This window comes from Manihot esculenta, chromosome 3 (assembly GCF_001659605.2).
Source record: "Manihot esculenta cultivar AM560-2 chromosome 3, M.esculenta_v8, whole genome shotgun sequence".
NCBI classification, from domain to species: domain Eukaryota; kingdom Viridiplantae; phylum Streptophyta; class Magnoliopsida; order Malpighiales; family Euphorbiaceae; genus Manihot; species Manihot esculenta.
In genome coordinates, this window is record NC_035163.2 from 21,956,054 (window position 1) to 22,028,142 (window position 72,089).

At 36.6% G+C, this 72,089-nt stretch overlaps 4 protein-coding genes and 3 long non-coding RNA genes across 7 annotated transcripts; 2 read left to right on the top strand and 5 right to left on the bottom strand.

Annotated features, from left to right (window-relative positions):
* Positions 1-4,012: 4,012 nt before the first annotated feature.
* Positions 4,013-9,510, bottom strand: LOC110616689 (receptor-like protein 33). The gene is given in 2 exon segments (XM_043954822.1): positions 4,013-7,032; positions 9,012-9,510. Coding segments are annotated over 2 exon segments (3,231 nt in total). The 5' UTR covers positions 9,329-9,510; the 3' UTR covers positions 4,013-4,118.
* A 3,352-nt stretch (positions 9,511-12,862) lies between these two features.
* Positions 12,863-16,492, top strand: LOC110616688 (receptor-like protein 6). The gene has a single exon (XM_021759147.2). The coding sequence runs from the start codon at positions 13,171-13,173 to the stop codon at positions 16,222-16,224; it is 3,054 nt and encodes a 1,017-aa protein (XP_021614839.2). The 5' UTR covers positions 12,863-13,170; the 3' UTR covers positions 16,225-16,492.
* A 6,439-nt stretch (positions 16,493-22,931) lies between these two features.
* On the bottom strand, positions 22,932-23,571 carry LOC110616694. The gene is made up of 2 exons (XR_002488244.2): positions 23,292-23,571; positions 22,932-23,183 (listed from the first exon to the last, which is right to left on the bottom strand). It is a non-coding gene; the product is annotated as an uncharacterized LOC110616694 (long non-coding RNA).
* Positions 23,572-29,258: 5,687 nt separating this feature from the next.
* Positions 29,259-29,846, bottom strand: LOC110616693. The gene is made up of 2 exons (XR_002488243.2): positions 29,696-29,846; positions 29,259-29,551 (listed from the first exon to the last, which is right to left on the bottom strand). It is a non-coding gene; the product is annotated as an uncharacterized LOC110616693 (long non-coding RNA).
* A 4,450-nt stretch (positions 29,847-34,296) lies between these two features.
* On the bottom strand, positions 34,297-35,161 carry LOC110616695. Its single transcript, XR_002488245.2, has 2 exons — positions 34,918-35,161; positions 34,297-34,756 (listed from the first exon to the last, which is right to left on the bottom strand). It is a non-coding gene; the product is annotated as an uncharacterized LOC110616695 (long non-coding RNA).
* Positions 35,162-41,878: 6,717 nt separating this feature from the next.
* On the bottom strand, positions 41,879-42,433 carry LOC122723297 (cell surface glycoprotein 1-like). The gene has a single exon (XM_043955085.1). It carries the CDS (start codon positions 42,431-42,433, stop codon positions 41,879-41,881), a length of 555 nt encoding a protein of 184 aa, XP_043811020.1.
* Positions 42,434-55,648: 13,215 nt separating this feature from the next.
* Positions 55,649-57,013, top strand: LOC110611569. The gene is made up of 2 exons (XM_021751957.1): positions 55,649-56,807; positions 56,910-57,013. Exons 1-2 carry the CDS (start codon positions 55,649-55,651, stop codon positions 57,011-57,013), a joined length of 1,263 nt encoding a protein of 420 aa, XP_021607649.1.
* The last annotated feature ends 15,076 nt before the right edge of the window (positions 57,014-72,089 follow it).

Below are 72,089 nucleotides of genomic sequence, written 5' to 3' on the forward strand. Positions count from 1 at the left end.
CCTTTACCGCCTCAGCATTTATTACATGAGTGGTGAGGGGGTAAATTCCTAGGCTTTATTTGTAACTGCGTGGTTCCATGTGAGACCAAGTTGCCTCTCTTTCTGGTTATGAGCTCGGGCATTTGGTCCCTCTTTGAAGTGACCCTTTGCCAGTAGGTGCGGTCTGGGCTGTATGCTCCACTGGGATGGGGAGTTCGGCTTTTTTTTTTTTTAATCCGAGCTGTGGGTTGGGTCTCTTGCTTTTGTCATGAGTCCGTCCATTTAGCGGACTAAGGAGCTCGGATTTTTGTTTTTTGCTTAGAATTTTGTGCTATTTGTGCGATGGGCTCAAGAGTTTGGAATTTCGTCTTCCTCATTGTGAAGTCAATATTTAATTTCTTGCTTTCTTGACGAGCCTTATACGGGCTGTGTTTTAGGGATCCTGGTCATTTTTGCTCCAGGAGATCTGACGAGATCCTGGCCGTTTTTGCTCTAGGAGATCTGACGAGATCCTGGCCATTTTTGCTCCAGGAGATCTGAAGGGATCCTGGTCGTTTTTGCTCCAGGAGATCTCTTTGTCTCAAGGAGGTCTTCTACCTCCAGGAGGTCTCTTTGTCTCAAGGAGGTCTTCTAGCATCTGTTCTTTTCTTTTCCTGAGAGAGTTAATACTCACAATAATAGAGTTAATCATTGCATTTATAAGATGGTGTTATTTCATGTTTTCATAGTACAAGAATTTCTTTTCACAAATATTCTAAGGAAAATACCTCTTTAGCTTGTTCAACCTTTTGTTCCTCCAATGACCATGTTGATGGTTCCACTGGACTGATCATTCACCGGCCTTGCTCCCACTCTTCTGAGTGTCTGCCCTGTTGGATTCGGCTGAAGCCTTTGTTCTTCCGGTTTCTTTATAAAGTTCTTGAGGTGTCCCTTCTTTATCAGCCTCTCGATCTCAGCAATCAACTGGAAACAGTTATTGGTGTCATGGCCATGCGCGCGATGGTATTGACAATATTTATCAGGATCTCACTGGTTTGCTTCCGTTTTCATCGGCCTGGGCCATTGGAGGAACTCCTTATCTTTTAGAGGCATTGAGAGGGGTCGGTTTCTCTGGGACCCACGGAGGGAGTGACCTCTGCTCTGAGACCCGAGGAGGGAGAGGTCTTTGGTCCCTTCGATCCCAGGGTTGTCTGTAAGGCTCAGGCCTCTTGCCATGCTTTTTCTCGTGCCTCTCCGGCCCCCCTTCCTCCGGTGCTTTCCCCTTATCTGCTGCTCCCCTGGCGAACCTGCTTGTCACCAAGGCGTCATCCTACCTTATGTATTTTTCAGCCAGCTTCATCAGCTCGGCCAGTGAGGTCGGAGGCTTCCTGCTTAATGAGCCAAAGAACTGGGCCGAGGTCGTCCCCTTCTGCATGGCTTCTACAGCCCTTCCTTCGTCGAGCTCAGAAATTTGCAGGGCTTCCGTATTGAAACGAGCGACGTACTCCCTGAGCGATTCATCTCTCCTCTGCCTGACCGTTTCCAGGTAACTCGTCTTCCTATCTGCGGGCACCCCGGCGATAAACCGGCTGATGAAGCGAGTGGCCAAATCTCCAAAGCTGCTAATACTTTCGGCCTCAAGGTTGTTGAACCACGCCCGTGCCGGCCCCAAGAGCGTCGTAGGGAATACCTTGCACATTAAGGCATCTGATAAAGTCTGCAACTCCATGAATGTCTTGTAGTTCAAGACGTGCTCCCGGAGGTTCCCAGCTCCGTCGTACACGGCCATGGGCGGCATCATAAACTTCTTGGGAACGGTCTCCTGTTGCACCCACTTCGAGAAGGGAGAAGAGGTGGGCAAGAGAGTTTGGTTCTGATCCTTCGTTCCCAGCTCAGCCAAGAGCTGCTCTCTCATCTTTTGCAGTTTTTGGTCTACGCTCTCCTCCCCTTGTCTGGGTTTCTTCTCCTGGCGGCACTCCTCCTCCCATGTCTCGCTCCTCATCCTTCCAGTTGTTCCTGCGGAATAACTATTGACTTCATCATTCTCGATCATCTCTCTCACTCTCCTTCCGTGAACCCTGGCCTCCGGTTCTTCCCCTTCCCCAGCTCTTCTCTCCCTTTCTCCAGTTTCGCGGCTAACTGTTTGGGGATGGTTGAGGGTAGGTTGAGGTTCATTGGTCTGGGGCTCTTCTACCACTGGCAATACGTTTGTTGGGGTGCTAAGGCCCCGTTGCTGCATTATCTGCCCCAGCCAGTGGGCAGTACTTTGTAGTTGGAGGGCCATGGTTTGAAGGTCCTGGTTGGACAAGGTAGCGGCGAAAGCATTCCCTGCCAGGCTTGGCGAGGGGTTGAAAGGGAATGGTGTTTGGTTGTTTGGCGTTGTAGGACTAGAAAAGGAGAACTGCTGCCCCTCTTGGGCAGAGCTCAGGTCATTTGGGGTGACGTTGTTTTCGTTGTGGTTAGCCATTGTGGATCTCAGTGGGTATTGTAAGAGTGGAACTCCGGCGATGAAAAGATCTCCTTCGTCCCCACAGATGGCGCCAATTGATGATATGAGATCTAGAAAATAGAGTTTTACAAGGATTCTGTAAAACTAAAAAAACTTAGACCTAGATGAAAGTATTTCTCCTTTTATATGTTTCCTTTTGTCTGCCAGTGACGTGCAACAGAATGTGTGTCATTGCGCCACCTGTCCCTGTTATTTTGATATGGACGTACGAGGAAATCAGATCGCTGCCCCATGCGTAACGGTCCCTGATTCTCCCGGACTCGCGTACGGGTGGTCGTAAGTGAAGGATGGGTAGGTTTTCTTCCTGATTCTGGACTGGACCGAATGATATGATATGGGCCGAACTCGGAGAGGATTTTATTCATCGGGCCCAAAGGGCTAGGCCGGCTTGATTGAGGAGATTAATGGGAGTCCGACCTTCAGGCTGAGTGGGTCGGACTTGATGCATGTGATGAGGCTTGAAGGCCCCTAAAAGAGGAGCTGGTGTCGTGGGCCTGGCCCCAGACCGGAGTGGAGAAATCTAACGGTCATCAACTATATTATTTATTTATTAATTAAAAAAAATCATATTATTTATATTTTTTTTAAATCAGATAAAAATAGAAGTCAGTTTACTTAAAAAAATGAGTAGGTAAAATTAAAGTTAGATAAAGATAATACATCCTAATTTTGAAAGGTACCATTATATTTAACGATTAAATTAAATAAGATTAAATTGGGGTTAAATAATTTTTATAGGTATAATATGTAATTTTTATAATTTAATTTAATCAATATTATAATTCTTTTATCTAAATTTATATGTCTTCTATTGGAATTTAGATAAAACGTAGCTAAAGGCTTGCTAAATATAAAATATCAAAATTTTGATTCTTCTATAAATATAAGTGAAATATAAAAATAATTAGGAAAAAAAAATCCTTGGGGAAGTTTTGAATTTTTTTTTATATTTTAAATTCAATGGTTTAATTATTTTTATCATGAGTCCCATTTGTTTTTATTCATCAAAATTATGATTTAAAGAAAGAAAATTAGACTTGTTTACACTAAAAAGTTAGTGAAACTCAAATTATATGAATTAAATAATATACTTTTTAAAATTACAGAATTACTGAATAATTAGATTTAATTGAAAATTTAATCCGTCTTTATGTATAAATTATTTACTCTGTTTTATAATTTTTATTAATTTTTTTATTTTAAAATTATTATTTATTTTTTTATATTATAATAACATATATGATTCTATTTAATTTTATTTTGTTTCTAAAATAATACATTATTATTATTTTTAAATAAATATTCAAAATATTTTTTAATATTTAATAAAATTTAATGCTTTTAGAAGGAATATAATTAAAAAGTTAATTAAAAAAATATATTTTTTAATATATAAAAAATAAAATGAACAAATATATATATATATATATATATATATATATATATATATATATATATATATATATATATATATATATAATCACTTTCAGGCTGTTAGAAATTCCTATTAATTATTTTAATTGTATTTAAAAAAAAAAGAAAATATAAAAAATGCAAGAAAATATATATATTTGAAAACAGTTCTACAGGAGGAGCCAAACCCATACACTAGCAAAATTATTCCATCACAGAGGCAACCAACTACCTGCAATTAATGATTTCTTCTTCCTCTGCGTCTTTGATTTCGTCTTCTCAAATTCTTGTATTCTATTCCATCAATCAGCCTCAAAAGCCACTGTGGTTTCCTTGTTGCAAAAACAATGTATCCCATTGACAAACCAAACACCACCCCACATCCATACCCCATCAATGCAATTTTCCAATCAAACCACTCTGTAGAATCTTGTTCTTCATCAGGTCTTTGTGAAGGAAATTGGGGTGGCTGATCACCACTGTTGCATTTCTGTGGTAATGGAAATCCACACAATCCCAAGTTTCCAACGTAGGAATCGTTTGCAAATGTATTAAACTGGTTGCCTTTTGGGATGGGTCCGTTGAGCTGGTTATATGAAACATTAAACACAACAAGAAATGTCAGCACAGCAAGTTGCTGAGGAATTTCCCCAACGAGCCTGTTAGAGGAGAGGTCTAATGATTCAACTTCTGTCAAATTTCCAAATGCAGATGGAATATAACCAGTTAGATCATTGTGAGAAAAGTTGAGCACCACAAGGGATTTTAACATGCCAACCTCTTGCAGAATTTCTCCTTGAAATCGATTGCTTGAAAAATCAATAGTTGTGAAAATGGTAAGGATTTTCTTCAGTTCAATCTCTAATCCTTTCATTGTCAAATCAACAACCAAAGAATCTTGAATGTAATAGTAACTCTCTCCCACATATTTTGCTTCAGCTTTATCCACATTCATTAAAGATTTCAGATTTTGCAGGTAACTTGTTGGTAAGCGTCCGGTGAACCCATTATGGGAGAGATCAAGAATTTGTAGCTTAGGGAAAGGAAAATTATTCTTGGGGTGCCCTATGGTTCCATGGAAGCTATTAGATCTTAAGATGAGAATACGTAACTCTTGAAGAGATTCTAACCAGTGAGGGAAGGTGTCATTTATTTTGTTGTTCCCTACATCTAGGACTTCCAACTCTCTGCAATTGACTAGAGATTATGGTAAAGGATCTTTGAATTGGTTACCATTGAGGTTAAGGTATTTTAATCTATTGTCCTTGGCGAAGTTTCTTGGGATGCTACCATGAAAGTTGTTATTGCGTAGATCCAAAACCAAGAGATATTGGCTAGAGTTTCCTAGACATTTTGGGATCACTCCACCCAAGCTATTATCAGACATATCAAGAAATGACAGTGAACTGAGATTGCAGAACAGGGAAGGAATCTCACCGCTCAACTTGTTGTTTGAAACGGTTAAAACCTCAATGGAAGGTGGTGGTGTTGGAAATGGTCCTTGGAGCAAATTGAAACGTAAGTTGAGGGTGCGAATATTATTCCATGGATGATGCTCTACATTTGTGAGGAAATTGTGAGAAAGATCAAGAAAAAGCAAACTTTGCCATACTTCAGAGTCTTGTTTGGAAATTTTTCCAGAAATTCTGTTGTTTGAAAGATCTAAAGTTTGTAAATTCTCAAGTGTTCTTAGAAAACTTGGGAATTCACGCAAGTCACATGACGAAAGATTCATGTCCATGAGGTTGGGCAAGGTAAAGTTGGAAATGCCACTACTCGTAAACGACAGTTTGCTATTCTGAGAAAGATCAAGTTCTCTAAGATTCTCAAGCTTTTGAAACATGTCCCAATCTACAGTGCCACTCAAATTGTTGGATGAAAAATCAAGCTTGGTAAGATTTCGAAGTTGAAAAACCGAACTCGGAATTGGTCCATGTATCTCATTATTCTGCAGCATAACATACAGCAGTGAATTGGGCTGTTGAAATTGTTCAAAGGGACCAGTGAGTTTGTTGTTGCTGATGTCTAAATCCAATAAAGATGGAAGAGTAAAAAACCAGGAGGGTATTTTGCCACTGAGCTTGTTATTAGACATGTGAAGAACATACAGATCTGTAAGGCCAGAGCCTCTATCAGGAACGGTACCAAAAAATTGATTAAATGAAAGGTCCAAAGTTTGAAGTTTTTTCAGGTTAAATATTGAAAATGGCAAAGGCCCGCCGATGCTATTCATGTCAAGTTTTACATCAGATAACATGCTGAGGTTGCCAAGTGAGAAGGGCAAGTGACCACTGAAATTGTTGGACATAAGGTACAGAGAAGTTAACTTGTTGAGCTTGCCAAATGACAATGGCAACTGACCACTGAAATGATTGAATCCAAGATCTGAAAACTCTAAACTACTAAGATTACCAAAACTACCTGGAAGCTCACCTGCAAGATTGTTAAAACCTAAATCTAAGAATCTGAGATGCTGAAGGTTGCCAATTGAGGCTGGAATTGAACCAAAGAGATTGTTGTATGAGAGATCTAAGTACTCTAAGAACTTAAAATTGCCTAGGGAATCAGGTAATTCTCCTGAGAAACTGACAAGCTTGAGATTAATATACCTTAGTGGATGGGTGGAGTTGGAGTTTGGGAACTTACCTGTGACTTGATTATTTGCTGATAAATCAAGCATCATAAGGGATGGAAAGCTGGAAAAATCATCAGGCAATTGAACTTGCAAGAAACAGTTGCGAAGTCGAAGAGATGTCAAGGAAGAAGAAAGGTTCAACATGGAGTTAGGGGCAACTTCAGACATATTCACTCCTGTTAAATCTAAAACTCTCAATTTTGTTAGGTTGGAAAGCTTTTCAAAACTGTCAAATTGGAGTACATTTCTAGAGAGATCAAGGGAAACCAAATTGGAAAGACGACAGATATCATGGGGAATCAGGCCAGAAAATTCAGATTGAGAGAGATTAAGATGTGTCAATTTCTTAAACAAGCCAAACTCTGATGGGATTGGAGAGTCATAGAAATTGTTGTTAGCAAGGTTGAGCTTCTGAAGGTGAGAAAGGAAGAAAAGGGTACTGTTGGAAGGGAAGGCACCATAAAGCTGACTGCAACTAAGGTCGACAGAAATCACATGGCCTGTCAAGCCATCGCAGTATTAGTGAAACTACGTGACTACAGTTCCGATATTCTCTGCATTATAATCTGTATTATAATCTTGTAAATCTTTTTGGTTATTTTCTGTTATAGCTATTTTTTAGGTTTTAGAAATATTATATAAAGCAATGTAATCTCTGTATTACAAATCATTAAATACAATTCATCTAAGCCTCAAATACTTTTCTTCTTCTATTTCTCTTGGTTTTTACATGGTATCAGAGCCATGGCCAATACACCTTCCTCAACTCCTTCTATTCCATCATTACCTACCTCTCTCGTATCTACTACAAATCATTCCTTTTCAGTTAAATTAACCCCCAAGAATTATTTAGCTTGGAAGACACAATTTCGCCCAATTCTAAACTATCAAAATCTTGAAGGAATCATTGATGGTACTGTGCCTGAACCACCATCTGAAACGCCTTCTGCTGCTGATCCTTCAATTATGGAACCCAATCCAGACTATGCTATCTGGTTTCGCAAAGACCAAATGTTACTATCTTGGATTTTTGCGTCGCTTACGGAAGAAATTTTCCCGTATGTGATTGGTCTTAAATCTTCTCAAGAGGTTTGGAAAGCATTAGAACAATCCTTTGGTGCTTTATCTCAAAATCGACAACTGCAATTACATATTGAACTTCAATCTCTCAAGAAAGATGATTTAACTGTCTCTCAATTTCTCAACAAAGCCAAAGCCTTAGCTGATGAGCTTTCTGCTGCCGGGAAACCTCTCTCTCCTGCAGAATTTAATGCTATCATTTATCGCAACATTGGAGCTGATTACCATTCCATTATTACATCATTAAATATCAGACCAGAACCTGTCTCTTTTTATGAATTACATGGTCAGTTGGTTGCACATGAAGTTCTTCTTCAAAGCCTCTCACATTCGCAAGCAAATATGGTTGTTCGAAACTCATCTGCTTCTTCTTTTTCTAATACATCTGATGCAACAAATAGGACTCGTAATAATGGTGGCAATCGTACTAATCAATCTGGAGGTAATAGGCCGAGGGGACCTTGCCAAATCTGTAATGGCAGAAACCATACTGCCAATGTTTGTCGTATGCCACATGTTATCGACAAGTAATCGGTACTTTACAGTATATGACTCTGACGAGACCTGATATAGCCTTCTCCGTCAATAAATTGGCTCAATTCATGCACTCTCCCACAATCTTACATTGGCAGGCTGTTAAGCGATTGCTTCGATACTTGCGGGGAACCAGTACATATGGGTTATTTATCACACCCAGTGCTGATTTTCAACTTCATTGTTTTTCGGATAGTGACTGGGGAGGTTGTCCGGATGATCGCCGTTCTACTGGTGGCTATTTGATTTATTTTGGCAGAAATTTAGTTTCTTGGTCCTCTAAAAAGCAACCAACTGTTGCCCGATCGTCAACTGAAAGTGAATATAAAGCTTTAGCTAATGCTGCAGCTGAGGCTTTATGGCTACGTTCTCTCCTCTGTGAAATTGGTTATAGCCATAAGTTGTCAATCTCGTTATGGTGTGATAATATTGGGGCAGTCTACTTGTCCTCTAATCCTGTTCTTCATTCCCGAACGAAACATGTGGCCCTTGACTATCATTTTGTTAGAGAACAAGTTCAAAATGGAACAATTGCTATTCGTTTTATAAGCTCTGCTGATCAGATAGCAGATATTCTTACAAAGCCATTGGCAAAGGGACCATTTCTTTTTCTTCGTGACAAGCTTCGGCTTCGAACTTCTACACCATCAGCTTGAGGGAGGGTATTAGTGAAACTACGTGACTACAGTTCCGATATTCTCTGCATTATAATCTGTATTATAATCTTGTAAATCTTTTTGGTTATTTTCTGTTATAGCTATTTTTTAGGTTTTAGAAATATTATATAAAGCAATGTAATCTCTGTATTACAAATCATTAAATACAATTCATCTAAGCCTCAAATACTTTTCTTCTTCTATTTCTCTTGGTTTTTACACGCAGGTGATACCATTCCATGAACAGCAATTTGTAGCATTGTTCCAGGAATTTGTCTTAGCGTAAGCAGCCCCATAACAACTCGGGGAAGAAAGTAGAGAACTTTCAACGGATAAAGAGTTCTTGAACTGGAGCAATGCAAAACTCTCTTCTGTTGGGCAGCCTTTTGCTAATTTTGGAGCAGAAGAAGGTGAAGATGATGAACTACCAACTGGGAAATGCAAGAAAGGCAAGAAGAGGCAAAGGACCAATTGGTACCACAAGATCATAACTTTCATCATCTTTCTTGGATACACGGTATAGAGAAGAGAGGTTTGAAGCATATGAGATAAATTCAAGATTCAAATTTGTCTCCTTCAAACATGATACTTAATAAGAGTAGACAGCAAATCTGTAAAATACACGGCAAATCTTCAACGACCAAAGACTTTGGCGGTTCATGTCATTAAGGAATCCGCGTACCAGTGATGTTTTCGAGCTCCGTATTCGGAAGGGTACATATAGATGAATTACGGGCTTTTTGCAAAATTAGGGTCGGAACTATTTTTATTTCCGAATTTGGGATTGAAAAAATTTTATTTGCGATTTTGGGGTTTGACTGCGACGTGGCAGCCGAAAGGACGCTTGGCGCCTCTTTGACAGGCGCCAGACCCTGGCGCCACTTTAAATGGCGCCAGGCTCTTTTTTCTTTTTTTTTTAAATGTTTGGCGCCACTTAAAGTGGCGCCAGACAATTATTTTTTTTAAATTATTTTTATTATTATTTTTAATTATTAATATATTATAATAAAAATATTTATATTATATTAATTTTTTTATTTATATTATATTTTTATAATAATAAATATTTTTTATAATTTTAATATATTAATATTTAAAAAATTTTATTATTAATATTTAAATAAAAAATTACTGAAATTATATTTCAGGATTATAAAATTGATATTATGTTGCGATGAGATATATAAAAATAATTCAATCATATCGTATAAAGTGATAAATTTTTTTATTATTTTAATATATTAATACATTAATTCTGTAATTAAATAGTACAAATATTTTGTATACGATTAATGTTATTTTATAACTTTATAAAATACTAAGCGTAGTTATAAATAATTATTGTAGTTATAAATAATTATTATATTATCTTACTATTAGATATTATACGAGAATTGAGTTATTTATAATTTATTAAAAAAATAATTAATTAATCTAATCTAAAGTAAATTAATTAAATTTATTATATTTGATAAATTATAAACAATCAGGTGATCGCATGCAATATTTAAATAGCCTATAATAATATTCTATAATTCTAAATAGCAGTTATAATTTTTATAATTTTAAATATTAATATTTATTTATTTATTTTTATAATTATAAACAATAATGTAATTTAAATAATTAATAAAAAATAATAATTAAATATTATATACGATCACTTGATTATTTATAATTTATTAAATAAAATAATATAATAATTTTAAATATTTTATACGAATTATTTATAATTTATTAAAAATAAAAAATAACTAAATTAAGTAATTAATTCAATAAAGCTATTTTATACAGATTTAATAGCAGTATAATATTATAATTCTAAATATTTTTATAATATTATTACATATTGAAAATATTTTTGTAAAATATAATAATTATTTATAATTAATCTTAGTATTTTGTAAAATTATGAAATAACATTACACGTATATAAAAATATTGATACTATTTAATTACAGAATTACTGTATTAATATATTAAAATAATAAAAAAATTTATCCATCTAATCGCAATATAATATCAATTTTATAATTCTAAAATATAATTTCAGTAATTTTTTATTTAAATATTAATAATAAAATTTTTTAAATATTAATATATTAAAATTATAAAAAATATTTATTATTATAAAAATATAATATAAATAAAAAAATAATATAATATAAATATTTTATTATAATATATTAATAATTAAAAATAATAATAATAACAATTAAAAAAAAACAATTGTCTGCCGCCACTTTAAGTGGCGCCAGACATTTAAAAAAAAAAAAAAGAGCCTGGTGCCTGTCAAAGAGGCGCCAGGCGTCCTTTTCGGCTGCCACGTGGCAGTCAAACCCCAAAATCGCAAATAAAATTTTCTCAACCCCAAATTCGGAAATAAAAATAGCCCCGACCCTAATTTTGCAAAAAGCCCCGATGAATTACTAGGTAATTTCTCTAATTATGCAAATTTTATTAAATTATAAATATAAAATTATGTTTATTTATATTACTTGGTTAGCCACTAAATATATAGTAAGTTACTGAATATAAAGAATTCTTAAATACTTAAAATAGTATTTTTTAGATGAAAATTGAAAATTAAAAAGTAGAATATGATATTTTTGATATTTATTCAAATACATTTGTCATTAAATTAAATCTATTTGTACACTTTAAATAGTATTAAAAAATTTTATAGAAAATTTTACAAATATTATATGGTTAAAGTTAAAAAACTGTGTTGACATATTATATAAGTATAACTTATTCAATAGTATTAAAAATGTGTAATGTGCGTAATTTTTTCTTCATCCTCTGTGTGCTGCCATGGATGATAAATTTTTTTTTTTTTTTCTGAAACTTTTCTCTCTTTCATTGAACGTATTTTTTGAAGGAGAAATGATAATAGTAGTGACAAAGAAATGCCTATTTGTTCAATTTTACTCTTATATTTATTGGATCAATTTAATTCATTTTTAACTTTTTATTTAAATTAATTTAAAATTTTTTATTTATGCTCAATTAATAAAAATTCAATTTTTTTGTTTTAAAAAAAAAACTCAATTTTATGATGTTTTTAGTTAAATTTCTTAATTTAGATTAAGTTCAATTAGGCTAAATGGACTCTAGATTAAAACTTTTGAGTTAGTTTAAATAAAAAGTTAAAAATGAGCTATTGAGGAGTAAATTTAATTATTAAGCTAGATAAAAAAAAAATTAAGAAAAATTACTGTTTAATGCCTTATAGTGTGATAAAACTCATTAATTGATATTTCATTTTTGAAAAATGCATTAAAACTCCTTACATTTTAAAAAATTTACTAATTAATCTCTGCGTTAGTTTTAGTTATTAAATATTGTAAAAAAATTTAAAATACCCTGATATAGAAATATTAATTAATAAATTTTTTAAAATTATGGGAGATTAATTAATAAATTTTTAAAAATTTTATAAAAATTAAATAATAAAATATTTAATGATAAAATTAATAAAAAAATTAATTAATAAATTTTTTAAAATGATAAAGAATATTTTAATATGTTTTTTTAAAATCGAAAATCTAATTAGGGAATTTTGACGTAAAAGGAAAATCTAACTGTGAATGGGTAGAGTTGCAAACAGCATAGGGCTGTTTGACATTAATACTTTTTAAAATATATTAGTTAGAAAGCATTAAAAATTAATTTAAAATTATTTTTTACATAATTTAATTATAAAAAAAATTAAAATAATAAAATAGCCTTTTAAACAGTTATTTTAATAATATTTAAAATAATACTTTTATATCACTTAACAGGAAAAATTTTATATCACTTAACAAGTTCATTAATTTCCTCAAAATAGAATTCATTCCAATTCACTGTCCGAATTCCAAACAAAGAGCTATTATAAATTGTAAAATGAAACCACTACCAAGCATCTTTACGTGTAGACAATCGCTTGAAAAAGATGTATATATATATATTTTTTGAATATTGTTGGTGGCTTTGCGCGTAAACCATGGTTGGTCGTCGATTTCTGTTTGTTTCCATAGAAAGCTCAGTCTATATTTTAAAAGGAAGGATCAGGAAAATTAGTATTCCCATTAACCTTTTAAATGAAAAAGGTCAACTTATTGGGACTAATATAATCATTCTGTATTATCTTCATTGATTTTAATTCTTTTTTAAATTGCAATTCGCTTTTACTGTAAAGATTATAAAAAATCTCAAGTCTGCTGCACCTGCACTTGTCCTCTTTTCAGTCTTCTTGATCTCATCTATCACTTTTTTTTTTTAATTATTTATTTTGGGTACACTTGGCTATTCAAACTCAAGAACTTGGAAGTCGAGAGAAACGACTCCAATGAGTTAAAACTTAGACCATAGAAACTATAAATCATGCATGCTATGAAACAATGAAACACTACTCTGGAGATTCAAATTACTTCAGTAGTATGAATTGGTCCGTGTCCAAACATCAATTTACGTTTTTCCTCCTATTCTCTTTGCATTCTCTGTTGACTCTGTCATCGCCTTCTTCTATCGTTTCCTCTTCTGCAAGAGCATGCCATGAAGATGCCAGCCTCTCTCTACTCCAACTTAAAGATGAATTCTCATATGATGAGTCTGCTTCAATAGACTGTAATCCTCCTCATCCCAGGATGGTTTCTTGGGAAGTTGGATCAGATTGCTGCTCATGGGATGGAGTCACATGTGATAGTTTCACAGGTCAAGTCATTGGCCTTGATCTTAGTTGCAGTGGCCTTACAGGCAACTTGACTTATAACAGCAACCTGTTTCATCTTTCACACCTCCAGAAGCTAAATCTCGCTTTCAATCATTTTAACTTCTCCAATATTCCAACTGAATTTGGTAGTTTTGCACATTTGACCCATCTCAATCTCTCTAGTACATTTTTTTCTGGTCTTCTTCCATCTGAAATTTCTCACTTGTCCAAGTTGGTCTCACTTGATCTCTCCATTAATGAACACTTGAGACTTGAAACACCAACTATGCAAATGATTGTCCAAAACCTCACTCAAGTAAGAGAAGTTTTTCTGGATTATATAAACATGTCCTTTGTTAATCTCAATATCTTGGTGAATCTTTCTTCTTCTTTCACAACTCTCAGTCTTGTTTATTGTGGACTGCAAGGAGAATTTCCAGAAACCATTTTCTATCTACCAAATCTTCAGTACCTAAACTTAATGCTAAATCAAGATGTATATGGGTATTTGCCAAAAACGAATTGGAGTGGTCCTCTTGAGTTGCTGGATCTTAGCTCCACAGGTTTCTCAGGAGAATTACCTGTTTCAATTGGCAATCTTAAATCTCTGATGGTGTTAGAACTCAGTAGCTGCCAAATCACTGGGTCAATTCCAGCCTCTCTTGGAAGCCTTGAACAATTGATAAGACTAGATCTTTCAAACAACAACTGGACAGGGAAGATCCCAGATGTTTTTCAAAATCTGAGCAACCTGAATTATGTCTCTGCTTCAGACAGTAATTTCAGTGGTACGCTGCCGTTGTCTATCTTTAATCTCTCCGAACTTTACTGGTTGGACCTGTCACAAAATCAACTTGAGGGTAGCCTTCCTGATCAAATATGTGGCCTTTCCAATCTAACAAAGCTTGACTTGTCTTATAACTTACTCAGTGGCATAATACCATCTTGTTTATTTGGTCTTCCATCATTGGTGTGGTTTTCACTTAGTTTTAACCAACTCTCTGGCCAGCTTGGTGAATTTCGATCGAAATCTTTGCTTGAAATAACCTTGGAGAGCAATAACATATATGGTCCCATTCCACCATCAGTTCTTGAATTGGAGAATCTGACAAATCTCCATCTCCCTTCAAATAATTTGAGTGGCATTGTGGACTTGAACATGTTCTCCAAGCTGAAAAAGCTTTGGGGTCTTGATCTTTCGAATAACCACCTATCTGTCATCACTAGCAAGACCAGCAATACAACTTGGCCGCAATTTTACAGACTAGCATTGGCATCTTGCAACATTACAGAGTTCCCTGGCTTCTTGAGAACCCAAAATCAGTTGGGATTTCTGTCTCTTCCCCACAACAGAATTCACGGTGAAGTGCCCAAATGGATATCAGGCTTGGGGATGCAATACTTAGACCTTTCTTACAACTTCTTGACAAAAGTAAGTGAACTTCCAAGCAACATACAATATCTAGACCTTAGTTTCAATTTACTTCATCAACCTCTTCCGCTTCCACCTCCTTCCATGTACATGCTTTTGATCTCAAGCAACAAATTGAGTGGAGAAATCTCACCTTTGATCTGCAATGTCACAACCTTTCAAATTATTGATTTGTCCAATAATAGCTTGAGTGGCATGATTCCACAGTGTTTGGCAAACTTCAGTAGTGAATTATCAGTTTTAAATCTGGGGATGAACAGCTTGCATGGCAGCATTCCAGAAACATTCATGGAGGGGAATAAATTGAGGAATCTCAACTTGAATGGCAATAAGTTGGAAGGATCGTTACCTCGATCTCTGTCCAACTGCAAAATGTTGGAAGTGCTTGATCTTGGAAACAATCAGATAAATGATAGTTTCCCTCAGTGGCTGGAAACTCTTCCAAAGTTACATGTCTTAGTGTTGAGATCCAATAGATTCCATGGTTCCATAGGTGAACCTGAAGGGACATCTCCTTTTTCTAGTTTGCGAATCATTGATCTCTCACACAACGAGTTCACTGGCAAACTGCCAACAAAATATTTTGCAAATTTTCAAGCTATGATGAAGGTGGATGTAATTAAGCAGGATGTAGAGTATATGGGGGAACTATACTATAAGGATTCTGTGATTTTGACAATGAAAGGAAATGAATTTACACTGGTGAGAATCCTAACCATTTTCACAACAATAGACTTATCAAGCAACCGATTCGACGGACAAATCCCAGAACTAGTTGGGAATCTTAGATCACTCCTAGTCCTTAACTTTTCACATAACGGCCTGACAGGTCAAATTCCATCATCAGTAGGGAATCTGATAAACCTTGAGTCACTAGATTTATCATCAAACAAGCTCGATGGAGAAATTCCAGGACAATTGGCAAGCCTCACGTTCCTTGCAGCATTGAACCTGTCATATAACCAGCTTGCAGGACCCATTCCTCATGGCAAACAATTCAACACATTTGACAGTGATTCTTATATTGGAAACCCGGGGTTGTGTGGATTACCATTATCTGAGAAATGCAGCAATGAACTCTCACCACAACCACCATCACCATCTACATCCTATGACAACAATGATTCTGCAAGCATGTTTGACTGGAAATTTGCAATGATGGGTTTTGGATGTGGATTGGTGTTTGGATTGTCTGTAGGATACATTGTATTCTCGACAGGAAAACCACAATGGCTAGTGGGGATGGTTGAAAAAGGGCAGGGAAAAAGGTTAAACAGATGGAATCGAAGACTTGCTAGAAGAAGAAATTAATAGAACATGTAGTACTGTAAGGTAAGTTTTGCTCATTTTATGATATGATCTTAGTTGTTCTGTTTCTTCAAGTCTGTTATGCTGCAACTTTTAATATTTGGTTTTCCAATACTCATTTTGTCAGGAAGGCAGAGTAAGAAGTGATTGGATTATGAAATTTTCTGACAATAGAATCAAGTTTAATGTATTTTTGACGTCTTCCATGTGGAACGAAGAACTATAATTCATAAAGCATAAGATGTATGCTTGTCTTGTTAAATTGAAGTGCTCCCAGTGAAAAGGATTGAAGAATCCAGCAAAATAAAAATAAATTAAGAATTTAGTTGGTGGAGGTGCATAAACAGGTGCAACCTCAATCCATTTTTTTATATTTAAATCGTTACTGTTGATGTACATATATACAAAAGAAAACCGGAGCTAGCCACAGTCCAAGAATTGAAGGAGTGTGTGCTGGCATTTAGTTAGATGTAGAGCTATTCTAACGGGTTAGTTAAGATACAAAATTGACTAACTGATTTCCTTTACACCCCCCGTCAAGCTGGTGTTGGGGAGAAATCAACCAACCCAAGCTTGGACACAAATGTAGAATAAGAATGAGAAGGTAAAGGTTTCGTAAACATGTCGGCAAGCTGCAAGGAGGACGGAAGATACGGAGTGGTAATGAAACCTGCTTGCAGCTGAGTACGAACCACATGACAATCAATGTCAATGTGTTTTGTCCTCTCATGAAAGACTGGATTAGCAGCAATATGTATGGCTGCCTTATTATCACAATGTAACGGTATCGGTTGAATAATAGTAATATGAAAATCAGTCAAAAGAGAAGATAACCACCGAAGCTCACACACAGTAGATGCCATGGCGCGATATTCCGACTCAGCAGAAGACCGACTCACCGTATTCTGTTTCTTAGTCTTCCAGGAAACCAATGAAGTACCTAAGAAAATACAATACCCGGTAACGGATCGACGAGAATCAACACAAGATGCCCAGTCAGCATCACAAAAGGCTCGGAGTTTCAAATCATTTGTTGCTGGTAAAAATAAGCCCATGTAACTAGTTCCCTTCAAATATTTCACCACGGTGAGAGCAGCTTTTAGATGCATAGTATGTGGAACCTGCATATATTGGCTAAGTTGCTGAACCGCATAACTAATATCGGGCCTGGTCATGGATAAATAAAGCAACCGACCAATGAGTCTCCGGTAAATCTCAGCATCTTGCAATGGTTGTCCCATATCTTTACTCAATTTAATGCCTTGAATATACAGACTAGCTGTAATTCGGGCATCCTGCAAACCTGTATCCTGAATAATATCAGTAATGAATTTATGTTGTGTTAACAACATTCCTGATGCCGAACGTGCCACCTCGATACCCAAAAAATATTGAACATCGCCGAGATCTTTAATAGTGAATTTCTTATCAAAAAAATGCCGCAAATCAGTAATTAAGGTGGCCGAAGGACTAGTAATCAAACAATCATCAACATAAACTAAGATAGCAATAAAAGAACCTCCATGACCCTTAGTAAACAAGCAATGATCGAAAGAAGATTGTTTGAAACCTTGTGTCATCAAACTGACCGTCAATTCTTTATTCCATTGCCTGCCGGCTTGCTTCAACCCATAAAGTGATCGCTGCAATTTGCAAACTTGGCCCTTCTCCGCTTTGTCATAACCAGGAGGAACTTGCATGTAGATATCTTCATTAATGGACCCGTGCAAATAAGCATTATTGATATCAAGTTGCTTCACTGGCCAAGAATATGCGGCTGCCACAGTTAAGAAAATTCTTACTGTTACTAACTTGGCAACAGGAGAGAAAGTCTGATTGTAATCGAGACCAAGCAACTGGTTGTACCCCTTGGCGACGAGCCTTGCTTTATATCTGTCTATGCTCCCATCTGCATTATATTTAATCCTGTACACCCACTTACACCCAACAGGTTTAACGTTAGGAGGCAAAGCAGTTAAAATCCATGTATGATTTTGTTCTAAAGCATCCAATTCTTTTTGCATAGCATTTACCCAATTCATATCAATTTTAGCATAATTATAATTGCAAGGTTCTTTGATTTTAGATAGTTGGGCAATAAAAAACATATGAGAGGAGGAAAAATGAATGTTGGAATCTGATGTATTACTGGTAATATAATCAGTCAACCTGGCAGGAGTTTTCCTCAGTCGTGTACTTCGACGAACCGGTTGTGGAGATGCAGGTACCACAACCAAATCAGTTTCAGTTCCCATAGCCAAATCAGTTTCAGTTCCCACAGTATTATCAGCATCAAAAGAAGAGCAGTCAGGAAGATCATTATCAAGACCCAAAGGCACGGAATTAGTTTCAGGTAGCGGTGCGGGTTCAAGTGGTAGGTCGGTGTTTGGTGATGAAGCAGGAGTAATAGAAGATTGTTGTTGGTGGGGCGTATAATTGGTATCAAATAGACAAGTGGGTAAAACAAAAGCTGTAACATCCTCTGGTTTGGTATAATGAAAAGGAAAAAGAGTTTCTTGAAACATAACATCTCGTGAAACAATAATGACTTTAGTAGTCAAACAGTAGAGTTTATAAGCTTTTTGGTTTTGAGCATAACCCAATAAAACACATGGGAAAGCCCGGGGATCAAATTTTTGTTTGTGTGGTTTGGTGTTGGTAGCATAACAGAGACAACCAATTGTCCGAAAATAAGTATAATCAACCTGTTTACCATGTAACCTTTCATAAGGAGTTTGCCACTGTAAGTTTTCGGAAGGCAACCGATTGGTAATATGGGTGGCTGCTAACAATAATTCAGACCAAAAAATGGCAGGTAATTTGGATTGGAAAAGTAGTGTGCGGGCGATGTTTAAAAGAGTTCGGTGTTTCCGTTCTACAACTCCATTTTGTTGTGGAGTGTAAACACAAGTTCGTTGATGTAAAGTGCCTTGGTCTTGCAAGAAAGTGCTACATGCAGCATTAACAAATTCAGTACCATTGTCGGTGCGAATGTTCTTTATCCGTTTAGCAAAATGTGTAAACACATAATGGAAAAAAGATTTCAATGCAAGCAACACCTGATCTTTAGTTTTCAGCATATAAGTCCAACAAAAACGACTATAATCATCAACTATTGTTAACATGTAGATCGCATTTGTAATAGACTTCAATTTATACGGACCCCATAAATCAACATGAATAAGATCAAATATATTCTCACTGGAAATCATACTTGTAGGAAAAGACAGCCTTGTTTGCTTAGCAACATGACAAATAGGACACATTAACTCAGCATAATCACATTTAGCAACTCCATCTATATGTTTCAACCTTTTAAAAGAAACATGTCCTAATCTAGCATGCCAAAGCATAGCTAGATGGTTATTATGCTCAGAACAATGGCTAACAGAATTGCAATTGCTCTGTTTATTAAATGAATCTGCTGTCAAATAATAAAGATCTTCAAACACTGTTCCTTTGGCCAATACTTCTCTAGTCTGTAAATCCTGGAATAAACAATATTCGGGGAATAAGTGCGCAGATAAACCACAAGTCCTAGCAAGCAAGCTGACTGACAATAAATTGCAACTGAACGAAGGAACATATAGAACATTGTATAAAATAACTCTGGAGTTCAATTTAATATTTCCAATGTGTGTTACTAATCTGGTTGAATTGTCTGGCAGTCGGATAGTCTTTGGTGGATGTAATTTAACAACTTGATCATAAAAATTGAGGTGGGGTGTGATATGATCAGTTGCGCCCGAATCGACTATCCAATTATCCTTGCAATTAAAATTAATACTAGTAAAAACTGAATTGAGTAAAGTACCTGCAAAATTCACGTGTCTGACATCTCCATCATCTTGATCATTACTGCCACTTCTGGAGTTGAGGAATTTTTGAAATTCTTGTTGCAAGAAATCTGTCATCCCTTTATCGAGGCCATCAGTTCCTTTCTGCTGCAGTCCTGACTGCTGTAATGGTGTCTCATCAGTTGCAACATGAGTAACATTATTAGCTCTGAGATACTTTCTGACGTCCACCCCTCTTTTCTTCTGTAATTCAATGAACCAATCTGGATATCCGTGGAGACTGAAGCAATCGTCCACTATATGTCCTGCACCTTTGCAATTGGTACAATATTGCTTCTTCTTGTCCTCTTTTCGAGATGAAAAGGAAGCCCTGTTATTTCCAGTTCCCGTGTTGCTTCTGTTTCCAGAAAAATTTCTTCTAGCGAGGATTACTGCAGCAGTCTCAGAGGAAGATGTGCTATCAATTTGCACTTCTCTTTGTTTCTCCACACTCATGATCATGGAGTATGCTTTATTAATTGACGGTAAAGGATCTTGCAAAAGAATTTGATTCTTCACGTTGTCATACTCATCTCCTAATCCCATCAAAAATTGCATCAATCTCCTATTGTTGTCATAATCTATAATTGCGGTACCAGTTTCACAACAAACAGGCAGTGGAGCTAAACACAATAGCTCATCCCACTTCTTCTTCAAACTTGTGTAGTATTCTGTCACAGAATTACTACCTTGCTTGTACCCGGCTATATCTCGTTCTATCTGGTAAATCATTGGCCCATTGCTCTCGCCATAACTGTGCTTTAACTCGTCCCAAAGTATCTTTGCGTTTTTGCAGAATACAAAAGCGTCAGAAATATCCTTAGACATGGCATTTAGCAACCATGATACAACCATGCTATCTGCCGTTAACTACTTCTCATAATCATCTGAATCAAGTGCCGGAGCTTTAATTTTTCCATTAATAAATCCCAATTTCTTCTTAGCTCTGAGAGCTATTTGAACCGACCAACTCCAAGAGAGATAATTGGGCCCTCTCAAAGGAGTGTTCACGAGACTGAATCCAGGAGCGTCAGAATTGTTAATATGATACAGATCATTTTCGCTATTCTTTGTGTTTATAGCAGCGATGATCTTCGCTAAATCCTCAGGAGTCATCATTGTTATCTATTGGCTAATCTCAAACAACAAAGGTATAGAATGCAGAGATTAGAGAATAAACCTTATCCACGACTCTGATACCATGAAAAGGATTGAAGAATCCAGCAAAATAAAAATAAATTAAGAATTTAGTTGGTGGAGGTGCATAAACAGGTGCAACCTCAATCCATTTTTTTATATTTAAATCGTTACTGTTGATGTACATATATACAAAAGAAAATCGGAGCTAGCCACAGTCCAAAAATTGAAGGAGTGTGTGCTGGCATTTAGTTAGATGTAGAGCTATTCTAACGGGTTAGTTAAGATACAAAATTGACTAACTGATTTCCTTTACACCCAGCAACTTAGACCAGTTCAAGTGCCTTAGGTGATTTAATAATGGTGGGAACTTTGATCAAGAATTTAAGTTTGAGTCGTGATGCTCTCAATTTGAATATATCAAATATTTTCTTAAATATGGATAAGTATACATGTATAATATCTATAGGCTAGCAAATAGAGATTGCCTCCCACCCTTCATGTTACATAGCTCCGAGTGCTTTTGTATGCTCAAGTAGATGTTGTCAAGTGACTCATAATCAATTAAAGCAAGCATCAAACCAAGAATGATCAAATAAGATTACATCAATAGAATCATCATTGGAACCTTAATGTCTTTATTAAGGATGGTTTCAAATGATCAATCTGTAGCTACTATGAATTTCTTCATAGCTTGCCTCTTCTTGTACAGATAGAATGCTGTAAAGAGATTCTTCAACACAGTTCTTGCAATGAAGCATTTCTGCATTAATTAGGATTGGGGCTTTTACGAGTTATACACTATTTGATGTAATTTGAGATTAGAAAACAGATATTGAAGTACATCAACCTTCTAGAAAAGGTTTACCATTCACATTAACCAATCCTCAAGCTTTTAATGTTTCTTTTTCTGTGTTTCACATCTTCAACTAAATTTTGTGAACCAGATGAAATCGCCACAACTTTCTGCCATACAGAATTTGCCACACTGAGGAGTCGATAAACAGAATAAATAGCTTCCCAGTTTCATTTCTTTCAAATTCAATGTCTAAGTAGAACTCAACCTTCTTCTACTAACTAAAAATACTTGATCAATGATTTATCGAGTTTCATGTCACTGATATGAAGATTTTCATCATATCCTCAAGCATGAACAAGAGGTAGAAAACGAATGGCTGATGAAAACCTTACATGAAAGTGCGTTTCTTTATCTCTCAGTGAAGTTCGACTTCTAGTTCCTGGATTTGAGTAATACTACAGTTGTCCCCGCAAACAGTGTTGAATAAACATTATGCAAAACGACATGTTGCTTTGTTTTATGATCAAGCTGTAAATGTCCCTGGAAATTTCCCTACGTTTTGGGTTTGGGCCTGCTGTGCATGGATTTTGGTTTGGTATTGCTTTGGGCTGCTCTGGTTTCTTGCTCTCGGCTGTGTAGGATTGCGTTTGTGTGGTTCTTGGGTGGCTCTGTTTTAACGTATAGTGTGTTGGACCTATTCAAAACTGTTGTATATGCAAAGTGATCAGCGGTTGATATTCAGTGTTAGATCAAATAATTTCTCCAACACAGGACTTTTCAAATAAGGAGACTCCAAGTTTTGACTTTTCTACTTTATGTTTTTAGAACTGATTCTTTTTTTACTGTAAACTTTAATTTTGCTTCTACAGGGATGCATAAACTTAAGAATCCAAAATAAATTTACTACAATCTGGACAATACAGAGATACATAAAAGTTTCCAAAAAAATCAGTCTTCACTTCAAACTGATTTCTGACCATATGAAAAAAATGACAAGTTACATTGGTGAATACACGAGAAGATGAATGCCATATTTTTCTTTTACAAAACTTCAAACTTAGTACCAAGAAGATCATCAATTCTACTAGTAACTCCTGTTTAAATTCAACTCCATCTAAACTCTGAGAACTCAGTTGTGTTGTGAACCACTTCCTGAGCTAGGTTTTCCCTTTGTTCTTTCACAGTATGTTCTGATAAAATAAAATATTTTGATATTAAAAAAAATAACAAAGTAAATTAATGGAAAGAATAGAAAGAACAAGAAGATGAGGATGCATTAGTGAAAGATGGTGACATACATGAACCTAGAAGATATTCTTTCGAGTGGCTTGAGGTTGGCGAGCATATGGAGGAGCATTGTCTGCTGCGACAAGAAACTGTTGCGCAATAAAGCCATAAGGAGGAAAGACTGAAAATTTTCTCTTGTTTTCTTGGTAAGCTCTGAGTTAAGATTACTGTGTGATTAGAACTGAATCCAGAATAAGTATTTATAGGCTCTCGTGAAGCAGCTTCACCAGAAGACTTATGTCAATCCCCATCTACGTTTTCTCTTGTTTCATGTAGTTGAATATTTCAGCGCTGAATATATGACCCGCCTGTGTTTTTATTTTATTTGTATTACTACTTTGAATAGAAAAATAATATTACTAATTCTGATATGCTCTCACAATCAAAAGAAAATACAATTAACTTCTTGCTCAATTTATAATTTTTTTATATAAAAATAGTATTTAGTTTTGCATGTTAAGAAAACTCATTAATTTATTTATTGATTTTAAAAAATATATGAAAATTTTAGAATTATTTTAATATTTTTTAAAATTAAAAGACTATCTGATAATAAATTTATCTAAGAAAATATTTAATAGTTCAAATTAATATTTAATATTTTCAAAATCAATGTAATAAGTGATAAATTTTTTTATTTTACTAATATTTTTGAAAAAAAAAAATTTAAGGTAGAACGCCCACCACGAATTCAGATATGCATGTTGACAAATTAATTTATTGCAGATTACTGTTTTTACACATCTACTTTGAACGCTTCCCTTTAGAAATGGTATGGACCATTGAGATTTGAGAAACACGCATTTGAATTCTCTTTCTTCTTTCTCTTTTTTCTTTTTTTAACCATCATCACAGTCAAGCTCAGCTGCCCACAAAACGAGATAAAGAAAAAGGAAATGAGAAAAAAAGATAAGAAAACTGTGAGCGAAAAGGGAAATACTATGAGAGAAAAGAGAAATGATGAAGAGAGGAGATAGGAAAAATTGAAGTTATGTGAAAGAAAATAATAGAGAATGAAATATAATAAAAAGAGAAGATGAAAGAAAATGAGAAAAAAAAATTGAAGAAAAAATAGAGAAAAGTTGAAAAAATGAGAGAGAAGAAAATAAAGTTATGATTAAATGACAAAAGGAAATATAAGGAAAATAGAGTTTGTAATTGATTGGTAAAATCGATCGGCAATCTAAGAGATTCTTATAACGAAGACTGTTTTCCTTTTCATGGTTCGTCAGTATGATCATGCAAATTCTGTGGTTTGAGGAAGCTAATTACCCAAATATTTCACTATTTTCAAATGGGGATTTGATTTTGATATTGATATTGATAGGCTCCAGCTAAGGACCAAATATGGAATTTAATTTCAATTTTAAATATAATTATAAATAATCTTAATAATTTCAGTTTTAATTTAAATTTTGATTATTATATATAAAATTACAAGATCTCGTGTTGATTCAAAATATTAAATAATTTTAAATTTAAAATAAAAATAAAAATATTCATATTTAAATAATAATATATAATTTTTAATAAAAATATTTTATTTATTTATATATAATAATTAATTATTGATATTATACAATAATCACTTAGCAAAGATGATGTGACACTAAAAATAGAATTATGCCGTAAGAATTTGATTAAATGATATTTAGTTTCACGGAAGACGAAAAAAAAAAATTAAGACGGTTCAAGTCAGTCTCAGTTTAACTCTTCATCAAGACTCATCCTCATTTAAAAAGATCGATTTTTATAAGAAATAACTGTTAATAGTTACAATTCAATAGACTTTTTTTTATGAGATCTTCGACTAATTAACCAGTGAAATTTTTTATTATCGATCACATCATTATCAAATTCTTAAAAAATACTATGATTAATTTATTTTTTTATGGTATAAAAAGAAACGATTATAGAAATAAAAATATGTAATTTCTATATAACTATTTGAAAATTTTAAATAATTTTTTATATTTATTCTATTTTTTAGTTTACTGATTTAAATATCAAAAATGACTGCAGTAGGTATTAACCATTTCACATTTTTTTTTATTGATTTAATTAAAATAACTCTATTTTTCAGTTATATTAATTATATATTTTAATTAAAAATAAATGTGTAATTAATATTTAAAGTAGATTATATATCCAATATATGATTCACCCATATATTTAACAACTTAAATATAAAATAATTTAATACATGTACGACTGAAATATAAAAAAATTATATACATTTACAGTGGAAGATAATATTTTAATTACATATAAATATATTTTAAGTTTTATTAATATTATTTTTTTGTGTACAAGCGACTTCTATTGAGACTTGTATCAAAAAGTGAAATCAAACCAAAATAGTAAGCCATCCCCATGCAAGGAATAAACCCAACAAAAACACAAATCCCCGAACCCAGCAGGGAACAGAAGCTCCAAAACAGGAGCATCAGTGGATCATCATAGAAATGGCAGCATCGAGTACTTGAGTTTTCTTATCATCTTCAAAAGCATTCGACCTCCTACCAGAGCACAATAGCTCCTGTTTAAATTCAACTCTCATCTGGCTCTGAATTCTGAGAACTCTGTTGTGTTGTGAACCACTTCCTGAGCTGGGTTTTCCCTTTGATTTATCACAATATATTCTGATTATAAAAAAGATTAAGGAAAAATTAGTTAATAAACAAGCAAAAACGTGTAAATATATATGGTGATATTAAAGAAAAATTGGAAAGTAAATTAATAGAAAGAACAGGAAGAAGAAGAAGATAAGGAGGCAACAGTGGAAGATGGTCACTCACATGTTCACAGAAGATTTTCTTTCAAGTAGCTTAAGGACGTTGGTGTGTATATGGAGCGTGGTTGGCTGCGGCAAGAAACTGCTACCCAATAGAGCCATGAGGAAGAAATTAAGAGTGAAAGTTCTCTTTTTGTTTCCTATAAGCTCTGAGTTTAGATTGCAGTGTTTGTGTGATAAGAAACTGAATCCAGAATAAATATTTATAGGCTCATGAAGCTCCATTAGAAGACTTTGAGTCAATTCCCTGCGTTTTATTTTATTTTCCTGGAGTAGAATACTTCAATGCTGAATATTATGACACGTGGGATAGTACTTGATTGCTGATAAAAAATAATAATAGAAAGATTTATTATTTAGTTTTTAAATATTATTATTATTAATAAATTAATTTTTATATTTTTTAAAAAAATTTCTTTTTCATCAACAAAACAGTTTTCACGTGTTATTATAAAAACAGTTCTTACATATAATTATAAAAATAAATGACATCAATAAAACAGTTCTTACATATTATTATAAAAACAAATAAAAAATAAGAAGAAAAATTTTTAAATCTAATTTTACTTTGAATTACCGAATTTCTTTTTTCTTTCTCCTTTTCAATAATTCAATTTTTAAAATTTAATTTTTTTACATCATCTTCTTCCACAATAATCTAATTTTTAAAATTTAATTTCTTTACTATTTCTTTTTCTTCCTTAATAACTCAATTTTAATTTTTAATTTTTAATTTTTTTATTTTTTTCTCATTAATAATTTAATTTTTAAAAATTAAAAAAATAAAAAAAAAATAATTTAATCTTTTAAAATATTTTTAATAGTAAAAATAAATGAAATTAGATAAAATAATTATTTTATTTAAAAAAATAATATTTAAAAATTAAATAGTAAATCTTTTGAGTAATAATAAAGTGGATTCTGGTGGGCTGTCATAATCAAAGGAATGTTCAATTTTTGTTAAGTTGATAAATTAAAGTGCATATTATGGATGTTGACTAACAAATTCCAATAATTACAAACGGACGCGTGCATGTCTATTTTGAATATTCTTATAGAAATGCCTCCATCAATGAGAAACACGCATTTGAAAAGGCTTCTTTTTCTTTCTTTAATTTCATTTATTTCACATAAAATGTTCTTTAAAATTTATTTTTCACATTCTTTTCATATTTAAACACTAAAGTATTAATTATTAGTCTATTTAAATTATTTAATTATATTATTAGTCTATTTAAATTTAAATTAATTGAAGGTAATTTTTAACTTTTAAAATTTTATTGTAAGTTAAATTATATTTTTTTTAAAAAATGAATTTAAAAATTTGTATATAAAAATATAAAAATAAGTAGTTTATATTAAAAATCAAAATTTTGTATAATATATTGTATTTAGAAATAAACTAATAATTTTAATATTGATTTAATTGAATTATTATTAATAATAAATTTTTATATATTTTTTTATTTTTCATTTCACATATAATTCTTATATTGTTTATTTATTGATTATATTTTAAATTTAAAAATACATAATGATTTTATTATTTAAATAATTTTAAATTAATAAATTATTTCAAATATCATCTAAAATAATTTTAAATATTTTTCATCTAAAATTATATATATCTAACATTAATGGAAGTTTAAATTTTTTATTTTTTATTTTAATTAATTTTATTTGGTAGTTAGATAGATAATTATTAAAACTTAATTATTCTTTATAGTATTCAAATTTTAATAAAAAAATAAAAAATTTTAAGATAAAATTATTAAAATAATAAATTGAAATATTAATAAAATTATTAAAATAATAAATTTAAATATTAATAAAATTATTAAAATAATAAAAATAATAAAATAATTTCACAATATTAAATTATTAGATTTTAATTTTTTAATTTTTGAGTTTAATTAATTTTATTTAGTAATTAATTAATATTTAAATATATTTTAATAATAATTATCTTAATCTTTTTTGTATATTGATTTTTTAATAAATTTAACTTTAAATTAAATAATAAAATCATTACACATAACAATATAGGTTTTCATTCATATATATATATAAAATTAAAAATTATAATTTAGATATTATATATATAATAAAAATAATTACCACAATATTAAAAAATTAGTTAATAATTTTAAACTTAAAAAATAAAGGTTTTCATTCATATATATATATATAATTAAAAATTATAATTTTTTAAATAAGATTATTAAAGAAACAATTATAAAATTTATTATGATAATAAGTAATTTAAAAAAAATAATAAAATGAGTAATTAATAACTAATTAAATTATAGTTTAACTACAGTAAGACTCATCCTTTATCCCCATAAAAATTTACTAAAATTCATTCTGTACGTCTTATAAAAAACTATTAAAATTCATCATTTTTTTTATATTTTTTTCTATTTTTAATTAAAATATATATATATTGAATGAATAATAAAAGCGGATCGTCAGACGCCAACTTGAAAAAAATTGAGATAATCCCTTGTAATTAAAATTTTATGACATTGATATATCTCATTATTATATGACAATAATTTATCTCATTATTATTGTGGCTATTTTTATATATATTATAATGACTAATAATCTATAATTTATAATAAAAATTAAAAAAATATATTTTATGAATAAATTAAAATAATATAAATATTAATATAGGTATAACTAACAGTTATTATAAGTTTACTGTATTAAGTGAAATTAATTTTTAATGTTATTAGTTTTAAATTTAGGAGAATTAAATTATTTATTATAATAAAAATAATTTATTGAATTTAATATAAATCTTAACATTTAAAATTTTTAATTATAAATATATAATATGTAAAATCTACATTTATCTAAGTATATAATTAAAATTTAAATAAATAATAATTTTATTATTTAAATTAATTTAAAGTTAATAAATTTTAAAATTGGTATATGTTTAAATTTATAAGTGGATGATAATATTATAATTGAATTTAAATTTATAGTGAATTATAAATTAAGTAAATAATTATTTCATTATTTAAATTAATTTAACATTAATAAAAAAATTTTAAATTTTGAGTTATATATAAATAATAAAAATTTAAATATAGTGTGAATATTACAGAGATGCATAAAAGTTTCCAATACAGTTTTAACAGCAAAAATGATTTCTCACCAGAAACAAAAATGGGAAATTTGGTGAACACATGAGAAGAAGAATTACATTTTTCCTTTCTTTTACAGATGAAGCAAAGGGCAACAAAAACTTGGGAATTAGAAGATGATTGTCAGTGGATCATCAAAGAAATGGCAGCATCGAATACTTGAGTTTTCTTATCATCTTCAAAAGCATTCGACCTACTACCAGACCATATTAACTCTTGCTTAAATTCAACTCTCTTCTGACTCTGAATTCTGAGAACTCTGTTATGTTGTGAACCACTTCCTGAGCTGGGTTTTCCCTTTGATCTATCACAATATATTCTGATAATAACAGACAAAGAAAAAACTGGTTAATATATAACAAGCAAAAACGTATAAATATCTTGTATATCTATGGTGATATTAAAGAAAAATTGGAAAGTAAATTAATAGAAAGAAGAAAATAAGTGGAAAATGGTCACCCACATGTTCACAGAATATTTTCTTTGAAATGGCTTAAGGACTTTGTTAGGCAAATGGAGCATGATCTGCTTTGGCAAGAAACTGCTACCCAATAGAGCCATGAGGAAGAAAGAGTGAAACTTTTCTCTTGTTTTCTACAGAAGCTCTGAGTTTGGATTGCAGTGTGTGATTAGTAACTGAATCCAGAAGAAATATTTATAGGCACATATATGAGCTTCAGTAGAAAGAAGACTTGAGTCAACTCCCAGCTTCTTTTTTATTTTATTTTCCTGTAGTAGAATAATTCAACGCTGACCATATGACTCACGTGGGTACATACTTGCTCGCAGATTAAAAAAAATAATATTATGGATTCTGGTGAGCTGTCATAATCGAAAGAAATAATAAACTATTTGATTTTTTTTTTTTTTTAAAGTTGTTTGATTGAAGTGTGTATTAATGTTGACAGACAAATCCCTCGGAAAAAGGGTGAAATATTTATTTAGATCTAATTTATTAGGTAACGTATTAATAAGCGAATTTCTTCATACCTAATTTTTTTTTTAATTAATTAAATAATTACAAGAGAAGCACATTTGCATGTCTATTTTGAATATGCTCATAGAAATGCCTCCATCAATGAGAAATGAAAACATACAATTCTGAAGTCTAATTCCTAAGCCATTATCACAGTCACCTTTCCCCGAAAAACCAGTGCAGATCTCTTTCTTTTCTTTTTTTTTTTTTTAATTTTTCCATTTTTTGCAAAAACAAATGTATTGGTGCTTTTGAATGCTTATTGCTTTATTTGTTCATATTATATTCTTGAGTTTAATTAATTTATTTATTTATTATAAACTAGATGTCACATGAATGTATTTCCTAAACCTATGATTATGAGATATAGTTTGCAGCCTAAAAATGAATTTGCTTTATCTCAAAGTGAGAAGAATGTTTTTTTTTTTTTTTTTGTGAAAACAAGGAAGGATGAAAAAGAAGCCATCACTTTCATCCATCAACTGTTAGATAGTTCCTGCCATAAATCCAAATTATTATCGACTCAAAAAATAAATCAATTTAAACTTATTTGAATTCGTAGCAAGTCTAAATCTTCATACTTTTAATTAAAACTCTTTCATTTTTAGTTATATTAAAAACACAAATTATATGTATATTTATATTTCAGAACAGGCGATTGTAAGAAGATCAGAAGCTTTATAATTGGTTGTAATAGATAATTTAAAGAACATATGTAGAAACTTATTGAAGCTTCTCAAATGGCAGTGAAGCTTCTTCAAGAGAGCACCATAGTTTTCGTAGGGACTTGAGAAATTCTGTGGACATAATTTGGAGGCAGAGATGCTTCTTCTTTATTATCATCTTCAACAGCATTCAATCTACTATAAGAAAATATTAACAACTGTTAAATGTCAATTCTACTCTGGATTCTGAGGTTTTTTTTTTGTGTTGCGATCCACTTCATGAGTTAGGTTTTCCCTTTTCTTTATCACAATATGTTCTGATAATAAAAGTAGTTAGCATATGCAGTGGAAAATAAAAAGATATTATCATATTAAAGAAAAAGAAAAATTATCATTTGGATTTTTAATATAAATTTTTTTTTAATTTTTTAATTTTTTTTTAAAATAATTAGTTAGTATATCCATTAATTTTTAATTTTTAATTTTAAAAATAAATTAAAATTTTTATGAAATGTTAAAGATTTATTAATTAGTATATCTATTAATTTTATTAAATATTATAAAAAAATTTAAAATATCTTTAATATAAAGATATTAACTCGTAAATATTTTTATAAAATTGATAAATTAATTAATAAATTTTTATATATTAAAATAATTAAATAATAGTTAAAATTAATATAATAATTAATTAATTAATTCTTTTAAAATCTGATGAATGTTTTTTTTATAATAAAAAAATAACTAATGACTTTTTTTTTTTTGAAATGGAATGAGATTTTCTTTATATATTAAAAAATAAAATAATAAATTCCCTAAAGTAAATTAATGGAAAGAAGAGGAGACGGAGGCATTAGTGAAAGATGGTCACACAAGTGAAAGATGGTCACACACGTCAACGTAGAAGACACTCTTTCACGCGGCTTAAGGTTGGTAAGGGGGAACCCACAGTCCCACATACACATTGGGGTGGTCATGGCTCTTCAAATTTTTAATTTTTTAAAAAAATTTTAGTATGAAGATTGATCCTCCATTAAAAAAATAAAATTTAATGAGTTTCAACAATAATTCTTTTAAATTTGATTTAATTACCAAAATTAAAAATTTAAATACTTTTATTGAACATAAAATTGGTCCGATTCTTAAATTTAAAAAATCTGAATACTCAATTTTTATTATATATAAAATATCGATTTTTTTACTCTTAATTTTTTTTTCTAAGTAATTTTAATTTTTTTACAGGCTGATGAATTAGCTTCTCTAGAAGACTCAAGTCAATTCCCATCTGCCTTTCCTTTTTTATTGTTTCGTGTAGCTGAATATTTCAACTGATCTGAATATATGACTCAAGTTTACATTGTCTATTTTCAATGCCTAACCATCATTCACAATGAGTTTTAGGATTGTATACAGTTTTTAAGATCTTAAATTGAATTATATTCAGATCGAAAAAAATCTTTATTTTAAAAATTGAACCATGTATATTGAACTGATTTTATATTTACTATTTTAATTATTTTTAGTTTTTAAATCAGAACGAGCAACGGGTCCAACATGAAGTCAAAGGTAGCCATGAGTTTTCTGAAATTTTTAAATTTTTTTTTATATTTCTCACTTTTACAACAGCCTCCACCATCTCATTTTCTTTCGCCTTTCAATTTTTATTCAACAAATTTCATTTTATTTCATAAGTTTTATTTTTTTTAAAATCCACTATTCATTATCCATCTTTCTCTCTTATTTTTTTTATATTGTTAAGAATTAATTTATATTTTTATTTATTTTATTATATTGTTAATTTATTATTGTTTATTTCACTTAATTATTAATACTATTATTATTATAGGTAGTAATTTAGTTTACTTAAAATTAAAAAAATTGTATAAATTTTAAAAATTATTTTTATGGATAATAATTGAATCTAATCAAAATTAGTAAAATAGTATAAATTTTAAATAATATTTTTATGGGTAATAATTTAATCTACTCAAAATTAAAAATTTTGTAAATATTAAATATTATTTTTATGAATAATAATTTTGTGTAATAAAAATTTAAAAAATGATGTAAATATTAAATATAATTTTTATGAATAATAGTTTATATCTACTTAAAGATTAGAAAAATTATGTAAATATTAAATATATTTTTTACGGGTAATAATTTATATCTAACTAAAATTAAAAAAATTAAATAAATTTTAAATATTTTTTAATGGGTAACCGTTTAAACTTTGGTCAGATACGGCTTTATGGATGAATTAGTATGGTAATAGTCTTATCACAAGTTTTGCAAAGATATTGTAAATGTTAAGCAGTTAGTTAAAATTTTTAAACGCCGCTTATAAATTATAGAAAAGTTCTAAACTCTGCTTATAAATTATAGGAGAGAATGATCGGAAATTTTTACTACTTAAAATAGTGTAATTTTGTGGTAAATATGATATAGTTGTATCAGATATGGACGATTATACATAATTGTAAATGTTATGCAGTTAGTTAAAATTTTTAAACGCCGCTTACAAATTATAGGAAAGTTCTAAACGCCGCTTACAAATTATAGGAAAGGATGGTCGGAAATCTTTACTACTTAAAATAGTGTAATTTTGTGGTAAATATGATATAGTTGTATCAGATATGGACGATTATACATAATGAGAAGGAGATCAAGAAGAAAAACCGAAAAGATAATAAATTTTCATTTTATGTTAAACTATTTTACTCTATTATTGATATGTAGTTCCAAAAACTTAATAATCGTTTTAATAAAGTGAATACAATTTATTTTTATGTATGGTATGTCTTAATTCTAAAAACTCATTCTCTGTATTTGATATGAATACATGTGAATTTTCTTTAATTGTTTTAATTGAACTTGAAACTCAACTTGAGAACTTTCTTTTTAATATGCAAATGAACAAGAAGTTGTTTTATGTGAAAAAATTAGAATTTTTGTTGAAAATACGGTAATTACAAGAAAATATATTGTATATATTATCATTACTCTTATTAGTGGCTACAGCTACGTTGAAAGAGCATTTTCTTAAAGAGAATATTATTTTTGTTGGTATAATGAAATTTAGGATGAGTCTTAATAATTTAAAGTAAATTTTAATTAAATTCAGACCAAATTCACATATTTATTATATTAATCGAATTTATATTGAGAACATTTTCTCTGGCTGTTTACTACTGAATTCAAATCCCTTTTTTCAAACTAGCAGCCAATCTAAAGTCAATCAAATAATTTATATAAAAGAATTATTATTGGTCTCTTCTGGATCCAACATTTACATAAAAGTTTTATTTATTTTTAATGTGAATTATTATTTTTAGAATATTTTTAATTATTATAATTAATTTCAAACACTATTTAAAAGGGAAAACTCAAAATAATTAAAATATAACTAACAAATTTAAATAAACAAAAAAATGGATCATCCGAATCCACCTTGACCGATCCGTTTTGCTGTCCAGGAAAGGAGAACCATGAGTTGGACTACAAGAAGACTTCAAATAATAAGTTTATTGCATTTTCTACAGCCTTAACTGCAAAAATGATTTCTCACCAGAGACAAAAATGGGAAGTTTGGTGAATGCATGAGAAGAAGAATTACATTTTTTTTTTCTTTCTTTTACGGATGAAGCAAAGGGCAACAAAAACTTGGGAATTAGAAGATGATTGTCAGTGGATCATCAAAGAAATGGAAGCATCGAGTCCTTGAGTTTTCTTATCATCTTCAAAAGCATTCGATCTATTATCAGAGCACAATAACTCCTGTGTAAATTCAACTCTCCTCTGGCTCTGATGAATTCTGAGAATTTTGTTGTGTTGTGAGCCACTTCCTGAGGGAGGCTTTTCCTTTGATCTATCACAATATGTTCTGATAATAAAAAAGATAAAAGAAAAACTAGTTAATAACAAGCAAAATTGTATAAAGATCTTGTATTTATATGGTGATATTAAAGAAAAATAGGAAAGCAAATTAATAGAAAGAACAGGAAGTAGAAGACAAGGAGGCATCAGCGGAAGATGGTCACCCACATGTTCACAGAAGATTTTCTTTCGAATGGCTTAAGGACTTTGTTAGGCATGTGGAGCATGGTCTGCTTTGGCAAGAAACTGCTACCCAATAGAGCCATGAGGAAGAAAGAGTGAAACTTTTCTCTTGTTTTCTCTGTAAGCTCTGAGTTTGGATTGCAGTGTGTGATTAGTAACTGAATCCAGAAGAAATATTTATAGGCACATATATGAAGCTTCAGTAGAAAGAAGACTTGAGTCAATTCCCAGCTTTTATTTTATTTTATTTTCTTGTAGTAGAATACTTCAACGCTGAATATATGACTTTCGTGGGTACGTATTTGTTTGCAGATAAAAAAATAATAATATTATGGATTCTGGTGGGCTGTCATAATCCAAAGGAATAATAAACTATTTGATTTTTTTTCTTTAAAGTCGTTCGATTGAAGTGCGTATGAATGTTGACTGACAAATCCCTCAGTTAAAATAATTACAATGGAAATGCTTCGATCATTGAGAAACACGCATTTGAAATGAAATCATTCAACTCTGAACTCTAATTCCTAAGCGGTCATCACGATCACCTTCCCCAAAAACCAGTGCAGATCTCTTTCTTTTCCAATTTTTAGCAAAACAAATGTATTGGTATTTTTTTTAGAGAAAATACTATAATTCTCAACGTAAAACAGTAAGTAGGAAAACAGGAAGGAAAGACCCTACTCCTGAACATGGGAATAAGCTGTCGTAGCTAAATTATGGGCGACAATGTTTGTTGATACACGGGGAAAAACAACTGAACAATTTGAAAGTTCAGACAGAAAAAAAATACAATCATTTATAATAGAACCAAATTAAGATAAATATAATAAATTATCGGTGATAACTCAAATTAAAACTTGAGAGTTAGATTCAAAAATGGTATTATGTAGACCTTTATGATTTGCTTAGCTTAGAGCTTCCATGAAACAGATTACCTCCGCGATTCTCTAATCAGAAGGATCTTGCATCCCCTTATGAAGCATCCTTAATTATCTTTTAGTATCCATTCCGCTCCAAGCCAATTTCAGTCTAGTTTTGAATTTGCATTTTTATTACATTTGAAGAAACCTCCTGGAGGCTTAAACCAAAATGAAAATTGTGTTGAAGAAATTGGATTGCTGGATGCTTTTGCAAGGTCCAGCTATGAAGCAAAGTGGACGCCGAAAAAAGGATATGAGAAGACGATGGTCGGGATCCTTTCCAAACTAGAGCATTTTTGCCTTTTCAAATTGACCACAAAATCATAAATATGAGGCTGTGATTGCATTCATCAACTTTGTTGAAAACATTCTTAATCCAGGACTTGAAGTTCTCGTTTGTGGCAAATAGGCAAAGATGGGATATATATTGCCAACAGCCTTTTGCTAGAGGACATGAGATAAAAATTTATTCCAAATCTTTTGAGATAGCGTCACAAAAATCACAAGAGGCATAAACTTGGATATTCGTGGTAATCAAGTTTGCTTTAGTTGGCAAACAATTAGCGTAAACTCTCCGAATAAAGTTTTACTCTTTTGGAAGTATTCGGAGGTTCCAAATTGGATTCCAAAAAGGATTCGGTTGCTCTTTGATGATGGTTTCTTATGATAATTTATAGGTGCTTTTGAAAAAGTAGAACCTTTCTTTTTCTATGAACCAATAGCTGATATCTTCAGAGTTTTGACTGCCTAAAGGAATTCTCTCAATAAGAGTGATATCTTATCTAGAGAAGATATTGTTAATGTTGAAGTACTGGCATTTTGACTACAACAACTAATTTGAATTTCAAATTAGATATGTTTATTATTTTTTCAATAACATAGCTGGAATTCCAGATTTCCTGCATTAGAATCTCAACTTTATTTTTTTGTTATTTGATTCCTTGATTTTAGAAGAATTTGTTATTTCATCTTGTATAAAACCCCAATTACAGTGAAAAGTAATATATGGTCTTCCACTCATTTAAAACCTTGTCAATATTATTTTCTGCTGTGACTTTCAATTTGCAGCAGTTTCATTTTATAACAGTGGTATCAGAGCTTCTTATGGTCTTACGGGCCTGCTTTTAACAACATTTAAACCTTTTTTTAACCAAACCAATCCTAAAAAACCAAAACACAAAAACACCAGCCACCTAAAACCATGGCCTCCAGTAGCCTTTCCATCAATCCTCCTGAGATTTTCATAGGTGAAAACTACCAGATTTGGTCAGTAAAAATGCAATGCTATTTGGAAGCCTTTGATCTTTGGGATATTGTTGTTGAAGACAGACCAATCAACCCTCTACCCAGAGATCCAACTTTGGCTCAAATTAAACACAACTCAGAAGAAAAAGCCAAGCGATCGAAGGCCAAAACCCTTATTCAAAATTCTGTTGGACAATCTGTTTTTTACGGAATTATGGCTTGCAAAACCGCAAAAGAAGCATGGGACAGATTGAAACAAGAGTATCAAGGCAGTGATAGAACCAAACAAATGCGGGTGTTGAATTTAAAAAGAAGTTTCGAGTCCCTAACTATGCAAGAAAATGAAACTCTTGCTGAGTATACTGATAGAATTTCGTCGATTGTTAATAATATCAGGTTACTTGGCGAAGACTTTCCCGACAGTCGAGTTGTCGAAAAGGTACTTGTGACTCTTCCTGAGAGGTTTGAGTAAAAAATCTCCTCTTTAGAAGAGTCCAAAGATCTTAACACTATTTCTTTGGCTGAGTTGATGAGTGCTCTCCAAGCACAGGAGCAACGAAGAATTTTGAGGCAAGACAACACTGTAGAAGGAGCATTTTCTATGCATAAACAACATGCTGAAAAAGGCAAAAAAAATTCCAATCAGAAGAACAAAGGCAACAAAGATGGGTCAAAACAGAAGAAATATCAACCTTGCTCTCATTGCAAAAAAACTACTCATCTTGAGAAGTTTTGTTGGTGGAGACCCGATGCAATTTGTGGCAAATGTAAACAACTGGGACATGTTGCCAAGGTCTGCAAATCAAAAAAAGATGCTCAAACCCAACAAGCACAAGTGGCTGATGATGTAGATGTGCAAGAGGAGCAAGCATTTATGGCTTTCTGTCTTTCTATCGATGACGATGAATCTGAGGTACAGGAAGAGCATGTTTTTGCTGGTTTTTGTTTTTCTATCAATAGAGCAGGTGATTTGTGGCTTATTGATAGCGGATGCACTCATCATATGTGCAAAGATGATTCTCTCTTTTCTACTCTTGATGATACTGATAGGCGGTTGTCGAAGCCGTCAAAAATAAACCTATTAAACAATCAACAATAAACTTGTAGATAGTGGCAATAGGGTCGAACCACAGGGAATTGACACCAATGATTTTCCTAATAATGACTAGGTTAAGTAAATAACAAGTAATTAAAAGAGGGGGGTTTTGATTTGATGATTAAAATTAAATAGCAAAAGAAAGCAATAATTTAAATAGATGAGAATTTCAATGAGAAAGAGATTCTAGCTGAAGTGTGAGTCTAATTCAGTTTGTTCAGAATTGATCATTGATTATTAAAGACTCCTATTTGATTTCAATAAATCAGTTTTGGTTGTGGAAGACGCTTCTCACAATCCAAATTCTTCCTTAGTTCTAGTTTGATTAGGAAACGTTCGCTAATCAAACACTAATCAACAAGTTGCCAAGGAACGTCCTTGGGGCATTGTAGCATCGAACAACTGTTGACTGCATTAAGACTTAGAAAAACCCAATTCTATCCTTGCCAACCGCGTGGTCAAGTTTAGATTATGCAACTTGATTAAATGTGTATTTGAACAACCTAAGTAATTACGGACCTAAATCATTCAAACAATATTACTTAAGCAATTTAAAAGCAATGGGCCCTTATTGATTCTAAAAGCAAAGTAATAATTATGGAAAAGATCAGATTGCATAAATATTGAAACAAACAAGAGTTCAACAATGGAGTATTAAACCTCCCAATTCATCACAAATCTGAATATTCTCAACTTCAACTAGAAAAGGATGAAACTAGCCACTCATGGTGGGCAAAATACACAAAAGAAAGAAGAGAAAAAGGGAAGAAGCTGCAGAATTTCTGGAGAGTTTCTGACGAGTTGAGTTGCTGATCAGAAGATGGCTTGCTGGTTTGGAGGCTCTCCTTTTATAGCTGCAGATTTCCATCCATCTAGGGTTTCAAAATCCCTTTTTGATTTGGTGTTTGACTCCTCTTTTGATGTTGAATTTAATTGCAATTGGAATTCCTTGGATGAGAAGTTCTTTTCGTGGCTCTTGGATTTGTATTGATAGTGATTGAGTTGGATTTGGACTTCTGAAAATTCGGATTTCTGTTTTCTGCCCAAATTCCCGCTCTGCTGTCAGTTTCTGTTGTGAAAGTGATTTGCCCGGTGATTTGACCAGTTTCTTCAAGTGATTGGGCAAATCACAGACCCGATCACGTTTCTGCGAGTCAGTTCTCTCTGTCTTCTGCGAGTGATTTGGCCAGTGTCTTCGAGTGTCCTGGGCAAATCACTGCCCATATCACTTCTGCCTGTTGCCTCAAGGTTTCTGCCTCAGCTTGATCTGGGCAGATCACTGGGCAAATCACTGACCCAATCACTTTTCTGTCAATTTTCTGCACTTTTTCTCCAATTTTCCAATTTCTTCCTTTTCTGTAAAAACAAGATAAAAACCATAAATTAAACTAAAAAATGTGTAAATAAGCAATAGAAAAGATAATAAAAATGCGGCTAATTTATGCTTGATCAAATACCCCCACACCTAGCTTTTTGCTTGTCCTCAAGCAACAAATAACTTAGCCAATCAAGCCCCCTTTTTCCTTAGAACCTAAGCACCACTTAATCAGCCCCCCTAGACTCCTAATCTGAACTATCACAGTATAGAATACATGCACTAAGGTCATCCTCTCCTTTCCTTGTTTCCTTTCACCTACCATGGTCAAGGGAAAGGTTTTTGATTCAATCATGCTTATTCTTTTATGTTAGGTTTAATGTAACCCCTAGGAGTGACTTGCCACCTTCTCTCTTTCTCCTTTTTATTTAATTTTTATTTTCAGCAGCACTTATTCTTATCCTTGCCTGAAAAAGTCACTAACCTTTTTACGCGATTGTGTACATGGGTGATACACCCCCGGTTACTCAGTTAGTCACTTGTTCAAGTGGCTACTAGCTTTGTTCATAGTCTAGACCATCGAAACTTATTTGCTTGAAAAAGTTACTGACCTTTTTACGCGATTGTGTACATGGGTGATACACCCCCGGTTACTCAGTCAGTTACTTCTCCAAGTAGCTATTAGGCTCAGTTCATAGTCTTAGACCATTGGAACAAGTTTGTGATTTGTGCTTTGTGCTGGTTTGTCATGATAGTTTGGGCAAATCAGCTCATAGGGAGTTACACTAGCTTTTTATTTGCATGTATTTTTATTTTTATTTCCCTTGACCACAACAAATTTAAGGATTCAATTCAAGTAAAGAACTTCCTAAGTGAAGGTAACATACTGTGAATGATTCAGTTTAGGCTTAAAGGGGTGGCAAATCAATGGGGTCATGAGATAAGGAAACTCTTTTAACCTTGTTATCTATGTTGAGTAGAGCAAAAGCTAAGACAAAATTCTGTGTGTGTGTGCAAAAAGTGTGAAAAAAAATTCTGGTGTGTGCAAAAAGGGGTAAGAATAATGCAAAAAGAAACAGTAAGAAACAAAATAGGAAAAAAAAATCAAAAGATGGTGTGATCAGTGAATAAATACTCTCCAGTACCCCCACACCTATCCCAAATATTGTCCTCAATGTTTGAATATATATATATAGAGAAATGAAGGAGAAAAGGGAAAGGGACTTCCTGGCCTGTGGGTGATTTGACCAGTGACTTGGGCAAGCACTGGGCAAATCACTGGGCAGATCGCTATCTGTCACGGTGCTGGGGCAGAAAATGGTCCACCAGCAGGTCCAACAAGTGCTCCATCCTTTGCATTCGGTCCTCAATCCTACTGAGACGAGCCTCTACTGTCTGGTTGGGGGCTTCGTCTTCTGGTGGCTGAGGAGCATCTTGCTGGGGGGCTGCTGGAGGAGTATTTGCTGGTTCTTGCCCTGTTTCCTGTGCTGTCTCATTTGTAGGAGCTGCTATGGAGGCTGGCTGCTGAGTGGTGGTGTTTGTGGTGGCCTTCTTCCTTCTGAAAACACGCTCATGGCGTGGCGTTACTGGACCTGCAGGTGCAATGGAAAAAGCATCCCCCACCTTGCAAAGCAACCCCATATCATCTAATGTGCGAAGGTCCAAGGGGGTTGTCTTGGAAGTGGGGGAGAGGTCAGTATATGTTGGGTGCAATAGTTTGAGATTCACTGCAATGGCAGTGATCAAGGGGCCAAAAATTAGTGGCCTGTTATATTGAATGATGCTAGATAGTTGGGTGGCAACCCAGTATCCCAGATGTATTTTCCTTTGTGTGTGCATGCACCACAGAATATATAACTCAGTTCTGGTCAGGATGTTGGAGGCATCCTTCCTCCCAGAAAATGTGTAAGCCAGGAATCTGTGGAGGTATTTCAGGCTGGGGTTTCTGAGGTAAAGGTCCTTGGACCTAGTGGGTGAGTATGATTCTGGGGGATTATCACTTAATTCCAAGTACACAAAGCTTGGATCAAACTCAGCAGGGAAGTCCCAGGTGGACTGAGGGCATTCACAGCCCATGGCTATGCAGAATTCTTGCAGGGATAAGCGAAATCGCTTCCCCAATAACCTAAATCCAACAGTGCCTGGTGTGTGTATGTTGTGCATGGCAGGTTTATCAAAATAGAATGTGGTGAAGAACTCATGTGTGAGTTCAAGGAAAGAGGGCAAGCGCAAGAGGAAAAAAGTGTCCCAGCCAATAGCAGAAATTAGAGAACGTACCTGGGAATGGAGTCTCAGTGCTCCAAGGGTGGCATGGTGGATATACTTACCTGGGTGATATGGTAGGGATGAAATTTTAAGCAGCCTGGTGCGCTAAGAAATTTTGTTGAATGTCAGTGATTTGACGATGTGATCAGGGTACGCTGGCCTGGGCAAATCGCTGGGCAAATTGCTGGGCATATCACTGAGTGTGTCGCTTGGTAAGTCTGTGGGCGCATCAGTGGGCACATCAGTGGGCACACCGCTAGGCATAGCGTTTGGCACATTGCTGGGCGCATCAGTGGGCATATCACTAGGCATAGCGCTTAGCAAATTGCTGGTGAAATCACTGGGCGTACTAGTGGGCGCGTCAGTGGGCAAATTGCTGGGCACTTCAGTGGGTGCATCACCTTCCTCATGTCTTGCGGGATGTGTAGCAATGGTGGTTTCTGGTTCTGGCTCTGATATCGGCGGTGGAGGTGGTGTCGGCGTTCTTGGCCGTTTCCTTTGCCGGTGATATGTCTGGACGGCCGGTGAGTCGGTGCGTCCTGTCTCTGTTCCAGTGGCCGGTGGTGTTTCAGTGCTGGTGGTGGCTGGTGGAGGGGTGTCCCGCGCTTCGTCATCACTGTCGGAGGGGATGGGCCTCGGCAGCCCTAGTTTCTTCCACATGAACGGTCCGCCGGTGGCCTTCATCTTGATTCGGACCATGGTGGTCTTGAGTTTGCCGGTGGGTGAGTGGTGGGTCGGAGAGGAGAGATCTTGAAGAAGAAGAGATAAAAACAGTAAATTGCGTAAAAAGTAAAAATAAAAGAAAAGACTACTTAAAGTGATTTGGGTATGTGAACTGCCCTGATCATTTAATGCTGGCCCTCTAGATTCTTGACAGGGTGATTTGACCAGTGATTTGGGTAAGCAGTGGGCAAATCACTTGGCTAGACCGCTTCTCCTTTGCAGTTGCTGGGCTGGTACTGTTCACGCCCTTTTCTGATGATGTGCTTGATTTTGCGATTGGACCGGTGATCTTGGTCAAATTATCTGGGCAATTGGGCAAATCACTGCCCCGATCACTTGTGACTATGGTATATTCAGTCGATTTGCCCAGCGATTTGGGCAAGCAGTGGGCAAATCACTGGGCAAATCACTACATCTGGGCTGCCTCCCAGTAGCGCCCTGTTTTCTGTCTTGGGCTGGACTTCAGTGTCTTGCTCAGCAGTCTTGGAAAGGGGGATCCAAGGGAACCTCCTCCACAACATGGACAGTAAAACCTTCATAGAATCTCTTCAAACGATGCCCATTAACTTTGAAAACTTTGCTTGTTTGTGGACTCCGTATGTCAACAGCTCCATGTGGATAAACATGCTCAACCAAGAATGGCCCAATCCACCTAGACCGAAGCTTTCCAGGGAATAATTTAAACCTGGAATCAAAAAGTAAGACCTTATCACCAACCTGGAAGTGTTTTCTGGAGATATTTTTGTCATGGAAGGCTTTGGTCTTTGCTTTGTAATCCCACGAAGCTTCATATGCATCACGCCGAATCTCTTCAAGCTCTTGTATTTGCAATTTTCTGTGAACTCCAGTCTCTTTTTCATCAAGATTGCAGCTCTTCACAGCCCAATAGGCTTTATGTTCAAGTTCCACAGGTAGGTGGCATGCTTTCCCATAAATCAGCCTATATGGAGACATCCCAATTGGAGTTTTATATGCTGTTCTATATGCCCATAAGGCATCATTGAGGCGTGTACTCCAGTCCTTGCGATTTGGGCAGACCGTTTTCTCCAAGATGGACTTGATCTCCCTATTTGACACTTCAGCCAGCCCATTTGTTTGAGGGTGATAGGCAGTAGAGGTTCTATGGATGACATGGTGCTTCTTGAGGAGAGTTTCCACTACCTTGTTGCAAAAATGGGTGCCTCGGTCACTGATTATAGCCTTGGGCAGTCCAAATCTTGAGAAAATGTGGGACTTTACAAAATCACATATTGTTTTTGCATCATCAGCCCTTGTTGCCTTGGCCTCAATCCACTTGGACACATAATCCACAGCAAGAATTATGTAGGTGTTGCCAAAGGAAGGTGGGAATGGTCCCATGAAGTCAATGCCCCATATGTCAAAGATTTCACACACCATGATGGGTGCTTGTGGCATTTCACTTCTTTTGCCAAGGTTTCCTGTTTGTTGGCATCTTGCACATGACCTACAAAATAAATAAGCATCTCTAAATATGTTAGGCCAAAATAACCCACTTTCAAGAACCTTCAAAGCTGTCTTGCGTGGCCCAAAGTGACCTCCACAGCTGTAAGAGTGGCAGAAAGTTAGGACAGATGTGATCTCATGATTTGGGATGCATCTCCTTATGACTTGGTCTGCACAATGCTTCCATAGGTAAGGCTCATCCCACACATAATACCTTGCTTCTTTCTTGATCTTGTCTCTTATGTGTTTGGGCAAATCAGTGGGCAAATCACCTATGGCAAGGAAATTAACAATATCAGCATACCATGGTTCCTCTTCTTGGACAGCAAAGAGGTGCTCATCAGGGAAGGTCTCATTGATGGGGCATGTCTCCATCTCGGTCAGAATTCTGCTGAGGTAATCAGCCACAAGGTTCTCCTTGCCTTTCTTGTCACGGATCTCCAAGTCAAACTCTTGTAACAGCTATATCCATCTCACCAGCCTTGGTTTGGACTCCTTTTTCTTGATTAAATACCTTAGTGCAACATGATCTGAGTATATAATCACCTTTGTCCCAAGTAGATAGGGTCTGAACTTCTCCAATGCAAACACAATAGCCAGCAACTCTTTTTCCGTGGTGGAATAATTGCATTGTGCAGCATCTAGGGTGCGTGAGGCATAGTGAATGACATGAGGAGAATTACCTATACGCTGTCCCAATACTGCACCTATAGCAAAGTTGCTGGCATCACACATGATCTCAAATGGAAGGGTCCAATCAGGTGGCTGGATGACTGGGGCAGAAATTAGCAGTGATTTGATCAAATCAAAAGCTGATTTGCAGCTGTCATCAAAGTTGAAGGGCACATCCTGCTGTAACAACCTGCAAAGAGGCTGAGTTATTTTAGAAAAATCCTTGATAAACCTCCTGTAAAAACCAGCATGTCCAAGGAATGATCTAATCTCCCTAATGCTGGTTGGGTAGGGCAGATTTTTGATGGTGTCAATTTTGGCTTTGTCCACCTCAATCCCTTTTGCTGAAACAATATGGCCTAAGATTAAGCCATGGCTGACCATGAAGTGGCATTTTTCGTAGTTGAGAACTAGATTTGTCTCCAAGCATCTTTGAAGTATTTTCTCCAAGTTGGCAAGGCATTCATGGAATGAGTTGCCATACACCATAAAGTCATCCATGAAGACTTCAATGATCTTCTCCACATAGTCAGAAAAAATGCTCATCATGCACCTTTGGAAAGTGGCTGGTGCATTACAAAGATCGAAGGGCATCCTCCTAAATGCGAATGTGCCAAATGGGCATGTGAAAGTGGTCTTCTCTTGGTCTTCAGGTGCAACGGGGATTTGATAAAACCCCGAATATCCATCTAGGAGGCAGTAATGACTCTTTCCAGCAAGTCTCTCAAGCATTTGGTCCATGAAGGGCAAGGGAAAGTGGTCCTTCCTTGTGGCTGTGTTGAGCTTCCTGTAGTCCATGCAAACTCTCCACCCATTTTGTACACGAGTGGGTACTAGCTCTCCTTCAGAATTAGGGACAATGGTAATCCCGGTCTTCTTTGGTACCACATGGATGGGACTCACCCATTTACTGTCAGAAATGGGGTAGATTACCCCAATATCTAGGACCTTCACAATCTCCTTCTTTACAACCTCCATCATCGGTGGGTTCAGCCTTCTTTGTGCCTCACGAACAGGTTTGCACTCATCCTCCATAAGTATCCGATGCATGCACGTTGAGGGTGAGATACCCTTTATGTCCTCCAATGTCCACCCAATTGCCTTCTTGTGTTTTCTCAACATATCCAGGAGCTTTTCCTCTTCTTCTTGGCTGAGCTGGTTGGAGATGATTACTGGAAGTGTATTTCCAGCTCCCAAGTAGGCATATTTGAGGTGGTTAGGCAAGGGTTTCAGTTCTGGTGCATTTTCTGTCTGCTGGTTTTCTGTCTGCCTGCTGTCTGATTTGAGCAGATTTTCTGGTGTTCTGGGCAAATCACCCACATCCAGCAAGTTACAACAGTCTGCTGTTTTGTCTGCTTCAGAGATGTTGCTGTCCACTTCTCCTCTCCTGCAAAGACTTTCATAAAGTAAGTTTTCTTGATCAAAATCAAAAACTTATTGACTTAAATTATCAATAACATCAAGGCCATAAACAGGAGAAACATCATTGGGGAATTTCATGGCATCATAAACATTAAATTTGATAACTTCCCCTTCAAACTCCATAGTCAATGTGCCATCATGCACATCAATTTTTGTTCTTGCTGTGCTCAAGAATGGTCTCCCAAGTAAGATATCAGAGGTGGTGTTGCTCTTGTCTTCCTCCATGTCAATAACATAAAAATCTGCTGGAAAGACTAATTGGTCCACTTGCACCAACACATCTTCTAGCACTCCCTTGGGGTAGACAATGGATCGGTCAGCTAATTGGATCACAATGCTGGTGCCCTTGAGTGTACCTGCATTCAACAAGTTAAAAATAGAAAGAGGCATGACATTTATTGAAGCTCCAAGGTCACACATGGCCTTCTTTATTCCCACATTGCCTATTTTGCATGAAACCGCAAACATTCCTCTATCCTTGCATTTGACTGGTAGTTTCCTTTGGATGACAGCTGAAACACACTCCCCCACACTTACCTTTTCATGTTCAGCAAGTTTCCTCCTATTGGTGCATAGCTCTTTGAGAAATTTAGCATACCTTGGTATTTGTTTCACAGCATCAAGTAGGGGAATGTTAATTTCCACTTTGCGAAGTGTCTCTAATATCTCTTTTTCCTCTTTCTCCTTTTGGGACCTTGCAAATCTTTTTGGGAAGGGAGGTGGTACCTTGAATTTCTCCATAGGTTGCTGTTTCTGCTTTTGACTTGATTCTGCCTGGTCTGTTGATTTGGGCAAATCACTTCCTGCCTTCTCTGGAGAATTGGTCAAATCACTGCTGGACAGCTTAGTTTGCCCAGCGATCGGGTCAGTTCCTATCAGTGAACTGGGCAAATCACTGCTCTGATCACTTTCTGGCAGAATTTCTTCCATGGTCTGTTTTTACAATTTTTCAGCCCTATTGTCTTGCAACTCCTTTCCACTCCTCAATGTGATGGCACTAGCATTTTGCCTTGGATTTATCTCAGTTTGGGAAGGTAGCTTCCCTTGAGATTCAATTTTGTTCAAGGATGAAGCCATTTGCCCCATTTGTTTCTCAAGATTCTGCACAGTATTTGTCAAATTTTTCACAATCTCTTCAAGAGATGCATTGGAATTCTGAGGTGCAGCTTGAGCTTGATTCCTTTGCTGGTAGCTTGGATATTGATTTCCCCTTGCATAACTGAAATTTGGATGGTCCCTCCAACCTGGATTATAAGTACTAGAATAGGGATCATACCTTCTTTGCCCATTGAAACCTCCAACAGCATTAACTTGCTGGTCCTCCTCTTGAAGGGAAGGACATAGATCGGTTGGGTGATTGTTGGCACATATTCCACATGTCTTGGGCTGCTGAATCTGCTGGACTTGTTGGGTTTGACTCACAACAAGGCTACGGACAGCATTGGTGAGTTCAGAAAGTTGGGATGATAAAGTGGAATTACTCACCTCATTTACATTCCTTGTTGGCAGCTCTTGGTCTCCAAATTGTTGAGAAGTTGCAGCCATGGAGGAAATTAAGTCCCTCATCTCTCGAGGTGATTTTTTTTCAATTGTTCCTCCACAGGCTGCGTCAATAAATTTTCTCTCTGAGGGTAGCAAACCTCCATAGAAGTACTCAATGAGAGATTGGTCAGAAATATCATGCCGAGGGCAGCTTGTGCACAACTTTTTGAACCTCTCCCAGTACTCATACAAGCCTTCAGAGTGCTTTTGCTTTATGCCACTTATTTCCCGACGGATGCCTATGGCTTTTGAGGTTGGAAAGAATTTTCTCAAGAATGCTCTTACCATATCAGCCCATGATGTGATGGATCCGGGTGGCAAGTAGAATAGCCATTCTTTGGCATAGTCTTCAAGGGAGAAAGGGAAGGCTCTAAGCTTGATATCGTCTTCTGGAATGCCTTGGGGTCTCATGGTTGAGCACACAACGTGGAATGCCTTCAAATGCTTGTGAGGATCTTCATTCTCTAGGCCTCTGAATTTAGGAAGGAGATGAATCAGACCTGTCCTTAGCTCGAATGGTGCTGTCAATAGGGGATATTCAATGCATAAGGGTGCTTGATCTCCTGCTGGTTCAGCTAACTCTCCAAGAGTTCTCTCCCGTGGCTGTGGTGCTTGGATGGGCACGTTTCTTGCTTGATTTTCAGCTTCTACATGTGCAGCAGGTGGTGCTGCCATTGCTGGATTTTCTGCCATGACCAGAAATTCGGTTTCTGGTAAAAATTCTGCTGTAGCAGGTGCGGTGGTGGAAGTTTCTGCTGGTGCAGAAATTTCTTCAGCAGGGGCAGTAGGTGGTCTGTGAGATGGTGTTGTTGATGAAGATGGTCTTGAGGCTTGGTTCCTCAAATTTGCTTGCTTCCTTAAGCTCTTGGCAGTTTTTTCAATCTCTGGGTCGTAAAGAAGACTGTCTTTACGGCCAGACCTGGTCATAAAGGGAAAATATGTTAGTTAGATCAATTCCCCGGCAACGGCGCCAATTTTTGATAGGCGGTTGTCGAAGCCGTCAAAAATAAACCTATTAAACAATCAACAATAAACTTGTAGATAGTGGCAATAGGGTCGAACCACAGGGAATTGACACCAATGATTTTCCTAATAATGACTAGGTCAAGTAAATAACAAGTAATTAAAAGAGGGGGGTTTTGATTTGATGATTAAAATTAAATAGCAAAAGAAAGCAATAATTTAAATAGATGAGAATTTCAATGAGAAAGAGATTCTAGCTGAAGTGTGAGTCTAATTCAGTTTGTTCAGAATTGATCATTGATTATTAAAGACTCCTATTTGATTTCAATAAATCAGTTTTGGTTGTGGAAGACGCTTCTCACAATCCAAATTCTTCCTTAGTTCTAGTTTGATTAGGAAACGTTCGCTAATCAAACACTAATCAACAAGTTGCCAAGGAACGTCCTTGGGGCATTGTAGCATCGAACAACTGTTGACTGCATTAAGACTTAGAAAAACCCAATTCTATCCTTGCCAACCGCGTGGTCAAGTTTAGATTATGCAACTTGATTAAATGTGTATTTGAACAACCTAAGCAATTACGGACCTAAATCATTCAAACAATATTACTTAAGCAATTTAAAAGCAATAGGCCCTTATTGATTCTAAAAGCAAAGTAATAATTATGGAAAAGATCAGATTGCATAAATATTGAAACAAACAAGAGTTCAACAATGGAGTATTAAACCTCCCAATTCATCACAAATCTGAATATTCTCAACTTCAACTAGAAAAGGATGAAACTAGCCACTCATGGTGGGCAAAATACACAAAAGAAAGAAGAGAAAAAGGGAAGAAGCTGCAGAATTTCTGGAGAGTTTCTGACGAGTTGAGTTGCTGATCAGAAGATGGCTTGCTGGTTTGGAGGCTCTCCTTTTATAGCTGCAGATTTCCATCCATCTAGGGTTTCAAAATCCCTTTTTGATTTGGTGTTTGACTCCTCTTTTGATGTTGAATTTAATTGCAATTGGAATTCCTTGGATGAGAAGTTCTTTTCGTGGCTCTTGGATTTGTATTGATAGTGATTGAGTTGGATTTGGACTTCTGAAAATTCGGATTTCTGTTTTCTGCCCAAATTCCCGCTCTGCTGTCAGTTTCTGTTGTGAAAGTGATTTGCCCGGTGATTTGACCAGTTTCTTCAAGTGATTGGGCAAATCACAGACCCGATCACGTTTCTGCGAGTCAGTTCTCTCTGTCTTCTGCGAGTGATTTGGCCAGTGTCTTCGAGTATCCTGGGCAAATCACTGCCCATATCACTTCTGCCTGTTGCCTCCAGGTTTCTGCCTCAGCTTGATCTGGGCAGATCACTGGGCAAATCACTGACCCAATCACTTTTCTATCAATTTTCTGCACTTTTTCTCCAATTTTCCAATTTCTTCCTTTTATGTAAAAACAAAATAAAAACCATAAATTAAACTAAAAAATGTGTAAATAAGCAATAGAAAAGATAATAAAAATGCGGCTAATTTATGCTTGATCAGATACTTATAAGTCTAGAGTGAAGGTTGGGAATGGCCAATATATTAAAGTTGAAGGCAGTGGTGCTATTACTATTCAAACTCAATTAGATATAAAAGTCATCTCTGATGTTTTATATATACCTAAAATTAGCCAAAATCTTTTGAGTATTGGACAGATGCTGGAGAAAGACTATGCTTTTGAATTCAGAAATCAGAAGTGCACAGTTTTCAATCCTGCTGGAGAAAAAATGTTCTCTGTAACAATGAAAAACAGGAGTTTTTTAATCAATTGGGAGCAAACTGCTGAGCATGCATTTACTACCACCATTTTGAGTAATTCAGACTTGTGGCACAAAAGATTCGGGCATTTCAATCAGAGAAGTTTAATGGAGATGCAACAAAAAGAATTAATTGAGGACATGCCTACAATTAATCACGTTGATCAAATTTGTGAGACATGCCAATTTGGAAAACAAGCAAGGTTGCCGTTTCCGAAAAATCAAGCTTTAAGAGCCACTCAAAAACTTCACCTCATTCACACGGATGTGTGTGGGCCCATGAAAATTGCTTCCCTTAGTGGTAACAATTACTTTATTCTTTTTATTGATGATTATACCAGGTTGTGTTGGGTATATTTTATCAAATTTAAAAGTGAAGTTTTTACTGTTTTTAAAGAATTCAAGGCTCTTGTGGAAAATCAATGTAATCTCACAATTAAAATCTTGAGATCTGATAATGGGGCTGAATACAGTTCAAGCCAATTTGTTGATTTTTGCAAAGCAACTGGTATTGAACATCAGTTCACTGTCCCATACACACCGCAGCAGAACGGTGTATCTGAAAGGAAGAACAGAACGGTGATGGAAATGGCTAGGTGTCTTTTAAAGGAGAAAGAAATGCCAAATAAGTTTTGGGCAGAGGCTGTTAACACCTCAGTTTATCTGCTTAATTGACTTCCAACAAGAGCTTTAGTGAACAAGACACCATATGAAGCTTGATTTGGAGTTAAACCTTCTGTTAGCCATATTCGAATATTTGGGAGCATTTGTTTTTATCAAGTGCCTAAACCTAAGAGGAGCAAGCTGGATTGTAAAGCTCAGAAAGGCATTTTTATTGGTTATGGGACATCAACAAAAGGTTACCGTATTTTCTGTTTACAGACAGAAAAAATTAGTGTCTAGGGATGTGAAATTTGATGAAGCGGCATTTTTTGATTGGAAAAATCTAAACCCACTGCAACATGATTTTTTCTTAAAAAATTCCTTAGATAATCAATCCCATAATGATGATTTGACTGCTGATTTTTTCTCTAACGATAATGTGGATGATCTTCCTGTGAGAGGTGTCAGGTCTTTGGCAGACATCTATCAAAGTTGTAATGCAGCAGTTCTCATCGAACCTTATGGCTATGAAGAAGCTCATAAGTCTTTAGCATGGAGGAGTGCAATGGATGAAGAGCTACAGATGATTAACAAAAATGAAACATGGCAATTGGTAGAGAGACCGAAAGACCGCAGAGTTATCGGAGTCAAATGGGTTTTTAAGACAAAGCTCAATCCTGATGGTTCAATCAGTAAACACAAAGCCAGATTGGTTGTGAAGGGTTATGCCCAACAATATGGTGTGGACTACCAGGAAACATTTGCTCCTGTGGCAAGGTATGACACAATCAGACTCATTATTGCTCTTGCGGCACATAATTCATGGCAGATTCATCAACTCGATGTTAAATCTGCTTTCTTGAATGGTTTTCTTGTTGAGGAAATTTTCATTGAACAACCTGATGGGTATTTAGTTCATGGTAAAGAAGATCATGTTTATCTTTTAAAGAAGGCTTTGTATGGCTTAAAACAAGCCCCACGGGCTTGGTACGACAGGTTGGACAGTTATCTTCTCCAACTTGATTTTTACAGAAGTCAGAGTGAAGCAACCTTGTATGTAAAATCATGTGGAGAAAATTCCTTAATTGTTTCAATTTATGTTGACGATATGCTTGTAACAGGAAGTAATTTTGAACTAATTCAACAGTTCAAAGATGAAATGAGGTGTTGCTTTGAGATGACTGATCTTGGCATCATGAAGTATTTTCTCGGTATGGAAGTAACACAGCTTAGTTGTGGAATTTTCATATGTCAACAAAAATATGCTTCTGATGTTTTAAGAAGGTTCAAAATGGAGGAGTGCAAACCTGTTGGTACACCTATGGCCACAAATCTAAAACTTAGCAAAGATGATGATACTAGTAAAGTGGATGGAAGCATGTACAGAAGTTTGGTGGGTAGTCTTCTATATCTTACAGCAAGCAGACCTGACATATTGTTTGTTGTAAATGTATTTTCCAGGTTTATGAGTTCTCCTAAAGAAACCCATTTCTCAGCTACTAAAAGGGTGTTGAGGTACATTAAAGGTACTGCTGACCTTGGAATTTTCTTTCCTAAGTCAGCTAATGAAAGTTTGAGTTTAATTGGTTATTCCGATAGCGATTGGGGAGGTTGTGTTGATGATTCAAGAAGTACCACAGGGTATCTATTCTCTTTAGGGGCTGGATATTTCACTTGGAGTTCAAAAAAATAAGAGACTACGGCTCAATCTACGGCAGAAGCATAGTACATTGCTGCTGCCTCTGCTGTAAATCATGCTATCTGGTTAAGGAAGTTGCTGGAAGATTTGGGGTTTGAGTAAACTGAACCCACCAGAATTATGTGTGATAATATGTCTGCTGTTTCGATGGCGAAAAATCCGGTTTTTCATGGGCGAACCAAGCATATCAAGATTAAGTTTCATTTTCTTAGAGAAGTACAACAATCTAATGAAGTGTTACTTGTTCATTGCTCATCTGAAGAACAATTGTCTGATATATTCACAAAGTCCTTGCCAAAAGAAAGATTTGAAGCTCTGAGGAAAAACATAGGAGTTTGTCATCAAAATGCCATGGAGGAGTGTTGAAGTACTGGCATTTTGACTACAACAACTAATTTGAATTTCAAATTAGATATGTTTATTATTTTTTTAATAACATAGCTGGAATTCTAGATTTCCAGCATTAGAATCTCAACTTTATTTTTTTGTTATTTGATTCCTTAATTTTAGAAGAATTTGTTATTTCATCTTGTATAAAACCCCAGTTACAGTGAAAAGTAATATATGGTCTTCCACTCATTTAAAACCTTGTCAATATTATTTTCTGCTGTGACTTTCAATTTGCAGCAGTTCCATTTTATAACAGTTAATAAAGTCCAGTTCCATTGATGTGTAGATTGACAGATTAGGTTCTTCACAGTTATGTTTTCAAGACTTGGAACAATTAGAGAGTTAACAAAAAGTTGACTCACATTTGGTAGCCATGCATCCTTCTACATTGATATGGATTGTCCATTACCCACCCTCTAGCAGCAATCTCTAGATACTAAGGAAATTGCAGTAACAACACTTCGTCAAATGTAGCTTGGGTTGGAATCTAATGAGGCTTGTTGTAGCATATGAGAGTTTGGAAAATATTTGGCTTTATAAATGTTAAAAACCAAAGAGGAGGAATTTTTCAAAAGACACCATACTTGTTTTTCTAGGAGAGCCAAGTTAAAGTCATGAATTCTCTAAAAGTTCAAACATCCTTGATTTTTCTGTTTGCATAATAATTCCCAACATTGCCAACGAATACCTCTACCATCAGTGCCATTCGAGTGCCACCAGAATCTATTCATAGCTCTTTCAGTTTCAAAGTACAATTCCTTTGGGAGGAGATAAACACTTGAGATGTATGAAGCAGCTTGGATTACAACTTTCAGGAGCACCACTTTTCCTGCTCTTATTACTTTATTTGTTCTTTCTTTCTTTCTTTTTTGTTTTTTTACCAAAAATAGAAAGGTGTATTAAAAGAGACAAAAAGCCTAATACATCTGGATCAACCATAGAAGGCTCAAGTACAAAGGTGCCAAACCCAAAATCCCAACCCATTACAGAAAGTAAAGAGGCCTAAAATAAAACCTAACCCTAATCAAATTGGATAGACCCGGTCCAAAGGTGAGCCCGGAGGAACCATGAAGAAACTTCACTCTTCACCTTAGATCCACCAACTCAATGATATAGAAACGCCATGGAGAGCAATTTTTCAAATCATGCAAAAAATGAAATTTATTTTTAAAATCATGCAGGATCCGAAAATATTTTCGGATCCTGTGTGTCAACGAACTGGGTTCGGCAGTCATACTGCCGAACCCAGTAGTTCGCCACCAATGGTGACGAACTTCATGATGTTCGCCACTCATAGTGGCGAACTACATGATGTTCGCCACTATGAGTGGCGAACTTTTTTTGTTCGGCACTTATAGTGCCGAATAAGCCCCGCCGTGCCATGGGAGCAGTCCTGTGGCTTCCAGCGTGGCTTGTTCGGCACCCAAGGTGCCGAACAAGCCACTTAAAGCTGCCCCCCAATGGCCCATGATTGAACAGAAATATGCGCACAGTGATTGAACAGAAATATGCGCAGAGTGATTGAACAGAAATATGCGCAGTGATTGAACAGAAATATGCGCAGTGATTGAACAGAAATATGCGCATAAATGTGAGCAAAAATTCCAATGGCTAGTTCGGCACTGGCAGTGCCGAACTAGCCAATAATTTCAACGGCAAATTCTAACGGCTCGCCCAACGGCTACTTCCGGCCCTCTTTATAAATTATTCCATGGCTCACCCATAGTCTCACACTGCTTTCTGCTCTTTGCTTCCTCTAAAAATTATTCTATAATACACCACTCTATAAATCTCTTTAGCCTATTCCTTTTCGATTTTTCTATAAAATACTTCATCCATTACTCTATAAACTACTCAAAATCTGCATTATATCTCATCAAATTGCGTTCTATAAATTATTTATTCCTCTCTACAAATTTTTCCAAATTATTGTATCTACTCTTATCGATTCGACTACAAAAAAAGAAACACAGGTAAGTTTTAAATATTTTATATTCTAAATTTTTATTTTTTTTAAGTATATAGTAAATTGAGATAAAATTATTTATTAATCTAATTTTTTTTTATCAGATAAATGGTGATTCCTGCATATGCTAATATTCATTGGGATGGTAATATTATAAATAGTTGTAATGGTTACGATTATGATGGAGGTTTTTCAAAGATTATTCCAATGGGTAAACAGATAAGTTTTAATCAACTGGTTGGTAAAATTGCTCGTGCAATTGGAATATCCGGGAATAATGAATTTATAGAGACAATTAGTTTTAGAAAGCCTATAATTGTGGATGGATCATTGAAATTTGAATGTATGGAGATATGGGGTGAAGATGATATATCTAGTATGTTTAATTACTTATATCAAATTGGTGGTATACCTGGCATTGAAATATATGTTAAGATACTTCGTTATGTTGATACTACAAATGAGGATGTTGATATTGGTCCATCTGGAACTGCTGTGGAATCAAATGATGAACCATGTGAAGAGCAAAATGTAGTTGATGAATATGGTTTATCTGATAGTCTTGCAGGGCCGTCAATTAATTTATCTGATGCAGTAGAGAATGAGAATGAGGATGAGGATGAGGACGAAGATGACGATGACGATGATTCATAGATGTCTACTGAGGATGATGATGATGACAATGTTCAGGAGGATCGTGGGAGTGAGTCTCGATATTACAACACACATTTTCCTAATCCTATTATGCCTGTTGTTCATCCTCCTCCATACGCAGAAATAGACTTCGATTTGCTGAGGGTGGATCCTTATGATAGGCCAGAAGGCCGTTCCTTTTGGGATTCTTCTAAAGAGTTTTCAATTGGGATGATATTTTCTTCGAGAGATGCAATGGCTGCGGCTGCAAAAGAATATCATCTAAGACATCATCATCAATTTTGTTATCATGAAACAAGAGAGAAGACTTATTCTATAAAGTGTAAAGACAAAGACAGTGGGTGTGCATGGAGGCTTCGAGCATCCAAGAAAGAAGGAGAGGATGTATGGAAGATTACAAGATATAGTGGACCACACACATGTACGAATCCTCAGGTGACAAAAAACCATAGCCAATTGGATGAAAATTTTATTTGTTCATTTATCTTTGCATTAATTGAACAGCAGCCCGATATAAAAATTGCTGCCCTACAAAATGAAGTGCGTGATAAATATGGATACGAGCCGTCTTATCAGAAAACATGGAAAGCTAAGCAGAAGGCAATTGCAAGGCTTTATGGGGGTTGGGATGAATCATACAGTCGTTTGCGTAGATTCATGACTGCTCTTCATCATTTTTACCCAGAAACAGTATACATGATTGAAGATAATCCACATTGGATAAATGAGCAATTAAATCCGATGTGTCGTGTATTTGACCGTATGTTTTGGGCTTTTAAGCAATCGATTGAGGGATTTAAATATTGCCGACCTGTTATCTCAATCGATGGGACATTCTTATACGGAAAATACACCGGGTGTATACTGTGTGCAACCGCACTTGATGGAAATAATCAACTATTTCCATTAGCTTTTGCCATTGTGGATAAGGAGGACGGGGACAATTGGTCATGGTTTATGGATTGCTTAAGGATCTTTGTAACCAACCGAGAAGATTTGTGTGTAATTTCAGATCGACATGCTGGAATTTTGAAGGCGATGCAGAAAGATTGGTGGCAACCTCTAGCTGGTCATCATCGTTACTGCATCAGACATGTTTTGAGTAATTATAATAAGACATTAAAAAATGTAGCAATAAAGGAAGCGTTGCGCAAGGCAGGTATGTTTCATGTTTCAATACGAAGTATGCATAATTTTAAAAATTTAATGTCACATCTTACTTATGCTAAATTTACTTTTATGAACTTGTCCTTTATATTAGCGAATGAAAATCAGAAAAGAAAGTTTTACGAAGCAATGAACAATATTCGGGAGGTGCACCCTGAATCATACGATTGGGCAATGAAGATAAATTTAGAGAAGTAGACAATATCACACGATGGTGGACAGAGGTATGGCGTGATGACAACAAACATGGTTGAATCCTTGAATGGCATGATGAAAGGATTTAGAGCGTTGCCTATAACGGCAATGGTGGAAAAAATATTTTTCCAGTGTGTTCATTATTTTGATACGCGGAGGACAACCTTTTTGGAGCAACAAAGTAAGGGCTATGTTTTCACTCAGTCTTGCAGTGAAACTCTGCGTGCTAATGCCATTAAGGCCAATGGACATAGAGTTAGACGGTTCAACAGTCAGACCATGGTTTGTGAAATAATTACAACAAATGGTCGGCAAAAACAAGTGGTCAAACTCATGGATCAAACATACACATGTGGCAAATTTCAGGAGATGAGGATACCATGTTCACATGCAATTGCAGCATGCATGTCCCATTCAATTGACTACGAACAGTTTATATCTGAGTATTATAAATTGGATCGTACCATACAATATTACGCGTACACATTCCATCCTCTTGGACACCCTGACTATTGGCCTTAAAAGATGAACTTCCTTATGTACCTGACATTTCTAGAATCAGAAAGAAGGGACGTCCGAGATCTTCTCGAATACGTAATGAGATAGACTGGAGGTCAAACAAAATAAATGAAACCTGGAGAGTCCATTGCTCAATATGTGGCAGGGTGGGGTACAATAAGAAAACATGTATGGGTGGGGCACCAAGTAGATAGATATTGTAAAGAATTCAGTTAAATATATAAATATGAATCACATAGGTGAAAAACTGATTTATTTGCCGATTATGGTTAGCATTAACTACTAGAACAATATGCGGAATTATTTTTATATTTTTTAATTTTTTAGCAAAATCTACCATATTTTATAATTAATTAAAGGGTAATTTATGATTTAGTCCCTGGGTATTGCCATTATTAACAAGTCAGTCCCTGTATTTTCAGAAACCTATTAAAACGTCCTTATGTTTTCTCTCCGTCAACGAAATAGTCCTTCTGTCTATTTTTGCCGTTAAAAATATAGTAAAAGACTAAATTACCCCTAATTATTTTTCTCCTCCTCCTCCTTCCTTTTCTTCTTCATCAATTCTTCTTCCTTTTGCTTCTTCTTCTTCTGCTTCTTCTTCTTCTGCTGCTTCTTCTCCTTTTTCTTCTTCAGCTTCTGTTTTTTCTCCTTCTTCTTCTGCTTCTTCTCCTTTTTCTTCTTTTGCTTCTTTTTCTTCTTTTTCTTTATCTTCTTCTTCTTCTTCTCATTCTTCTCCTTCTTCTTCTTCTTTTTCTTCTTTCTCTCCTTCTTCTTCTTCTTCTCCTTCTTCTTCTTCTTCTCCTTCTTCTTCTTTTTCTTCTTTCTCTTCTTCTTCTTCTTCTTCTTCTTCTTCTTCTTCTTTTTTGGAGGAGGAGGAGGAGGAGGAGGAGGAGGAGGAAGAGGAAAGAAAAGATAGGGACTATTTTGTTGATAAAAAGAAACAATAAGGATGTTTTAATAGATCTGAGAAAAGATAGGGACTATTTCGTTGACAAAAAGAAACAATAAGGACGTTTTAATATATTTCTAAAAATATAGGGAGAGACGATTTCGTTGACAGAAAGAAAACAATGAGGAGGGACTATTTCGTTGACTTAAATAAACGATAAGGATGTTTTAATAGATGTGAGAAAAGATAGAGACTATTTCATTGATGGAAAAAAATAATAAAGACGTTTTAATAGATATGAAAAAATATAAAAATATTTTAATAGATTTTTGAAAATGTAAGGACTAACTTGTTAATAATTACAATATACAAGGACTAAATAAATGATTTTATTTGAGGGTAAAATTGAATTTTAAAAATTTTCTCTCTCCTCCTTTATCTAATTTTAACGGAAAATAGGACGGAAGGACTATTTCGTTGACGGAAATAAAACATAAGGACGTTTTAATAGGTTTCTGAAAATACAGGGACTGACTTGTTAATAATGGCAATACCCAGGGACTAAATTATAAATTACCCATAATTAAATTGTAGTAAGATTGTGAATACTGAGTGGCATATGATTTTAAATAATTAAATTAAATTTTGAATAGTCTTCCGTATTTTAAAACTACTAGTAAATATTGAATGATAATAATAATTTCTCCTTCTACCAAAATGGACCCAAACTGTCTCATTTAAATGTAATTCAATTCCCATTTTCTTTTTCTACCAAAAATCTGGCAGAGTTTTCCCTGAAATATGAGTTTATTTCCACCTGTGAATAGAAATAGCACACTTCTATAAACTTCAACCTTATTTCATACACTTATTCTTACATCAACACAATCTCAACACAATATTTTATACAACACAATCTCAACACAATAATTACATAAATAACACAATCTCAACACAATATTTTATACAACACATTCCCAACACAATATTTACATAAACAACACAATCTCTACACAATATTTACATAAACAACACAATCTCAACACAATATTTTATACAACACATTCCCAACACAATATTTACATAAACAACACAATCTCAACACAATATTTACATAAACAACACAATCTCAACACAATATTTTATACAACACATTCCCAACACAATCTTTACATAAACAACATAATCTCAACACAGTATTTTATACAACACAATCTCAACACAATAATTACATAAATTTATACAACTATGTTACATTCAAAATGTAACATGATATCATCAACAAGCAAATATTTAATTCAGCATTTTCAGATTACACATAATTAAATCAAAAGAAATAATCTCACGCACCATTTTGACATCTGGAACGAACTCAGAAGCACCTTTCTCTAGTTCCCAACAAAAATCTATCATGTATAATTATCACCTGCATTTCCCAGAATAAAAGTGAATCGTAACACTCAATCAATATCTTACAATAGGCTCAACTAATAACACACCAAGAAATTAAACTAATCGTAATGAAAATAATTTAACTAAAATAATTTTTTTTATACATATTCAACTCACAGTCAGTGATGACCATCAGTACCACAGCCTCGATGTCTCCTCTCATGTGGAGCCCGTAAGCGACCTCGCCATGGTCCCGGTGCCAATAACTGTTCAGGATCAAGTTCTTCATGTGCCGGTGCGTTTACGTTTAGATCTTGCACGACAGCAGCAGAAGGATCTGAATGTCCAAACTGACCGACACCACTCGGGCCATATCCTAATCCAGTGTTATATCCCGAAACAATATTCTGTGTACTTCCGCCTGACTTATGAAACTGTCTCGAAGATGACGACTCATACATAGGCTCGGGCGCAAATGCTGAAAACACTGATCCCATTGGCGTGTACGGGACACCATAAGCACCGGGATTAAAGAAAGGCATTGTGTGCGGTCCAGGCGTCCAAATATTGAACTGACTCTGTGAGGGATTAAACATGGAAGGCACCTGAGATGAGCAGGGCACGTTAGATGAACTGGGTGGATCTTCGTGGAATGCTTGCGACCGATGATACTCCATAGGGAGAGGCACTGGATTCACATCCCTACCACCTTGTTCAGCTTGGGTGTGACCCCTTCTTCGGCCTCTACCATGTCCACCAGCCCTACCCCGACTACCACATGCCATAGAATCGGAAATAGGCGGGTCATCTGCGTCATCCATGCTGGGCGGTGCAGCAGGTGCTCGATGTGGAGCTGACAGTTGTGTTTGCCGCCTCTCTTCCATCATACAGAATGAAATAGACTGTATGAGGTCACACATTATAACGACCCGAAAATCGGACCGCTACCGGCGCTAGGATCCAAATGGGCATAAGGCCGCCGGAACCCGTAGCAAGCCTGACATGCATCCTGTAAACCTGATTAATCCCATACATGATCAACAACATACATAAAAATTTGAACTTTTCTTTTACCAAGCTCAACCTGTGCATGCCCATAAACATATACATAAACATAAACATATACATAAACCCCACACTAGAGCTCTCATCAAATGCTCCAATGGGGCATCTCATCATACACAAGCTTGGTGGAACATAAACATCATAAAACATAGATCATGTATACAAAAGGGATCACCATACACATAGGGTCAAGCACAACCTCTAATCCTCAATATCATTTTTACATAACATAATTATTCATAACTTTACATCATTTTACACTTTATCATGTCCACATTCTATCTATTACATATACATGACTTCACCCATCTTGACTTCTCTGTATAGCTCGTACCTGCAACCCTGGGGGATTAGGGAAAGGGGTAAGCTACTAGAGCCCAGTGAACAGAATAATAAAAACATTTAAATCATATGCCATAATGGAATGCAACACATCACAGACAAATCACATCACGAATGGTATTGTCACCAATAGTCCTCTACATTCCAAAGTGCCGGGACGTAGAATGGGTCAACCGGTCTTTCTCTTAAACATATCATAACATAACATTTCCAAGGTGCCGGGACGTAGAATGGGTCAACCGGTCTTTCTCTTACATAGTGCCGGGACGTAGAATGGGTCAACCGGACTTCCATACCATGACATACCGTACCATATCACATCATATCATATGAGGACTAAAAGATCATCCAATAACCAATCCACATCAACATCATAGAATGCAATGCAACATATTCGTGAATTCTAATGCAAACAACTTAAGATATCACATGGCATTCATGATGCGTGAATATGCTCAAAACTTTATAAATTATTCGCTTTAAAACGTAAAGGTTTATTCTACTCACCTCAGCTAGCTCTGACAATGACTGAAGCAGCTGACTCACTGCTGGGGTCCTCGGTTCCTCGGGTCCGAACCTACACAGGTGGACTCAAATGAGGGACCAAACATACTAGATCAAGACTCTAAAAACATCCCCCGAAAACCCCCTAAAACACCTCAAAACAAACATGCAAAACATGCAAAGGAAGGCTGAACAGGGCACTTTCGGCGGCAGGTTCGGCGGCCGAAAGTCCCTCCAGAGCCGAAAGTCAGGCAGGTTCGGCGGCACCTTCGGCGGCCGAAAGTGCCCTCCAGAGACGAAAGTCTCTTTTCGGGGGCAAGCTTCGGCAGCCGAAAGGCCTGCCTCCTAGGCAGGTTTGGCGGCCGAAAGTCCTTCAGCTGCCGAACCTGGTTTCTGCCAAAAGGGCAGAAACTCGGCTCCTCATGCACAATAGCCTCCCAAAACCTTCAATCAAGCATACAACTCATCCAAAACATGCATAGATACATACATCAGCTCCTAGGGGCTTCAAACTATCCTAAACCCTATCTACAACACATCAAACATGCATATCCAACATACATTGTCCATAAAACACATAAAACCTAACAATGCTCAACTAACATAAACATACAATTCTACCCCATGAATCAACTTAAAACTTGTTTAAAACATATAGTGAGCTCAAGATCGGCCCTTACCTCTTGAAGATCGAGAGGAAAATGACCCTAGCTCGAAGATGGGAGAGATTGAGTTTCTTGAACCTCAAAGCTCCAAAACTTGCTTTATACTCGAAAATCTTCAAAACAAAGTAAAAACTTGTGAAAATCGTGAAAGATCTGAAGGAAGGAACTCAAAATCGGCGAGGGATGGCGGAGAGCTCACCTTGGCCGACAATGGGGAGAAAAGCTCGCCCATTTCGGCTAAGGGACCCTTTTATAGGTGGCTGGCCAGGCCACATTCGGGGGCCGAACGTGCCTCCGCATGCATGCCATGTTCGGCGGCCGAACATAAGGTTCGACGGCCGAACATAAGGTTCAGCGACCGAACATAAGGTTCGGCGACCGAACTTGGACTTCCCTCACTTATGCCTTCGGGGGCCTAAAGCACTCCCGAAGCGCATGCATGTTCGGCGGCCGAACTTGAGGTTCGGCGGCCGAACCTGGGTATTCCTCCAAGATTATTTTCATGCAAAAACTCATTTCTTACTTGATTAAAACCATAAAATACATTAAAACATTTTATAAAAACATGATTTTACCCTTCTAGAGGTCTCCGACACCCGGGATTCCACCGGACGGTAGGAATTCCGATACCGGAGTCTAGCCGGGTATTACATTCTCCCCCCCTTAAGAACATTCGTCCCCGAATGTTCCTCAACTAGCACATGCAAGGCACACAATATAACATACATATAAAACACATGAACTCACAAGGAACTAACCTTAGAAAAGATAAGGGTATTGCTGGAGCATGGACTCCCGTGTCTCCCAAGTGCATTCTTCCATATTGTGGTGGTTCCAAAGGACTTTCACCATCGGTATTTCCTTGTTCCTCAACTTTCTAATCTGGGTGTCTATGATCCGTACTGGCTGTTCAACATAGGTGAGGTCTTCTTGGATCTCCACATCAGGCTCATTAAGAACCTTGCCCGGATCTGACACAAACTTCCTCAACATGGAAACATGGAAAACCGGATGGATTCTTTCCATTGAAGCAGGTAAATCCAGCTTGTACGACACATTCCCAATCTTTTGCAAGATTTCAAAGGGTCCGATGTATCGTGGGGCTAGCTTACCTTTCTTCCCAAAGCGAACCACTCCTTTCATAGGAGACACCTTGAGCAATACCAAATCCCCCTTCTGAAACTCTACTTGCCTTCTGCGGATGTCTGCATAACTCTTCTATCTGCTTGCAGCAGTCTTGATCCTTTCTCTGATTATGGGTACCACCCTGCTGGTGATCTCTACTAGCTCAGGCCCTGCCAAGGCCTTTTCTCCAACCTCTTCCCAACAAACAGGTGATCTGCACTTCCTCCCATACAAAGCTTCATATGGAGCCATCCCGATGCTAGCATGATGGCTGTTATTGTAGGAAAACTCCACCAAAGGTAGATGCTGCCTCCAAGAACCGCCAAAGTCCAGCACACACATTCTGAGCATATCCTCTATTGTCTGGATGGTCCTTTCTGATTGTCCGTCCGTCTGTGGATGGAAAGCAGTGCTAAAATCCAACCTGGTACCTATGGCATTCTGCAGACTCCGCCAAAACCGGGAGGTGAACTGGGGTCCTCTATCGGACACTATTGAAACAGGAACCCCATGCAGCCTGACGATCTCATCAACATACACCTGCGCCAACTTGTCCACAGAATAGCCACTCCTGACAGGGATAAAGTGAGCAGATTTGGTGAGTCTGTCCACAATCACCCATATGGAGTCCAATCTGTTGGACGTCGCCGGTAACCTCACTACAAAGTCCATAGCTATATTCTCCCATTTCCACTCTGGAATAGGTAGCGGGTTTAGCATTCCAGCCGGCTTCTGATATTCCAGCTTCACCCTCTGACACACTTCGCAGGCTGACACAAACTGTGCCACTTCTCTCTTCATAGCTGGCCACCAATAAACTTTCTTCAGATCTTGATACATCTTGGTGGCTCCGGGGTGAACGTTGTATCTTGCATTATGAGCCTCTCTCATAATGTCTCCTTTTAGCCCTATATCGTCTGGTACACACAATCGGCTCCCATAGCGGAGGATCCCCTTATTGTCGAATCTGAACTCACTATCTTTGCCTGACTGAACAATCCTGGCAATCTTCACTAACTCTGGGTCCTCATGCTGTTTCTGAGCCACCTGCTCCAGAAACACGGGTGCCACTCTCATCTGAGCAATCAATGCACCTGTACCAGACAACTCCAACTGTAGACCTTCATCAATGAGCTTGTAAAACTCCTTCACTACGGGTCTCCTCTCCGCCGTGACGTGGGATAGACTGCCTAGTGATTTCCAGCTTAGGGCGTCTGCCACAACATTCGCCTTACCCGGATGGTACTGAATCTTGCAATCATAATCACTCAGCAGCTCTACCCATCTTCTCTGTCTCAAGTTCAAATCTCTTTGACTCAGAATGTACTGCAGGCTCTTATGATCTGTGAAGATCTCACATTTAACCCCATAGAGGTAGTGCCTCCACATCTTGAGTGCAAAGATTACTGATGCCATCTCCAAGTCATGTGTGGGGTAATTCAACTCATGCTTCTTCAACTGTCTAGAAGCATAAGCAATCACCCTTCCATTCTGCATTAACACACAACCCAATCCCACTCGGGATGCATCACATAACACTGTGAAGTCCTCATTGCTAGCTGGCAAAGCTAACACTGGTGCTGACGTTAACCTCTTCTTAAGCTCTTCAAAACTCTCTTCGCACTGGTCAGTCCACACAAACTTCTGATTCTTCCTGGTTAGTCTGGTCAGAGGAGCTGCAATTTTTTGAGAAGTCCTGAACGAACCTCCTGTAGTAACCTGCCAAACCCAAGAAACTTCTAATCTTTGTCACTGAAGTGGGTCTAGGCCAGTTAGCCACAGCTTCTATCTTCTTGGGGTTCACCTCTATCCCATTTTTTGACACAACATGCCCCAAGAATGAGATGCTCCTCAACCAGAACTCACACTTGGAGAACTTGGCATACAAGCTGTGTTCCCTCAAGGTCTGCAGAACCAACCTCAGATGATGGGCATGCTCCTATGCATTCCTGGAATACACTAAGATATCATCTATGAAGACAATCACAAAGTGATCCAGGTACTGGCTAAACACTCTGTTCATAAGATCCATGAATGCTGCAGGGGCGTTGGTTAACCCGAACGACATTACAAGGAACTCAAAATGCTCATATCTGGTCCTGAAAGCTGTCTTTGACACATCTTCCTCTCTTATCCTCAGCTGATGGTACCCAGATCTCAGATCTATTTTGGAGAAACAACCCGCTCCTGCTAGCTGGTCGAATAGATCATCGATCCTTGGCAAAGGGTACATGTTCTTGGTAGTGACTTTGTTCAACTGCCTGTAGTCGATACAAAGTCTAAGGGATCCATCCTTCTTTCTCACAAACAAGACTAGAGCACCCCAAGGTGAGGTACTCGGTCGGATGAAGCCCTTTTCTACCAGCTCTTGCAACTGTTCTTTCAATTCTTTCAACTCAGCTGGAGCCATCCTGTAGGGAGGGATAGAGATCGGTCGGGTTCCAGGCATCAATTCTATCTCGAACTCTATCTCCCTAGCAGGTGGTAAACCTGGCAGCTCGTCTGGGAAGACATCTAAGAACTCTCTGACCACTGACACCGAGGCGGGCTCTCTAACCAGACTGCTAAGCTCTCTCACATGAGCCAAATACCCCTGACATCCCTGCCTAAGCAACCTACGAGCCTGAAGAGCTGATATCAGACCTCTAGGTGTACCTCTTCTGTCTCCCCTGAAGACAACCTCTGACCCATCCTGTAACAGCCCGGACGTGATCCCCGGCACTGTTACCGCTCACAGCCCGTGACCTTCCTCTGGGCCCAGCCACTGTGAGCAGCTCTTAACATCCCTTCACCCTCACGGGTTCCAGGCAGGATTTGTCCCCTTGGTTCGCGGGACTCTAACCCGTTCTTCCCAAGTGGATTTGGCCCAATTCCTTCCTCTGGGAATTAGGTCGCCTCCCCCACTGCTCGAACCCTTGACCTCACCAGACTATTCCCTTAAAGTGGGAGGTCAAGGGTTCGAGCAGTGGGGGAGGCGACCTAATTCCCAGAGGAAGGAATTGGGCCAAATCCACTTGGGAAGAACGGGTTAAAGTCCCGCGAACCAAGGGGACAAATCCTGCCTGGAACCCGTGAGGGTGAAGGGATGTTAAGAGCTGCTCACAGTGGCTGGGCCCAGAGGAAGGTCACGGGCTGTGAGCAGTAACAGTGCCGGGGATCACGTCCGGGCTGTTACATAAAAATGCGCCTTTTTATGTAACAGCCCGGTCCCGTACGACCGGCCCTGTTACCGCTCACAGCCCGTGACCTTCCTCTGGGCCCAGCCACTGTGAGCAGCTCTTAACATCCCTTCACCCTCACGGGTTCCAGGCAGGATTTGTCCCCTTGGTTCGCGGGACTTTAACCCGTTCTTCCCAAGTGGATTTGGCCCAATTCCTTCCTCTGGGAATTAGGTCGCCTCCCCCACTGCTCGAACCCTTGACCTCACCAGACTATTCCCTTAAAGTGGGAGGTCAAGGGTTCGAGCAGTGGGGGAGGCGACCTAATTCCCAGAGGAAGGAATTGGGCCAAATCCACTTGGGAAGAACGGGTTAAAGTCCCGCGAACCAAGGGGACAAATCCTGCCTGGAACCCGTGAGGGTGAAGGGATGTTAAGAGCTGCTCACAGTGGCTGGGCCCAGAGGAAGGTCACGGGCTGTGAGCGGTAACAGGGCCGGTCGTACGGGACCGGGCTGTTACACATCCTGACCTCTGAACCTGACTATTTTGTCCTGGCAGTCCAAGGTAGCACCATGGGTAGATAACCAGTCCATCCCTAGAATGACGTCAAAATCTGTCAAATCTAGAACCACAAGGTCGGCAGAAAGGCATCTCCCCTCAACAAAAACTGGACTGCACTGGCAGACTGACTCTGCCACTGATGGATCACACTTGGGTCCACTGACCCAGAGAGGACACTCTAACCCAGAGATCATCAGACCCAACCTCTCTACGGCTCTCGGAGCAATAAAAGAATGAGATGCACCAAGGTCCATTAAGGCATACACATCTGAACAACCAATGACTAAGTTACCTGCCACTATGGTGTTAGATGCATCTGCCTCCTGCTGAGTCATCGTGAAGATCCGCGCTAGAGCTGATGGACCTTCACCTCTGAAACCCGCTGAAGAAGAGGCTGACCCTCTCCCTCTGCCTCTGCCACTGGCCTGAGTCGTGGCTGGAGCTGCTGGCTGCGCTACACTATCTGAAGCTGTCTGCTGGGACTGAGCCATAGGTACTGTCCTAGGACACTCCCGAGCCATGTGTCCCTCTTGCCCGCATCTGAAGCAGGCTGCTGTCCCAGCCCGGCAAACTCCCTTGTGTGGCTTACCACACCTTGCACAAACTGCATTATCCGCACCAGAGCTTGAGCCACTACCTAATCCCAGACCTGATTTGATCTTGTTCCAAAACTTGTTCTTCTTCGGCTTCCTAGTGGTGTTACCCCACCTTTTGCTACCTGAAGCTGCTGCACTCAGAGAAGAAGAGTCTGGGGTCTTAGAACCAGAGGGTTGTGCCACTGACTGTTTAACTGTCCCCTGAATGATGGCACTGGCCTCCATTTTCCGGGCCATATCCACTATGGCATGGAAGCTCTCCCTATCTGCTGACTGGATCAAGGAGGAATATCTGGAATGGAGTTTCATGATATACCTCCTTGACTTCTTCTGGTCTGAGTCAAGATTTTGCCCTGCAAATGGCAACAGCTCTAAGAATCTGTCTGTGAACTCATCTACATTCATCTCTTCTGTCTGCCTTAACTGCTCAAACTCGATCATCTTCAGCTCCCTTGAACTATCAGGGAAAGCCCATCCTGCAAACTCGTTTGCAAACTCTTCCCAAGACATGCTGTCCACCCTCGGGTTCACATAATTCTTAAACCACTCACGGGCCTTTTTACATTTGAGTGTGAACCCAGCCATCTGAATGGCTCTGCTATCATCAGCTCCTATCTCATCAGTAATCACCTTGACCCTCTCAAGATACACAAACGGGTCATCCCCTTTTTCATACTGAGGGGCACCAAGCTTCATGTAGTCGATCATCTTGACCTTGCTCCCTCCAGATGAGCTAGGTTTAGGTACTGGGGTTTCTGGAACTGTGGGTTCTGCTGGTGGAGGAGGAGGAGCAGCATCCCCTGGGATAGGGTTTGCTGGATTTGGATAGTAAGGTGGAGGTGGGTACATGGGGTACTGTGGGTATGGTGGGTAGTAAGATGGGTATGGCATGTGAGAAGGGTAAGGATTAAAGCTGGGGTAATCTGATGTACCTCCCATCGAATACCCGGAATTTTGAGAAAAGGGTGGGTAGTAAGGTGGCTGAACAAATCCCGAGGCCTGAGTGCCTCCTTGGGACTCTCCCATTCCCTCTTCCGACATGCTCACTCCTAAACTGCCATCCCTCCTCTGGTCCACATCCATCTCATCCCCCATATCCACTGACATTCCTCCCTGAACTGTTCCCCTCACTGATCTGCTTCTACCCAGATCCAAAGACCTCCTAGGGTCTCTTACTACTCTTTCTCTGCTGGACCTACTTGACATTGCCCTAGGCAATGCAGGAGGACGGGCGCTCGTGCCCTCATCCTCAGGTGGTACTCCAGTCAATCGTGCAGATCGATGAGTTCCTCTCATCCTATTTTCTGAAAAACAGCACACATCACATAAACATTAGCATCATATGGTTCATGTGAGAACACATGAACCCGCATCACATACATATCATTCATATCATAGCATTAATGCACATGTATATAATCATGGCATTTCACATCATCATACAAGACAGGACTCCACATCCTATCCTAGTGGACATAATCTTTCCTATTGTGCTTGACCTTCTATAACATCTATGAGCCCGACACACTATCGGTCCGACCATATGAACCTAGGGCTCTGATACCATTCTGTAACGACCCGAAAATCGGACCGCTACCAGCGCTAGGATCCAGATCGGCATAAGGCCGCCGGAACCCGTAGCAAGCCTGACATACATCCTGTAAACCTGATTAATCCCATACATGATCAACAACATACATAAAAATTTGAACTTTTCTTTTACCAAGCTCAACCTGTGCATGCCCATAAACATATACATAAACATAAACATATACATAAACCCCACACTAGAGCTCTCATCAAATGCTCCAATGGGGCATCTCATCATACACAAGCTTGGTGGAACATAAACATCATAAAACATAGATCATGTATACAAAAGGGATCACCATACACATAGGGTCAAGCACAACCTCTAATCCTCAATATCATTTTTACATAACATAACTATTCATAACTTTACATCATTTTACACTTTATCATGTCCACATTCTATCTATTACATATACATGACTTCACCCATCTTGACTTCTCTGTCTAGCCCGTACCTGCAACCCTGGGGGATTAGGGAAAGGGGTAAGCTACTAGAGCCCAGTGAGCAAAATAATAAAAACATTTAAATCATATGCCATAATAGAATGCAACACATCACAGACAAATCACATCACGAATGGTATTATCACCAATACTCCTCTACATTCCAAAGAGCCGGGACGTAGAATGGGTCAACCGGTCTTTCTCTTAAACATATCATAACATAACATTTCCAAGGTGCCGGGACGTAGAATGGTCAACCGGTCTTTCTCTTACATAGTGCCGGGACGTAGAATGGGTCAACCGGACTTCCATACCATGACATACCGTACCATATCACATCATATCATATGAGGACTAAAGGATCATACAATAACCAATCCACATCAACATCATAGAATGCAATGCAACATATTCGTGAATTCTAATGCAAACAACCTAAGATATTACATGGCATTCATGATGCGTGAATATGCTCAAAACTTTATAAATTATTCGCTTTAAAACGTAAAGGTTTATTCTACTCACCTCAGCTAGCTCTGACAATGACTGAAGCAGCTGACTCACTGCTGGGGTCCTCGATTCCTCGGGTCCGAACCTACACAGGTGGACTCAAATGAGGGACCAAACATACTAGATCAAGACTCTAAAAACATCCCCCGAAAACCCCCTAAAACACCTCAAAATAAACATGCAAAACATGCAAAGGAAGGCTGAACAGGGCACTTTCGGCGGCAGGTTCGGCGGCCGAAAGTCCCTCCAGAGCCGAAAGTCAGGCAGGTTCGGCGGCACCTTCGGCGGCCGAAAGTGCCCTCCAGAGACGAAAGTTTCTTTTCGGGGGCAAGCTTCGGTAGCCGAAAGGCCTGCCTTCTAGGCAGGTTCGGCGGCCGAAAGTCCTTCGGCTGCCGAACCTGGTTTCTGCCAAAAGGGTAGAAACTCGGCTCCTCATGCACAATAGCCTCCCAAAACCTTCAATCAAGCATACAACTCATCCAAAACATGCATAGATACATACATCAGCTCCTAGGGGCTTCAAACTATCCTAAACCCTATCTACAACACATCAAACATGCATATCCAACATACATTGTCCATAAAACACATAAAACCTAACAATGCTCAACTAACATAAACATACATTTCTACCCCATGAATCAACTTAAAACTTGTTTAAAACATATAGTGAGCTCAAGATCGGCCCTTACCTCTTGAAGATCGAGAGGAAAACGACCCTAGCTCGAAGATGGGAGAGATTGAGTTTCTTGAACCTCAAAACTCCAAAACTTGCTTTATACTCGAAAATCTTCAAAACAAAGTAAAAACTTGTGAAAATCGTGAAAGATCTGAAGGAAGGAACTCAAAATCGGCGAGGGATGGCGGAGAGCTCACCTTGGCCGACAATGGGGAGAAAAGCTCGCCCATTTCGGCTAAGGGACCCTTTTATAGGTGGCTGGCCAGGCCACATTCGGGGGCCGAACGTGCCTCCGCATGCATGCCATGTTCGGCGGTCGAACATAAGGTTCGGCGGCCGAACCTGGACTTCCCTCACTTATGCCTTCGGGGGCCTAAAGCACTCCCGAAGCGCATGCATGTTCGGCGGCCGAACTTGAGGTTCGGCGGCCGAACCTGGGTCTTCCTCCAAGATTATTTTCATGCAAAAACTCATTTCTTACTTGATTAAAACCATAAAATACATTGAAACATTTTATAAAAACATGATTTTACCCTTCTAGAGGTCTCCGACACCCGGGATTCCACCAGACGGTAGGAATTCCGATACCGAAGTCTAGCCGGGTATTACACACATAGTTGTCATACTCCCCGTGGTCGGATTTGTAGCAATAGCGTACATGTGCTCCAGACCATCCTCCTGCACAACATAGAAGAAATTACATATTTTAGAATATGCAGTTATTAATGTTGAAAATGACAAATCAAAATCAATAATTTTTTACCCCGGTTCCCATTGCCGCTCCTTTCACCGAAATCCAGCGTCTGGACACCCTACGGTACCACTCCATATACTCTAAATGGAAATGGAGTGGCTCTGTTGCTGGCAGGCTAGTGACTATTCTTGTATCCCGGGTGTTTCAGCGCGCGATCCAATGAGAGTGGACTTCTGCCTAGTTCGTATCGCTTTTACGCAAATCCACATCGTGTAGTGCAGCAGACTGATGAGGTTCAGCAGGAATATGCTGCTGCATCCCAAATTGTCGCATGACACG

Bases quoted from the DNA above. Each gene is read 5' to 3' on its own strand.
- LOC110616688 (XM_021759147.2), top strand. From the start codon at position 13,171: ATGAAACACTACTCTGGAGATTCAAATTACTTCAGTAGTATGAATTGG.
- LOC122723297 (XM_043955085.1), bottom strand. From the start codon at position 42,433: ATGTGGAAGAAACTAGGGCTGCCGAGGCCCATCCCCTCCGACAGTGAT.
- LOC110611569 (XM_021751957.1), top strand. From the start codon at position 55,649: ATGTCTACTGAGGATGATGATGATGACAATGTTCAGGAGGATCGTGGG. The intron at 56,808-56,909 runs GTATGTTTCATG...CCTTTATATTAG, and splicing joins GGAAGCGTTGCGCAAGGCAG to CGAATGAAAATCAGAAAAGA.